Source organism: Vicia villosa, unplaced genomic scaffold (assembly GCF_029867415.1).
Source record: "Vicia villosa cultivar HV-30 ecotype Madison, WI unplaced genomic scaffold, Vvil1.0 ctg.000024F_1_1, whole genome shotgun sequence".
NCBI classification, from domain to species: Eukaryota; Viridiplantae; Streptophyta; class Magnoliopsida; order Fabales; family Fabaceae; genus Vicia; species Vicia villosa.
Genome location: NW_026704956.1, coordinates 114,319 through 175,336, shown reverse-complemented (window position 1 = coordinate 175,336; position 61,018 = coordinate 114,319). Strand labels below are relative to the sequence as shown.

Here is a 61,018-nt window from a genome sequence, read left to right as displayed (position 1 = left end):
TAACACTGAGTTGAGATTACAACCGCATTATTTCCTTGTTGATGTCTCACACAACTTAACAACACAAAGCATTAAGATTTTACACTCACTGTGAATATTAAGCTTAAATCTATGTCGAGAGTTTAGAACCTAACAAATATTGATCCAAGAACAAGATCAGAGAAGTATATGTATATAACAGCTCAAATCCTAGCAATAAAGCAAAAACAAGGATAAGCATCGATAAAGAGTTGTAAACGAGATTTTATATGACGCCACGATCAGTGCATGTACATACAAGACAAATAAACTACATACAATCTTCAACAAATAAAAAATACAAAGATAAGAGAGAAGAGAAACAAACACAAATGTCGATTTCTCCAACAAAAGTGCACATCGCACTCCTAATCATCAAGATGCATCATCCATTGTTGATTTACTAAGCCTAATCTAACCTAAGAATGTTTGTGATGGAATTGGGAGAAAAAAAATCCCCAAAACCATACCCTAAAAATGTGTTGAAATGAGAAATATAAAGGCAAAATTTACACAGGCGCGCTAAGCCAACTCACCAGGCTAAGCCCGCTGCCACTTTAGTGAAAATATCTTGAGCTGAAAAAGGGATCGGGCTAAGCCAGCTGAGCATGCTAAGCGGGCTCTGGGATAAGCCAGCTGAGCGGGTTTAGCAGGCTTGCGAACCCTGCTCTGGTTTTGCCAATGAAAAGTGGTAGCACGCTGCAACTTGGGCTTAGCGGTCTCAGACATGATTTTCTTTCAAAATTGCATTTTTGAAGTAGTGTTTTCGACACTTTATTACTCGAGGCTCCAATATGCACCAATACCTATAAATGAATGAAAAATGGTCAAACGCTACAAAAATGAATTGAAAACTCAAATAATACGTAATATGTACAAATATAACGAAAACGTATGCATTCACGCACAAGTTGAGGAAAAAATCGATAAGTGTCGTAAAACTATATACAAAAATAACTACAATTTGACATTTATCAGTTGACGCATCAAGGAATTGCTCCATATGACTATGTGAAAACTCTTATTCTTGGTAAAGAAACATAAATTTTTTGTTGTCATGGAATATATCAAACAATTTGTTTCCATGCAAATATTATGGTGGAGTCATGTTTCATGATGATTTTAAGTAGATCGTTGGAAACAGTATCATATATCCATTACAATACTATGACATCAACACACAACCAAATATGGGTATCAACTTTTTTAGTGAAGGGGTCGTGGATATAGTAGTGGTTGAAGGAGAAATGATATTATGATCAAGCACTTGATAGATGCATCCATGAACTTAGAAATGTTAAGCCACATCTTGGATTGTCCATTTTCAATGCTCAATGTGATCTAGATGAAGGTGTCTAATTTACAAAAGTTAGTGCCAAGTTTATTGAAGGTGTCTGATTTACATTACAAGTCGTGTTAGTTAGGGAAACACACTCGTTGTCAATTTCCCAATTGATCCAATAAACGAGCTTTGTCCCATTTTGCTTTAGTTCACTCTGATGTTTGGGGTCAATCACGTATTATCTTTACTCTTGAATCTAGGTATTTTTTCGCCTTTATTGATGATTTATCACGCTCGACATGATTACTTTTAACGAAAAGTATATCTGAATTATTTTTAATTTTTGACCGGTTTTATAAAGAAATAAAAATTTAGTTTAGTGTGTCTATTTGTACCTTAAGGAGTGATAATGCTCCTGAATACTTATCCCAATAATTTCAAACTTTTATGTCCAACAATGGTATACTCCACCAAACATCTTTCCCCCGTACACCTTAACAAAATACGGTATTCGAATGCAAAAATAGGCATCTCGTAGAAACAACTCAGATCCTACTTCTCCATGGTAATGTTCCACTCCAGTTCTAGGGGATGTTATGCTAACAACATGTTACCATATAAACACATGTCGTCATCTGTCCACGATGAAAATATACCTCACTAAATTATTTTTCCCCTTCCCCCTTCACCCAATTCCTCCACGTGTCTTCGGGTTTACATGTTTTGTTTATAATCTCTCTCCTGAACTTAATAAATTATCAGCTCAATCACTACATTGAGTATTTCTTGGTTATCATCGATCCCAAAAAGGTTGTCGTTGATATTCACCTACTCTACAACGATACATCGTATTGACTGATGTTACTATCTTCGAGTTTGTTCCATATTTTGAGTCCAACCACCTAACACCGGAACCCCTTCAAGAAAATACTCTCACGCCTTGTCCAAAAGTTACTAATGTCCTGTCTACCATTGTTCCCCATCAGCCTATAGATTTTGACCCACTAGATATTTCTACAGTTGACCCCCCCCACTTCTCGACCACTTCAAACATATCACTGTTGTAACCCAACGTTTATTGTACCTGTCTCTGAGGTCGTTGTAGACTATCTTCCAACGCTTCCGCCATCATCATATTTGATCTTGCAACTCGAATCCAATCTTTCGATTATCCTTCGAAAATGTATATGTCAAACACAAAAACCTTCTCCATATTATTGATTTATGTTATCATCGTCTTTCCCATTTGTATTATATTTGCTTTCTTCTTTGTCTTTTGTTTCTTTTCCTAAAACTTCAGGTGAAGTGTTATCTCATCCTAAGTGGAGGCAAGCAATGATTGATGAGATGTGTACTCTTCGAAGCAATGGTACTTGAGAGCTAGTTCCTCTTTCTCCTGGGAAATCTTTGATAGGTTCTCTCTAGCTTTATAAAGTGAAGGCTGTCCTAAATGGTAAGATTGATCCATTTAAAGCTTGTTTGCTTGCCAAAGGTTACACTCAGATTTTTGGGTTGGATTATAGTGATACTTTTTCGCCTAGAGCCAAGATGTCATCAGTTAGACTTCTTCTCGCCATTGCAGCCATTTGACAATGGCCTATTCATCAACTTGACATCAAAAATGCATTTTTACACGATGATCTTAAAGTGGAAGTATATATGGAGAAACCATCTGGATTTTTCGCTCAAGAGGAGTCATCGACTATGGTTTGTAGGCTACACATGTCTCTTTATGGTCTTAAGCAATCTCCGAGAGCTTGACTTGTCAGATTCAGCAGTGTAATACAATAGTTTGGTATGGTCCGTAGTGAAGTTGATCTTTATGTGTTTTATCACTACTAAGCCTAAGCTTAGTTGAAATATTTCTTGAATCAATTTCAGACAAAAGACCTTAGTAAACTCTACTATTTTTTTGGATATTGAGGTAGTTCAATCTTAAGATGGTTTGGTGATTTCTCAACGAAAATATGTTATGGATATTTTGGAAGAAACATGTTTGTTGAATGCTTAACCATATGATACTCCTATGGATCCAAGAGTTAAATTTCTACTTTATTAGGGGAGAACTTCTATTTGACTCAAAAAGGTATAGGAGACTCGTTGGAAAGTTGAATTATCTCACAGTCACTTGTCTGGACATTTCTTTTGCAATTAGTCTGGCAAGTCAGTTCTCAAATTCTGATTGCCAAGAATTCATGGATGATGTTTTTCAAAATTGGAATACAACAAATATGCTCTAGGAAAATGTCTCGTCTATAAAAGACATACTCATATAGTTGGATACCCCGATACTGATAGGATAGAGTCACCCATTGATAGTTATGTGGGAGGTCAAATGTAAACTGATAGCTTAGGGTGCCACGTAAGGTTTAGATGTTCCTCTTATTCCAAGTAATAAACAACAAGCATGTGTTAACTCATATTTAAACCTCTTAACCAAATTGGTTTTAAAGGTCTATTGTTTAGATGTTCTTATTTCAAGTAATACACAGTAACAAACATGACGAATTGTACAGTGGAATGAGAAATCAAGTAACGAAAATGGGAAGATTTAAACCAATTCCAATTATAGCACTTAAAACATAAGATCACAATTATTTCTAGAATGAAATGGTCAATTCATGCAAGAAAGAACAACTGTTAGGAACGATCTTAATGATTTTTATTTTACAAATTCTTAAATAAGTGAATATTAGTATTACACTTTACAGAATTCTTAAAATTTATGCATCATCTTTAAACCTATACACTTGGCTACATTTTAACAACAGAAAAATAGTCTCTTAAAAATGGGATTTCAAAATTTGATCAATTGTCTAAGCAAAACTTAAATTGCATCATTTTTTTTTGACAAACTTAAATTGCATCATTTAAACAAGATCTCACGTTCAAATATTATGGATGGAAAAAAATGTATTTAGAAGATAGTCCGTAATCAACCAAATCATCGAACACATAATCATAAAACCAAATTCTCGCACTAAAGATTATCATAATAACAGATTTTATATTAATTTTCATTGTAAAAAAGATGTCTATCTATGACAAATAGTAATACATTCATTAGAAAATAATAAAAGAAACAATAATTCTAAAAGGTTAGAATGTTTCATCAAAGTCATATTCATGAAAATTTACTGTCCCAAGAAAATAGTTCAAAAAAGAAAAATATTAGGCCCTTTACATGCAACGTACAAGAGTATCCCAAAGAATTTGGCTCATCATAAAAAATGAGTTTCAAGATTAGATTTATGTCCAAAATAGATACACATTAAAAATTTGTATTAAATATAAGTTCAAGTTTGTATTGAATTGAGATGATAAATACAAAATACAAGATGAAGGAACTGAATCGCTGATCCATTCAAAAAAAAACATCTTCCTTTCTCTTTTACATAAAATGTACATGCAAGTCAACACTATACTACAAAAAAATATACATCTCAAATATACAAGAGGGGGTGTTAAGACTCGACGTTAGCTTTGTTTCCAGAAAGGATGAGGGAGATTTCAAGACCACGGCTGAAAGCTTGATTAAATAGAAGGCGGGACTGGAAAGTGGAAATGAACGGAAACCATGATAAAAACGCTATTGGTGAAAAAATAATCATACCCATTCCAGCATCATACATTCTAGCAAACTCGCGCACAGAATCCCACAAGCCAAGACTTTTCATTAGACCCTTCCATGTAATTGCCAACTACAAAAGAAAGAAAATCATATAAAATGTTAGGAGTGGTTATTGATTTCAAGTGCCAGCATTGACACTTGGCATAAAAAAGGAAACTTGCTTGCTGATGGTTAGTTGATGTGTGCTAACAGTTGTCCAACATGAGCTCCAGATTGATTCAAATCAAGAAACGTTATACAAAAATAAACCAAATCTAAAACTTACAGATAATATTCCCCATCCAGTAGGGATAAAGGCAAGGATACTCGCGAAAAGATCAGGTATTGAAAGTGGAGTAAAAGCGACAACAAGACACACAGCTGCAACAAGGCCTATAGATACAACTCCCTGTAAGAATCTCAATACAAGCTGAAAATCGGCCGATTTTTTTGGGCTGTAAGTAAAGATCTGCAAAGCAAGGAAATATCATAAACATAAGTAAAGATCGGCTCTGCATGAAAAAAGAGAACACATAAATATAAAATTATCAGGAACGATTCAAACCTTAAATATCAAGACAAATCCAACCAATACAGCCCATGAGAATCCATATATCTACAAAATAGAAAATAGTCAGCACCTATAAATAAGAACTGAGTATTTGCTTTACGTTAATGAAATATTAAAAGAAGCCCTAAACCATCTAACATTAGTATGTCGTACAATTTACAACACAGGCAGTGATTTTTGTATAAAGTATTTGGTTAGGACTCTATGTACATGATAAGTATCAAATATATAGAAGAAGAAGAAGAAGAAGAAGAAATGTTTACTGCAAGTGATGTATCCTTTCCAGTAAGGTGTAACTTATACACAACACCATATTGAAACAAGAAGAACCTTGCACTCAAAATTGTCTCCAAGATGCGACCCCTCACAGTTTGGATATGCATCTATAGAAAGAGAAATTGTCGTCAGAAATTAATACAGAAAGCATCAATATGAAGACTAAAAAGTTGTTGATTGGGTTATTAGTATTTAGTTTTTGTTATTTGTTTAATGTTAAATTGTGACTAAAACCATCACAAAAAGATGCACCATGGCACCATTTCTTGGATATGTTTGGTAAACCTCTATGTAACACATATAAAAAAACATGAGCTCAAAGTATACCTTGGGTGCACACCTATAGTTATCAAAAGCCAAAACTGTGATCCATGTTGTTGAAGTTATGAGGCTTTAGATTGAATACTATTGATTGAAGTTATGAGGCTTTAGATTGAATACTATTGATTGAAGTTATGGGACTGTACCTAAGTATTTCCCTAGTTTAAATAAGCTCTTTCAATTTGATATTAATTATTGTTATTATCGAAAAATATTCTTTACATTGTTTCAAAAGTAAATAGAGAACAATCACTAATTTACTTATAAAGACTATGTTATACCCAACAGATAGGGTTAACGGACTGATTACAATAATTAAAACAATTTACTACCCTAATTAAAGGATTTTGTTCAATCTTGGCTATGGGATCATCATATTCTAGTTTAGAATATAAATAGCTTTTAGGGAGCTACGCTATATTGTTTCTAAAAACCATCAATGTAAATATTTGAGTCACTTTAACACAAACTCAACACCAATGCATTTATGCAAAAACTGAATTGTAAAAGAAGCATTTTACACACAACTCAGGTTGAAAAAGTGATTTCTTTACTTTATAAAAGTAGAGCAATGTTTTATTTTGACCAGATAACTACTATACAAACAATCAAGTGAAACAAATTAATGTTACCTGTTCTTCCAGCCACCACGACTCCCAACTATTTTCTCCCTTCACTCCTACTCCTCCTTTGTAAAGGAGCCAACTTGTCCAATCATCAAAATCTTCCACAGTCCTGTGTACCAGCCAATCAGATTAGTAAACTACACCTTTGTTCACATAAAATAAGATTTAAGAAATCCATCATCTCTCTGAACAAGGAAAAATGATCTATTTAGAAATATAAAAGCATCCAAATTAAAATCAGTAACTTCCATTATGGTCCTCTAAATATGCAAAGTTGACACCTCTTAATTCCTTCAATAATTAATGCATCAAAATAGTATTTCATTGTCAACTTTTGACATCTAATTGGTAATTCAGTCTTCTGTCTACAAATTAAGTATAAATCCATGATAACAAAACTGTATCTACCGTATTTACATTATTTAAAGCACCAAGTAATTAAAACTTCATTCAACTTACTTTTGCCACTCGAAACCAGAAGGGTTGAAAATGTAAGGAGCGAAAAGCCAAGAAATGACAAGGAACCAACTGCTTAGAGTTAGCAAAACATATGTAACAGCACCTCCCTCTGCAAATCCATATGCAATGTAAACTATAAGTAGCAGCGCTACTTCAAGCCTGTTGCATTGCACGGGTATAATAACATCAATCTAACTAAACTTCCATAACAATTAACCAAAACAAAACAAAAATTATTAGTTAACAATAAGTTTTACTCACGCTTTGACAAAGTGGCTTCTAGAATAAAGTCTGTAATTTTCAGCAAACTTTATGTGGCGGACAACAAACCCTCTACCAGTTGCTCGGTACTAAGGTGAAAGGTCAAACACATTCAACTTATGAATTATGAGTGTTCCAATGATGATGATAATAATAATATTATAATTATTAATAATAATAATAATAATAATAATAATAATAATAATAATAAATTATAATAATAATATTAATAATAACAATGATAATAAGACATACTTTAGCGCCTCCATGGAGAACAGTACGCCCAAAATAATGAGTTTTAGTTCCCAAAGAGAAAGTGAAGAAGACAGAACACAACTGAAGTTGCATTGTGATGAAACTAAAAATAGCCTGCAAACATTTTCTAGATATAGTCAATATTCAAGGCCAGCAAGAACAGAATATAAAGTCTGAAAACTGAATATAATTGATATATGTAATACGAGTGCAATATAGTATTAGGAGAAGACGAAGGACGGATGAAGTAAGAAATTGAATATAATCGTGAAACAAGACAATTTAAACTTAGGATAAATTAAACATATAGATCCAGAGTTGAATTTTTTTTTTTGTATGAATAAGAAATGGGTTTTGTCATAATGGAAAAAGTAATCCCATGACCCATCTAGCACAAGATCCTTTGTAGCGCAGTGTTGCTGTATTTGCATTTTATTTCATGAAACTTAGTTCTAATCTGCAATTGATCTTATTATTTGCAATTTTTAGATGTTTAAATTGTTATTGATATGGAAAAAGCAATAAAGTGGCATATTAAACATGCCCACGACCCAGCTTAGAAAATCAGATCCTTAAGTCCCCCTAAAACAATATTTTTAATGCATAAAAAACTAGCTGCTGCGTGTGTAAATTTCTTCTTCCTGGTTGTGTTTTGGTCTTCCAGCATCTTCCCTTTTTATTATGTTTACTTTTGTCTCATCAATCGCTCCTCGTTTTCATTATTTATTCTTCTGCGTGTTCTCTTCTTTCCCACAAAATAGCACTTTTCTTCTCTAACCATCTTTGTCATGTTTTATTTTTTTAAGTTGTGCTTACTGACTGTATTATCGTTTTGATGTTTGGTTGGTATTCTAGCCATATCCAAACAGATTTACTAATAGTGAAGTCGTGTCAAGATTGTATCGGATATTCTTTTTGAAGAAACAATAAATAAATAATAATAATAATAATAATAATAAGAATGGCTACTTATACGAAACGTATTCGGACATATCATATCTGCATCTGTATTTATTGAGAAAATCTAAAGTCTCACATTGGTTACACATAGAGCCTCAAAATATTTATACAGAGTGACACCCCTCACCTTACAAATCGGTTTTGTAAGGTTGAATTAGGCCAAACACTAACTTTAATATGGTATTTGAGCCTATCGATCGAATCATGGATCACCCACCGTTTATATCCACGCATCAAGCCCAATACTGTCCAAAACTGATGGGCGTGAGGGGGTGAGAAAATCTCAAGTCCCACATTGATTAGACGAGTCTAAAAAATGTTTATATAGAGTAACACCTCTCTCACCTTACAAGCCGGTTTTGTAGGGATGATGAGTTAGGTCAAACTCTTATTCTAATAGTATCAAATATGCGCCAATGGCCACTTACGTGTTTTTTAAGTATGAACTTCCTCAATAACAATGTTTTACAATACCTTAATATTTAATTTTCTTAATTATATATTAACACTGATAAAACGAAAGCAATTAAAGTGAGAAAACAATGAAGAAAGATATTCTGACAACATAGACTAACCTTCAGTAATCCTAATTCAAGTATAAAACCCATTATCATTGGTACTGCAGTAAAAACACCAATTTGCACCAAAAACTGAGCATTCAAAGCTGCATCGAGTGCCGTGTTACCCATCAGCTTTGCCTTTTCTGAGACAGCTTCATCAAGACCAGAAAATGCCTGAGAGCAAGAACATCATCAAGAAACAATATCAACTTCAATAAAGTCCCAAAGAGTGGGGATTAAGAAATATTTGAATTTTTCAGCAAAAACATTTTCCTTCAGAAATCATGCCTGCAGCACAACTCAGGGGTATAACATAACATGTAAACCCAAATTCAAAATCTATTCACTAAACTATTAGGTTTCATGGGACTGAAAATGTGACTAATTGAGAAACTTAACAGTTAAACATAGCAGATAATTGAACAAAAATTAACAGTTTACCAGGTATGCTCTTCCATAGAGAAATACATATACTGTGAGGACTGTCATCTGTATAATAAGAAATCAGATAAAGTCAATGGACAAACAAATACAGACAACATCACCATATTTTCCAATAAATATTGAGAGCTTAAGAACTATACCATGGTACAAACATAATAACCAACAGTTGTGAAGTAGAAAGAAAGCATTCTGAAGAAATCAAACAGTTGCCCGAGCCTGTAAATATCCCTGCTAAGCACTTGCTCTCCATTACCACCTGCTACTTTCCCTTCAAAGAGGGCAATCTGGTTTAAACCAACATCCCTTCCTTTTCCAACCTAAAGAAGATAAGAGCAATTAGCAAATGGAAAAGTTACATGGAGCTGAAACCAGAAAGTATCTGCAGTGTACTTGTATATTCAACCTGGATGTATTCATGGTGTGTGACATTTCCAAGCCGCAGCGTAGAGTTGAAGCCTGCAGTGTATTTATTTCTCAATCTCACCAGATAAATCATATAGAACAAAAGCATATCGATGGATATATTAAAAAGAGATCATTAAAAATTTGCATAATCATGGTCCTAGACATATGGCAAGAATAGACAATTCCCAATCCTAGTGAATTTTATAGTATTATAATTAACTTTTAAATACACATGGTTTATAAAATGCATCTCGTGAAAATAGTATAATGACCAGTCATTGTCTACCTTTCACCACATTACTGTCGAAATGCTTAACTAAGAACTTTTGACAACTGCACTATCTGCTGCCAGCTAAGCACTGATGATAGTTGATACTTAGTTACACTATTTATTCATCTGCACACTACTCACCATAAAAGCAAATATGCATTACAGAAACGATTCTTTACTCACCAGCATATATATCTTCACTTATATTAATAACACGTGAAGCTTTACTAATCCCTCCTCGGGTTATATGAAATATTCTGTCAAATACATCTGGATGGCCATAGTGCATGCGGACTCTGCAAGGTTTTTTCCCAACAAAAAAAATGTAAGTATGACAATCTAAATTAATAAAAGCTATAATTAGCATTGTTTAGGAGAGTATAAACTTCAAAACGGAGACTCTTAACGAATCCATTTAAAATCATCGGCCTAAAGCTAAATCTTTGTAATCTAAAATTGCGACATAAGTGCAGAAACATCAACAATGGTTTGAAAGTCATTATAAAGCTTATTTTTGGTTTCTCATAAGTTCTCCAAAGTAGCCAATCTTGAATAGCGACACGGAGTGGCTGACCCCAAAAGTGGGATAGTGGAATAGTGTAGGGCAGGATGACAGCTATTTGATCATACTTTTGACAAATTACATGAATAACTATTAACATATATTTAATGCAAAATTAAACAACCAACTCAAAAGTCAAAACTCATAAAAGATTCAAAAATCAAAGCACAAGGCTGCAAAGAAGAAAAAGACGCACAATGTGGATGGAAGAAAAACAGAGAAGAAAAAGAAAATCAGAGGAACAATGGATACAAAAAAACGAAGAAAATGCAAATAAAAGAAAGAAACTAAGAAAAATAACAACCCGAAGAAAAAAAACGATGGTTTGTATGCTGGAACTGCAAAAGAAAGAAACAAAGTGCAGAAACGATGGATGGAGGAAGGTTGGGGTTGAAGAGGAACTCAAATTTAATGTAAAAACCCAGAATTACAATTGCAACATTGGGAAAACCCTCCACTGAAGATAATTGTATTCAAGGAAACGATGGATGGAGGAAGGTTGGGGTTGAAGAGGAACTCAAATTTAATGTAAAAACCCAGAATTACAATTGCAACATTGGGAAAACCCTCCACTGAAGATAATTGTATTCAAGGCATGTCAGTCACTAATGTGGCCATGCGGGTATCCCTTCCAGTCAGAATTCTAATTTTGATTCTCCACATAGCGGAAGTCTAACCCCATCCGCTAGACCCCATATCCTTGGAGTTGTCGGTATCATGATGCTACCTTTACAGTATTTAATCCATGGTTATCAAAATCGCAATCTAAATCTTAAAATCTTACGATTTTACGATCTCACTCACCCCCAATGATCTATATCTTATGTAGAATCATATTTTTTTAGTCAAATTGTGGGGGAAAAAATGGTAAAACCAATGATTATGTGCGATTGAACAATTTCAGCCACAATTGGCCATTTTCCGACCACTACCATTACAAGCACAGAAGGATGACAAGATACAAAGGCACAACAATTTTGGTTCGGTAGAGTCCATTTTCCCAGGATTACATTTGTAAAGAAAATATCAAATAGAAATACTTCAAATATGTACTATTATTTTCTCTTTAAGTGGTATCTTATGATTTTTATAATGATCTTATGTTTTGCAATCTTGCTACCCCCTCTCGATCTTACAAAAATAATTGAGTAGGATCTTCCGATCTTAGTGGCGATCTTATATTTTACGATCTTACCATCCCCTCCTGATCTTATGCAAGATCCCAATTTTGACGACCTTGATTTAATCATAATGTTGGCATTGAATAGTAAAACATAAATTGTACTTCTTGATAAAATAAACAAATATTGGAAGTATCTGAGGCTTGCCGATATAGAACGCTGCCAGAACGGATCTAAACACTAATGCTATTCATGGTAGATGAAATCATCAATAGCCAATAGTCTAAACAGAAATCAAACACAACATCGAGTCAGTGATTGTCCACAAGCTAAAGGAAAGAAAATTTAGGAGTATCATTCTTAGAGAATGAAAAACAACCACCACTACTATCATCGCTTTGTCCCACCAAGCGGAATCAGCCACAAAGATCAAATAACACATCAAACCATAAATATGTTATGAAATGTACACCTGCGGTAATAAACAAAACTTACTTGAGAGGATTTGCTAAAACACGCTGAGCTAAGGTTACAAAGCTAGTTTCTTGATTCGACATGAACCAAGCCAAGGATGAGACACTGCAGAAGTATCAGCATGCAATATGTGAGCAAATGAGGAGTTAAAGCCCAATAGTGTAACTTCATTTAATGAATTCCTTAAGAGTGGATGTTATACCTTCCCGTAAAAACATGTTCCCTCACTCCGAGAATGGTTGGAGGGCGACGGCCGTGATTCGCGTGAAACTCCTCAAGAAGATTTCTCATTTTCATCGCCTCCTCAAGATAATTGTCCTAGAAAACAAAATGTATCCAATAACTATGTCTGGAAAACTGATCCAATCACTTTATCATTTACAACATATATTTTATGGAATACGAGATATTTCTCCACTAAATACTGATAGTCCCAAACAGCTAGTGTGAAAACTGAATATGTATTTCAAGTTAATGAATGTAATTTACAAGCACTAATATGTTTCTATAGGCTATTCTAACCTAAAAGGCATGACTAATGGACTAATAGGCCGAATAAAGACTACTAAAAAATATAATCATTTACAACACCTAACTTCGACTAGTGAACCAAATATTAATCCAAGAACAAACAAGAAGTAAATGTTTGAGAAACCGCATTAACTACAGATATGGCCAAGTAGTCCTTGAGAGGGTTGTAAAAATCTCATTTCATGATCTTGCTTTTTGGATTGAATTAGGCCTTGCCCAAACTCTAAGAAGATAAAAAAGACTACCCTAGATCTGTTGGCCGCTCGTATTTGTCCATGTTTCATTTCAGCTTCAAACGCACAACATGGGGAGTGTGTTTTGAGAAGTAACATTGATGAGAGATATGACCAAAGTAGTCTTTATAAGGCCAAAAGAATTCTCATCTCTTCCAATAACTTTTTGGATTGAGGTAGGACTCACTGAAATTCTGAGTGTACAATGAGAGACAATAGTTTGCATAGAAAAGCAAAAATATAGAATTTGAGTGAAGTACAACAGGATAAAATTTGCAAAACAGTGTGACTGTGACATATAATATGATATGTAAAAAAGTTAAAATATCATGCATAATTGTTTAAGAAACAGAAAGAAAAAATTATCAGGAAACAATGTCCTGACCTGATTCATATCAATAGTTTGAAGTGCATCACCACGAGTGAATACTATTGCATGGTTTTGGTTCTCAGGCTTTCCTTCACCGAGCTTTGGATCCCCAGGAAGTTTGATTGAATATATTTCCTTTATGCAAGAAGAGCATAAAGAACCCGTCAAGGAAAAGAACACAATATTTAAGGGAAAAAACTGTATTTGATCAACCATATTTTAATAACAACTTAGTAATTCACGACGCAAATTAAGTCCCAAAATAACACCATGATTTCTATTTCAATAATGAATGACAAAGTAACCAATCCAAGAACAAAAAACAACATTGAAACTGAAAATAAAAACTGAAAATAAAAAGGAAAGAATGAGTTTGGGAAACTGAAAATAAAAATTATCCATCAAAGCCCTGAGTATATGGTAAGCAAACAATTAACAGCATAAATCTCTTTCAATAAAAAAAAAAAAGTTTATTCACAAATATAATACCAATGGCATATCAACTAAACAAAGTAATTAGAGGTAAGACAAAAGCCCTAGAATTAATCATGTCCATTGCACCAAAGGGAGGTTACAAACAACAAACAATACTTTCTCGATGATAACTAATTTCACTGTTTCCTTGTTCAAATGTATAGAAACAGAAAACATGATGAAAATAAGGTTGCAATTTTGTAAATCAAAGTCAAAACAAAACTGAAAATGATTTCTCAATTGGCAGATGCCTTTGCTAAAGCCTGGTGCATATGATTTAAATGCTCCAGCCTGAGCGGGTGCTGAAAATGATTACGGAGCAATGTATTATTTGTATAGGATATGGATTTATTTTGTATATTTCCTAGAGCCTATATAAATTCGACCATGTTTTATAGTTTAGACACAGTTTCATCATATGTCCTTCTGGCTTTCTCTCTTTCATCACAGACAAAAACAATAAACAAAAACATAGACGATTTCATCACATTTTAGGCATAAAAACAGTCACCAGTAGTATTATTATGCTAATCTTATAAATGGGAAGATTTGTAGTATATCACCCAAGCCAAATGTGGAATTGCACAAATCTAAACATTTCAAAGCACAAACCTTGACACAAACATATAACATCAAAAACATAAGCAGAAACACCACTAGCAAGTTAATGGTAAATAGTAACGAGTAAAAATGGCATTAGTCAAAGCTTTTTTCCACCTGATCCTTTCCGTTTATATCGGCTTTGACAAGCTTTGAGTAAAACACTCGTGGGGTGTTTTCATCAGTTGTACTTTCATCAACATGAATGAAAGCAACTCGGAGACCCTCATTCCTGATAACATAGACAGATTTGATGTAAGTTGAAGTATTTAAAAAAAAAAAAACAGAAATTATTCTTTCTATACGCATATATAACTGAAATAAAAACTAATTGAGAAAAATCAGCAACAGCAGTGTCACTTAAAATATCTACCAATGTCGCATTTTGCAATTCAAAAGGCATGAATGAGATGGTATTCATCAACACCCTCCCCTACTATAACAACATTTGCATCACAAAAAACTTCAACAAATTAATAACCTCAATGCTTCCGGTGAACGCCACAGGAAAGATACTAATAGAAAATGATTTCTTTGAAAAAATTAAAGGCTATTGAATGCGCTCCACTATGAAAAGTTACTGAATCTTCTGAGGTACTAGAATTATAATAATTCTCTGTTAGCCCTTTCCCAATAGAAGTGTAATTGACTATCCAACGGTTTTTGACAACTCTAACTATTATAGCACTTGCAAAAATATCAACAAAAAAGATAGAGAAAAACATGCAATACACTAACAAATACACACAAAAAGATAGATACACTCAAATTTCAAATATGCAATGGATATTTGACATTAGAGGCATCTAAGGCAATCTTCATTCTATAAAATATTCAGGAAAGCAGTAATGCCTGACTACCATACATACTAGGCTACTATCACACAGATGCCCATATAAAATACATAATCATACTGCCAGTTTTGATACTAAGAGTGCTTGGTAAAATGCGACCACACGATTTTGATACCTCTGCAACAACAAAGCAATATCAGCAGCTTCTGGTGCCTTTCGCTGCTTCTGTTGACCATAAATTTGGCACGATACAACATAAGTAAACTTCAAATCTGCTTGTGCCCGTGATTCTCGTGATGATTCAAAGCCTTGACTTGTAATGAAATTGTTCTGAGAATAATTGTCCACTATGGATACAGCAGATGTCAGCAAATATACATGTCAAGCTTAATTAGAACAATAAAAAACAGAAAATGACAGTGGAACAAGAAATGTTTTTATTTAACTACCTCCCAGTGATCTTCTCTCTAGATAACTCTGCAGCACCAAAGCTCTCCTGTAATACATCATGCCACGTACTGAAAATCCAAAGAGGAAGGGATTTAAGAAACATCAGCTCAGTGTTCAGGTAAGACACCAAAATTACGGGGAATACATTTTTTACGCATCAACCATATCAAATGGAAACATAAACTCAGACAAATAAGATTTGCCAAGAATTTATAACCTGTTCTTGCCAGAGTCTGCCCTCGATAAGATGCCCAAAAACGAAGTTCCAAAGTGTCACTAGAACTTTCTTGAAGTTCTGCGTCCTCAGTAGATGAAACTCGACCAATTCTTTCAAGAAAGTTGTCCCATTCATCTGCAATATAAAACAATCATATTTGAATCCCAGAATAGCAAGGTTCATCATAACAAAAAAGCATTTCGTGTTTTACTCCTATCCACAAACAACATAAATTAGAATGATAAATTTACTTGCCCTCTTACTTTTATATTATTTTTCTTTTGCTCTAAAATTGGATAAGATTGGGGAAGGGGAACACAATAGGGTAATAATGAAGTCTCAAGACAAAACGATTAATGGATAAAAATTGCAAATGTGAAAAGTAAATACAGCTCTAACAAGGGTTCAGTCAGTCAACATTTGAGAAACATAACATTGCATTAGAATTCTTTCGAGAAAAAGTCAGGTAAGCTTTCAATTTTACATCATGAATATACTTGGATACATTAAGTACTGAAAACTCTAGGAACTATAAACGTTGACATTTTTATTCTTCACATAAGGGAATCAAAGAGAATAGAAACATTACCTGGAAATATCTTTTGAAGATAGAATAGAATAGATATTCCATCTTCATTCTCCTTTTGTAATTCAGATGTACTATAAAGCACGGTTTCACTATAGTATGGAGTGAAAACGCTATAATAAACAAAACACAACAAATGTTAATGTTGAGAGAATAACACAATAAAGTATATGCATAAGCACTCATATACCTGAATGGCAATGTTTCACTAACAGGTTTTGCTGAAGGCATATCCATAAATAATGAATTTGTGAAAAACTCTAGTCTTCTCCTAGCTTCTAGATTTTTTGGAACATTAGCAGCAGAGTCCTTTACAGTAAGCAGAAGATGCAACCGCTTCACAAGCTCTTTCTACAACAAACCTCAAAAATTACTTGATATGTATGAACAGTGAAAACAATGACAGCTTATATGAAAATACAAGGCACTTACTATTTCAGGATCATTAGGCCACTGAATCCTAGAAAAAAGGCGGCCCTCATCCCTAGCCCTTGCTAAAATGTTCCATGTATCAAGATTCTCTCTGGAAATAAAAAAAATTAGTGATAAATATTAAGAAAAAAAAGTAATCTATAAAAAAGTTAAGTAATCTTACTTATGCAACCATGTACCTTAAATCAGAGGACACCAGGTCATGAGTAACAACATCATACAGCTCATATACAGCTTTTGCAGCACCTTTTGCAAGTGCAGGATCATTTCGAGTCTGACAAATAAGGAGTGGGGTACGGTTAATATACCATTTTTACCAAATATTTGTGATTTTTACATTATTAAGTTATTTCCGTTAATAGTTGAGTATTCCTAATACTTGATTATAAGATAGAACAAACTACCCAAAAAAAATAAGATAAGGATTAAATATACTCAACCAAAGAATTACCAGAAGTCCAGTCAATGCTGTCAGTCTAGACATAACAAGCGGAAGCTTCTTGAGAGTCAAGGTTATAACAAGTGAATCCTCTGATATACTGTTATTGATCTCACGAAAAATTCTTTCCACCCTGTCAAGGAGAATATTTACAATCTTTCATCAAGAATGTATCTGACACTCAACAAAAAATAATGTACTAACCAGTGAAATGAGAAAAAAAAAACATAAATTTAACATTCAAAAGAAATTTCAAAACAGATGGTTAAGAATCGTATATTCGGTGAGATAAGACCTAAAATATAAACTAAGATACTCCTAGACAAGTTCAAGATATTATGAGATATTTTTTTATTTTCTAACAACTCTCAATAGCTTTTGAAACTGCAACATGTATAGCCCTTGACACTTCTTATCTTTGTAGATGGATTTAATATTTATGTCTTCTCTATCCAAGAATATGCAACAGATAAGTATATGCAGTAAGATATAGCAGGAGTTCATACCAAAGCCTTCCTTCGTTATCAACTAAGGAATATAATATTTTTTCAATACTGCGATAGCACTCCTGAACTGCATATGCCATATATTCATCCCTAGAGATCCTGCTCCACAGATCTGCCTGTGTATCTTTGCAGTCCACAGCCAAATCTACCGCCAACAGGATCTGAAAAAGAAAGATATTAAGCCAGAAAGCATATGGAATCTATGAAAACTATAGAAGTCATCCATTCAAAATTATTCATATTGCATAGTAGTTTCACCTTACTGCTTAGCAGAAACAAAGGCCATTGAACTAGTCTCAGAGTTCCTGCATTGCTCGGAATAGAAAGTAGGTCCATTTCCCTGTAACAGTAAAAAAATAAACAAATAGGCAACAAATCAAAAGCTATGAGCGGCAACACAGGACTTTAAAACCCAAAAAGACAACAAATCATGTTTTTCACATTTCTTTAGAGCGAAGAAATATTAATAAACAGAAAAAGAAATGTATAGTACTAGGAGGATAAATTATCCTTCAACATTTAGTAAATGAAGGGGGGGAAACTCGAGGTCAAAATATGCAAAATAATCCACCCAATTACTTTGCATAAGTTTTGGTTACCCACAGTAAGCGTCTTTGAGTAGAAGAAAAGGAATAGATTGAATATGCAAAGCCTTCCAGTTCAAGTACACAAGATTTTTGAAACATAGTCAAGCAGCAAGTTTACTTCGACTAACCTATTGCTAATATAATCTTCCTCGCGTAGGCTTTTGATTATCTCATTCCAAAATGGAGCAAACATGGCAGCATATGCTTTGTTCATATCCTGAGAATCCTGTACAAAACAAACCACATTCATTTACCCATACTGCATTCTCTATATTCCACGCAAAAGAATGGTGCATGAATAAGATCACAATAATTGCAAACGGCATATTTCCACTTGGGCAGGTAGAAAAAACACATCAAAATGTCCTATTATCAATCGCGTAACTTTGATGTGTACACAAGCAAAGAGTCAATTTCTGCCAACACCGGAAATTAAAATTGACATATACATCAAATAAGTACTATAAAAATTAAAATCTAACCGATATCCAAACTTTGAATACAGTGAACACATTACTCACTTCAAATGTGAAGTTCTCCAAACATTGAAATCAAGTCAAATCAACTTCATACTACTCAAACTATTTGATATTGAATTGTCAGTTTCATCATACAAACACATGTGTGTATGTTTTGCAATAATGCCAACAACTACCCTTGGTTAAGATTTCCTAAACTCAAACTTACCCTCCTTTACGCCTATCACCTTGCTCAACAAAAACGATTAAATATGAAGAAATTATTATCATTATGGAGAAAGATTTCTGCACTACTATTTTCTGAAAATTCCCCCACATGTTGCTTGTCCTAAGACTCTCTGTTGCAATGTTGTCAATGTAGCGTAAGACTTCCCATGTGAGTCCACCCCAGAATATAACCCTCCCTTGAAGTACCAGTAACAACAACAAACCCAACAATCATAATGATGATAATGATGATCACCTGAGTTGATGGTCCATTGATGGGAATCCTGAAAAAGCACAAATGAAAACAAATTTAGCATGAAAAAAACTCCAGATAAAAACGAAAAATGCATTTCAAATAAATCAAACAATAAAACAATTTGTCATTTAAGGTCACAAGCACACCAAAACTTTGTATAACTAAAAAATTACATAAGAAATTTAAGAAAAGTATATTGAAGGATACAAGCAAAGATATTGCTATATGCCACTGGGATTTCTGGGAGATAATCTACCATTGGAAAATTTGATTCATATTGTGACACTTTATCATTCTTGTTTTGTGAGAATAGAATTGTATTTTATTATATTTGTTTATGCTTCTGTGTGTGTTTAATCTTGCCTGGCAAGCCTTTGTTGATAGTCTCCCTGCAGCCAGATTGGCATCAGCTAGTTAGAGGGATCTGCTAGCTGGCACTGGCAGTTACACTAGGTATAAGACAAATTCAACTTAAGTGTGGGTTTTGGAAGTGAGTAAACTATGTAAACAGAACTCTTCAGTATACACGAGAATTGAGATTCCAATTCTCTCTATACATTTAGCCTTTCTAATATGATATTCCCTCTTTCGCAAATTATAAGTCAATTTGCCCAAAATATTTGTCCCAAATTATAAGTCACTTTACAATCCCACTACATCATTAATGACTTTTTGTCTAATATACGCACTACTATTTATTTCTTTTTCTTCTTTCAATATTTTTAATTTCGCTTTCCAATATAATTATCGAAGGGCGTTTTTATAAAGTCGTACATCATTTCACTTTTCCATAAAGTAATAATTATATTTCTTAATTCGTGTGAAATGACCAAAACGTCTTGTAATTTGGGACGGAGGGAGTATCATTGAACTCAGGTTATCATCCTCCTTTGTAACCACCCCTGTTAAACATGACAGTGTTGAACTCACGTCCTCTACCACAAGATTTGGCAGCTTCGTCTGATATAATTACTTTCCAATTGAAATGTCTGATATGCTCAATGAAGAGAACTTCCTCATTTGGCGTCAACAGATCCAACCAGTGATCAACGCACAATTTTCAAGATTACATCTACTTTCGAGAAATTCCACAGCAATTTGTGCCTGACTCAGTTTCTGGTTTTCTCATCAAAAATTTGGCATATCACACATTGCTGAAGCAAGATCAGTGGTTGCTTTCACGACTTCAATCCACGATCTCTGCATCTATCATGATACATATTCTTGGACGCACTCATGCATCTGAGCTTTGCATGTGCACTCACAATCATTTTCAAAAACTCAAGTGTATGAAACTGTGATCAGAGTTTCGTGCAAGTGTTTTTGAAAATTCATCAATTGAGGAGCTTCTCCTTCACATTGAGGCGATTATGATTGGTTAGTTTCTGTTGTAGATCAAGTTCTGTCTGAACAGCATATAGATGTCATCCTTGAAGGACCACAAGACTATTGCTGCAGTTTCTGAAATTGAAAGCAAGTTTGAATTGATTCAGCTTGAAGAAGTTAAGGCACTGTTGCTTGCTCATGAAATGCGTCTAACCAAGTTTCGGAAGAAACTTCAAGCTGGCGCCGGATCTACCAACCTTACTCTGTCCACCTGATTCTGTCACAGATCAAGAGGACACTAAATCTACTGATGCTCATCTTGCCTCTGACACAGAATTGATATTATAATCAACAACACTCTGAGAATAAATTCTGCATAGGTTGCTAGAAGAAATACAGACTGTTAATCAAATAAAATAGCTGTTGGTAGCTAACTCAACCTTTAGGAATTAGAGAGCTTAGTCCCTCTCAACCAACCTATTGACAGATAACCCAAGGCACTCCATTGTACACTCCTTCAATTTATAGATACATAAAATACAATAACTGCTAATTGCTGTTCCATTTTGTAACTACAACATAACTTCTGTTTCAGGCCCTCTTGGTGTAACGGTCTTTTTCCTAGCATAAGTTTTCATAGTGGGAGGCCTTCCTATTACTTACATGCTTCTTGTGGCTGCGGCAGGTTTGGTAATATTGAGTGTCAAGTACGCTTCATGTTTGGACTGGACACATTGCCTTAATCTGGTATCTACAGTTTCAATCATCACTACCTACTTAGTGATTCGTAAGGCTACCAGGAATCACTGCTAGATTCTCCAAATCTGAGTGGATTTCCTCATTTTGGTTTTGTCAACATACAGAGAAGTCCTCAACATCTCCCATCACCACCTCATTATCCTCAACCTAATGCCCAAGCTCACCAACTCTGCACCTTCATCCATGTATGTATTTTCAGGCAATTCAAAACCATGGTTGAATTGCAATTTGGTTTCAAAATTAAGTCCCTTCAAACTGAACGGGAAGTGAGGATTTAGACCATTCACCAATTTCCTTATTTATATTTAAAATGTAATTACACAAAACTTCTAACGTACACGAATTTATTCAAGGTTTTATAAGTCCCCTAAAAGAATACAATATAATCTCATCAAGAAATAAAAGTTTTGAAATCACCCCACATACCATACCATCAAAAAGAAACAACGCAAACATATCGCCACCGTACAAAGGAGGAGACTTGACTTCGTCATTGAATAATTTTATGTCCAAACAAAAACACACATGAAACACCACCAAAGAACCTTGCCTTATCAAATAGCTCAAAAATAGCATGACGGCTCTCTACACAAATTTAGTACTTTCTCTATTTCTAACTATTTGTTGTTAAAGGTTTTCTACACATATTAAGCTAATAATTCCTAATAAATGGGTAAAAATAAAACTTTTTATCAGCATTGGGAATTAATCAGTGTTGTAAATGCATAGAACAGTATAATGACTAGAAGACGAAGTAATAAGAAATAATTTGGGGGGGATAAGAAAATAAATAAGTAAATAAATGGAGTATTTACGAAACATAGTAAATTAGCAAAAAAACCAAAAATGTTTGGCTAGAAATACCTAGCCATCGGACAGCATTTAACTAAATTTCATTTTCATTTTCCACTTACTTGAATGATGTCCCACCAAGTCAATTACCATAAAAATTAAGAATCTACAGAAAAGTAAAATAAGTAAGACTTGCCAAATATATATGTTAAATCCTAAACAAAATACCTTTTTGCTTGCGGAGAGACCAGATTTTTTACAAATGCCCCCGGGAAACTCTCAAAACGTTTATGCACCATTTCAATTGAACGTATCTGTTGGAAGTTATAAACAAAAACAATTCATACAAGAAATGAGACAAGCATGGAAAAACTGATCAGCCACAAAAACATGGATTTATTTAATAAAATAAACGCAGGCCAGCTCCCTTAAGTCTATCATAACTAATGTATGATTTTGGTCCAAGGAAAAAATTGAGCCCACTTTTTTCAATTATTATGCTCAGGTCCCTTTGCTACTTTCTACTTATTAATAAAAACTGTCAAATTCCCATTTTTAAAGCAAAATACAAACAAATTGAATTGATTAAATCATTTTAAGTTTTAAGCCTTCTTTCAAAACTCACCAAATAAAATATCAAATTTCACCAAAAATTCTGAAGCACAAAGATTCATTCATCATTTCAATGAAGAACAGCACAAGAACCCAAAATTTGATTACTCAAACCATTTTTATCTTGCTTAATAATAATGTCCCCTCTCTTACCACCATCTCCTCTTTGCCGTACTCAATAAGCTATTTTCCCATTCTTTAAGCCCCTCATAACTTAGGACTTTGCAAACTTAAAAATGTTTCCTTTTAATTAACATCTGAAATAAATGAAGAAAACATAGAACAAAGACCAAAAGGTTACCACATTCGAACCAAAATACCTCGCCTAACCGAGCCCGTGCACCAATTACACCACCTACGATCGCTGACATAACAGTGTACCAAATATGAAGATCCATGAGATAAATCTGTAGAATGTACAAGCATTGGAAAAGAATGTCAAGTATCATTGAAAACAAGAAAATAACCATAGTTGCTAGCAGTGTGGTAAGTGTACTGTATTTTAGAATAGTGAAGTGTTTGTTTTAAATAGATGTACAATTACAGTGAGGTATTAAATATATGTAAAATTATATCACATGCATTTAACATGACCATGAATGATGTTTAACTCAGCAAGACAGCAACTGTTTCATTGTCCATAACTTCATATTATATTAAAATGCAAATTTACATATTATATCATGGGCATTACACAGATAGTACTTCGACTTCCGTTGGATTTGTTACAGCTACAGAAGGATCCATGTCTTATCCTCCAAGTTATTGATTTTTTAAATTTAAACATGTACAATGCATGTATCTACGCACTATAATGATTAAGTTGGTGGGTGTTGCTCCTTGCCCACAACGTCACGACCAAGTTGGTGCTAAGGAGAGATGAATTTAGTTTCCTCTTTTTTTTAGAACAATAGCGGTCTGTCCAAATTTCGCTGAATATCATATAGAAGCTATTTATACTATATAGTGGCTATTTGACAACATTTTGTACTAAGTAGCACATAGAACAATAGTGATCTGTCCAAATTCCGCCACGCTATAGCACTGCAGTGCAGCTATAACAACATTAGAGTGGTTAAGTTACACATCGATCATGAATAGATAAAATGCTTAATATATAAAAGAGGCGACACATATACCTAATGCCTCAAGATTCTAGGTGAAAATGGGGTGTCCAAGCTCAGTTGTATAACTAGCTGTTCTTAGTCCAATGTGATGATCTATACCAGGGTTGTAGGCTCCACTGGAAATCCCAACAGAGATACCAAGTTGTAATGTGACTATGTGAGGTTTGCTCAAACTTTATAAACACAACACAGACCATATCTCTATATCTCTCTCCTCTCCTTTCTCTTCGCTTTTTCTTTTAAGACCTCGCGTTTTCTCCTCTTCGTGTATGTTCTCCTCTTCGCTTCTCACCTCCTCCGCCTAAAACTGCTTCAGGTTTGTATTCTTCTTCTGTTCTTCTTCTATTCTTCTTCTCTACTTCTCTTCTGTTTTGCCTTTACCAGTTCGGTTTATTCCCTAGTTCTCTGTCTTCAATACTTCTTCTCTTCTACGCGTCTGTTTTGCCTTAACCAGTATAGTGTTTTGATAGTTTGATTTTATGAATCTTTTATGGGTTTTGTTGTATTATTGAGTTATTTGTTTGATTTATATTTGTAGTTATTATTTATATAATTTGTTTAAAAATTAATTAAATAGCAGTCATCCCCCCATTTTTAGACTCGGTCGCTCCGCTCTGCTATAAGGAATTGATAACTTTGCTTTCAACTGCAAACTGCAGACAAATGCTGATTAACACTTGCTAGTTTTTACTAGCTATGTTTAGATAACCGCACACCAAACCCCAAAATGTTGTAGTTATTACAAGATAGTTGCTATTGTGAACACTAAAAAACAATATACACATTAAACATAAATTCCAACAAAATATCTAAATGCTCAAGTAAAAAAGACACAAAATTAAAGGGACAGTCATACATAATAATTATAATTAACTTTGTCATTTCCCCGTCTACAGAAAATCAAACAGAACAGAGCAACAAGAATAAGATCAGAACCTATAATACAGAGTAAGAAGAACTTAAGCAGAGCACCGAACTGAACGATTGTTTGTGAGCGAGAAACCGAAAGTACAAACAGAACTGAACTTAATGTAGGAAAAACAAAACCATTGTTGGTGACTAAGAACAGAACATAGAAGAGAAGAGAAGCAGTAATGAAGACCGAAACAAAGCAAGAAAATAAGAACACCACCCTGCTTCGCAAAAGAACACGCACAATGAAGAAGCAAACAAAGCAAAAAAAACACAGGCAGATGAAAGACAGAAGAAACCAGTGAGTAGATGAAAAGAAATGTGGGAATTGAAATAATGATATATTAGGTCCCTTGAAGGGTTCGAATTGACATTTACACCCAAAAAAAAGATAATGTAATAGAAAAAAGAGGCATTCAGGAAATTTTGCCCTGAAACTTAAATAGCTGGTAGTTCAGGCTGCAACCTGTCAGCAATTTTCGCATAATTCACGGCTGCCATAAGGCGGCTTGCAGGAAGATGGCGTCGTAGTTTGCACCTAATCCTAACATTGTGAGGCTTTTCCCCTATAGCGGCACTATTGACTTAAATGCCTTAAATGCATGTTTAAACAACAGTTTTCTAAGATTAATAAGAAAAAAGAGGAATTCAAGAATACTCACAGCCACAACAGGAGCCCACAAGCTAACTATAGTCAAGGCATTGTTATTATCTGCAAAACCCAAATTCAAATATCAGCAATAAACACAACTTAATATTGAGAGAGAGACGGACAGAACATCAAGGATTTAAAAGAAAAAATAATAGTCTGAAACATAAAAATGTCAAATTCATAAGAACAACATAATTTATTTAGAGAGAAAAAAACCATTACACTTTACTCAATAGATAAATATATACTCTTAGAGAAATTCCAAAATGACTATTCCTTGGAAAGTTAAGGTTTGTACTAGATAAATGGTTAGAAAGATATTAGCGAATTATTGGAATTGAAAAGTATCTCACAGGTGGTTAATGGGCTGCTTATTTTCAGTAAATAATTAAGTTGAATTGCATTGTTTCCCACATTTCCTTTGATAAAATGTAAATAGGGTAACGATGTGTCGTATAGTGTCTAGTAATTATGGCGATTAAGATAACAGTGCTCCTTTTCAACATACAAAATATAATTCCACCATCTAGTTTAAATAAATGGAAGTCCATCCCATTTTCATCCTATCCTTTACTGTTTGACATAATATTGGGAAAAATGGTAGAAACCTGGGGCTTAAAAATTTAACCATAAAAATATTAAATAAATTTTTACTCAAAAAAATGTCTCATTTGCACTTTTTTCTATCTTAAAATAAATAATTGTCTCTTTAGAATATCAATGGAGTATTTATTTTAGTTTTCCACTACTATACAACAACAACTACAACAATTAAGTTTTATCTCACTAAGTAGGGTCGACTATATAAATCAACTTCCGTCTAAATGTTTCCCTACTATACCCTTATTTATTGACTTTCACTTCATTTAACCACTCCACTAACTACAATTAATAAAAGTATTTTAGTCAATGATATTAATCTTATTAAAATCAGCATGGTTAATCATTTTCTTAAGAACCGGGCACAATCCAAATAAGATGCTTTTTATGAGACAGAAGGGTAACCCTATATGCTTACTCTTTGAGATAAAATCATGCCAAGAGTACGTCAAAGATGGAAGATCCGCAATAATATTGGTAGGTTTAACAAGAGGTTTTATCTGCAGTATCAGAAGTCAGGAATTAGGAACAAAATAAAAAGAGAACGGTAATTTCAAAATCTTTACATACAGTATCTATTATACATTTGTACTACAGATGGACAACTTTACGCAGAGAGAAAGAGATAAAAAGCAACTACTTGCCTGGAGAAAGTATGCAAAAGTAAATTTGCAAGCAAGTACGATCAACCAATAGACCACATATCTGCAGAAAAGAACAACAAAAATGCAAAAATAAGAAGTGAAAAATCCATGTCACAAAGTAGCACGGCTGACAACAAGGCAGGTAAAACCAATACAGAAACAACCCTGGCCAGATCATAGACATTGCAAATTGTGACAATTGAACCATGCACCCGTGATATGCCTCACGGACGGTAATTTGCAAGTTGAAATAAACATTGCCAGTAATTTATTCTTTATTCTTGCAGATAAACAAAGTGAAACTGTAATGACAATTCAAAAGTTTCTCCTTTTGGAAATATTGTATAAAGCCTTGTTGCACTTTTGAACTTTAATAACTTCATTCAATAGGTCACTAATCTAGTCAGTCATTGAACTCCAGTTTTTTTATAAAAAGGCTATTATCACGCAAAATCATCATTAGTCCTAACATCTGTTATTACTGTTAACATGGGGGGCCTCAATAACAATGAATTAATCCTAACATCTCCATATTAAATCTACCATCAGTTCGCACTTACTTGATTTTGGAAACTATATAATATAATTTTGAAACTTTTTTAACTAAAAAGATTAAGTAAATGAAATAAATAAGACAGCCTGAGACAGTTTTAAGTTTGTGGGTTTTCTTTTTTACCATAATAAAAAATCAATAATGTTAATTTCAAATTAAAAAACATGAATCAATGGTTTAAACAATATAAGAATAAAATAAAATATTAGGATCTGTCTCCCAAATCCCAATAATGAGTTAGCTCTGAATAAGCATAAAGGCTTATTATCACACAAATACAAAAGTTCGGAGAAAACTAAACCATATTAAACTTTAATGTGACTAAGTGCAAAATACCTTATTCTCAAGGTAGCTCTATAAATGGATTGAAGTTCAATCCAGAAAAAAAATTAAGTAAATAGGTGTCTCATCCTATATGCAAATGAAAGACTTGATTTTTCTGCACACAACCCACCTGCAGTAGTCACTCATTTTCTCATAAAGACCCCGTCCAACATAATACCGTTCCTGAATTATTTCATTGAAAAAGAAACTGAGTCATAACATACCAAAATAATATGAAAATGGCCTTGTCAAGTATACTCGGTAAAAATAACTCACTTGATATATCCACTTGAAAAACTGAAAGAATGATTGATCAGACATCTCAGAAAGTGAATGACAGGCTGGAATTTTGAGCAGCAATGCAAAGAATAGTCGTATAGCTGCATAAACGCCCAGTACAAGCAGGTATATCCGGAAATAGAATGAATTGTCAGAGTTATTACTATGCCTCTCCTGCAAAACCTTCCTGCAATTGAAGCATAAATGCTGTAAAAACTCAGGGAGTTGAGATGCAGTCCTAATTACAAGTCTGGTCAAAATTGGCAGATTCGCCAACCTAGGAACTGAGGCAGGGTATGAAACAGCCTCAATGACACAAAATAATTTTGATCCTTGGCCACATCAGGATGATGTGGCTCCTGTGGTCAGCGGTCACATTGTGCACTTTGGCCAACTTATTTAAATGCTCAGTGCCAACCGGTATTGATGCATGTGCATTTTCAACCCATTATACCTCTTTAACTTAATAAAGAGACAAAAGAAGAAACACCGAGAATACAATCTGAATTTGACTGCCAAGCATAATTTGCAGTCTAGAAGCTAAAGGTTAAATTTTATGCCATATTAATATTATGGCCTTAAGTTAATATTTATTTTCCCATTATCATGTATCTCAGTTGGGCTGTTATATATTTATTGTACTATGAAACTACGTTATTACTAGGATTGCAAATTTGATTTACTTGACATTTTCAAAGAACTGTTTTGGCATAATTTGTATTTAATCAATATATTAGTTGTGATTGATTATTATGTCAAATTAGGAATCAATAAGTTATTGATAAAACATCAGCATCACCGTATTGATGTGAATGTATTCCTTTACCATGTCAATTTGATGAGGGCCACCTCAACCCACATTTAACTCATGACAACACTACTAATTACCAAACAAAATAGCTAAGGGAAAATCAGAAACTCACAGGTAAACATATGTTACGAATGCAGAAGTCAAGCCACCCCAAAAAAACCTTATTACTAGCCTTGAAACAGCCATGCCCCTTGCAGTTTTGTATGACCCAAATGTGAGCAACACATCCAAGCAACCTATTCACCATAAATTTAGTATTTTGAGAATTACTTACAATTCAATAGAGCAAAAACAGCAGAAAACATAATCATCTTACTCTTAATGAAATTCATGATTGCAAATGATGGCCCGATGCTAAGTACTGTTTTAAAAGTATTCAGGTTGATATGTCCATGATTGAAAGCAATAATTGTCAAAGCCTGTGAGGAGCAGGAGTACACATATTTTAAGCTAGAATTCATTACTAATCATAGTTCAAACTTCAGAGCAAATTGATGGTTGGAAAAAGGAACCTGAAACATTAATGCCAAAAAGATCCAGAGACGGTGGAAACTTCGATATAAGTGAAGAAACGTTCTATGTTCAACAAAACTGCTTTTACCAGTCTGCCAACCATGTGTTCAACATACAAGTAAGAAAAAATAATCAAATAATAATTGTGATTAAGAATTAAAAAACAGTCACCATAACCTCAACCCATATACTACCATCAATCAAACTACTCAGACTCAAAATACAATATTACCATCAATCCATCAAAGCCAATTTTGACAAGAATGTATATTCTCCAAAACAAAATGGATCAACAAGCCAAACATCAAATTAAAATAAAATAGTTAGTGATGATGAGGGTTGTGTTGGGAAGTAGTCAATAGCCAATGTAACATTTTAGGAAATCTCTATGACATTGATCAAAAACATAATAATAAAGTAAATGATAGGTCAATGCCCAGAAGCAACGCGTCTATAGCTCGAGTACAGGGTCAAAACAGCAAGGGCTGCTGCAACACCGCTAGGATGCATTAAAAAATAAGCAAGGTTTAACATTTTTGTGAGCGAGTCTGGGTAAAAAAGTTAATTCATATGAGAGGGATTTGTTTTGGAACATGGAAGGCACTCTTAGTCTTCCAGATAAAATCTATGAAAATAATAGACACTGTGGTTAGGAGGAAGATCAAATTTATATACCTAAATTTACTCCCGTCCTAAATTTTTCGTTGATTTTTTATCTTACTTTAGCTAATATGTGCATTAAGAAAATAAATGAATGCTTAAACACATAATAAAAAAATTTTAAAAATATGTCTTACTTTAGCTAATATGTGCTTTAAGAAAATAAGTGAACGTCTTAACACATAATAAGAGAGGGGTGACATGTTCTCAGATGAATTTCTTTTTTTTTAGCAAATTTCTTTCTTTTTAGCAAATCAGATAGAAAATTTTTGTTGGATGGTAAAGTTATACCTAGAGAGAGTTTGACTACCCAACGTAGAGTATTGATTATGGATGCAATAGTCAAGAGAATAGCAATGATAAAAAGTCACGAGGGTTCCACGAATTAAGTGGTAGCATTTGAATGGTGAAAAACATAAATAGTTTCCAACACAAGATCTTTGAAGGAGGTTTTGAACAGCCACAAGAAAGTACAATGATATGGTGGGAGTGGGATAAGAAAGCACAATAGATTAAAAAAGTATCAAAAGAGACGCTAAAAAATCAAGAGGTTTTAAAGAATCATGGTGCAGAGAGTTAGAGTCAAAAAGAAATGTTTTAAAGATTGATCTAGGTATAAAAATGCTTAAACTTGGGAAAATTATAAGAAAGCTAAAAAAAGACCACAAAGAGGTGATGAGTGAAGCAAGAACTCAAACTTTTGATGGATTATACCAATTCTTAAGAGCTAATAAGAAAGAAAGATATATATAGAATTTTGCTAAGCAACGAGAAAAAAAGACGACACTTTGATTAAGTTAAATGTGCTACAGATGAGACGAATTTTGGTTAAAAAAAAGAATATAAAGGATAGGTGGAAGAAGGATTTTCACAATTTATTTAATGAAGAATATGAGAACTTAACGGACTCTACCAGATTAGACATTCTAGAAGAGTATCAAACTTATAACTACTATCGTAGACTTCAAAATACAAGGTAAAAGAAGCGATGAAAGGATGAGTGATAGCAAGGTAGTTGGCCTAGACAACAAACATACCTATTGAAGTGTGGAAAAGTCTTTGAGATAGAGGCATTGAGTTGTTCACCAAACTCTTTAACATAAGCATGAGATCAAAGCAATTGGCGGACAAATGGAGAAGAACTTTAACTCAAATCTATATATGAATAAGGAAGGTGTACAAAATTGTGCAAATTATAGAGGGTTAAAGTTATGAGTCATACCATGAAGTTATGGGAAAGAGTAATTGAACGGAAACTAAGAAAAGTGACTCAAGTTATTGAAAATCAATTTCATTTTATGTCTGGGAGGTTGACCATAGAAGCAATCTATTTACTATGACGTGGGATGCAACTGTATCGGGTGGATCAACAAGACTGACACTTAGATTTCATTGATTTGGAGAAGGCAAGGGATAGATTGCGAAGAGAGGTTTTGGAAAGCCCTAGAGAAGAAAAGGGATAGGATTAGCTATATTTGAGTTATCGAAGATATGTATGAAGACCTCTCGTTTAGTGTGCGGATTATGGGTGGAGATTCACACGATTTTCCCATAACTATATGATTACATCAAGGTTCAACCCTAAACTCTTACCTTTTTACGATAGTTTTGGATGTATTTACATAACACATTAAATAGTTAGCACTGAGATGTACGTTTTTTGCAAATGATATTAACCTACTTAGAGAATCGAGGGAAGAATTAATTGAGGTTGGAGACTTGGAAACTAACATTAGAATTTAGAAGCATATGATTTCCTCCTGAGCACAAAAATAAGACGGAGCATATAGAATGTAAGTTTAGAAAAATGAGAAGAATTTTTAACTTTAAGGTGAAAGTTGGAGATCATAGCATACCAAAAATTAGAGGTCTGTGGTACAAAACAAGTTTTAGTAAAAATGGGGACAAAACAGTGATCCTATTTGTGGGTGTGGATCCTCTCTAGTAACTCACATTTTCAGTATTAAAATGAAATACAATGATATTATTTTAAAAATAACATTTTGTTTCATTAGTTGTTCTCTCTTCAACTGCAATAGTCCAGTAAATGAAAAGGAATGCATTCCCTGTTTGATCTACATAGCTAATCCCACCTGAATAAGAAAAAACTATGACCTTTTTTAGAAAATGGGAGTTGGTATACTTTAATAGATGTGAAAAATTCAGGGAGGGTATGATCATATGGTATGATACAAACAGAAAGGGAAATTAAATTAGCCATTGATTACCAAAACAAAAGTCAATCACAAATCAAGCAAATGAATTTTAAACAACCTACAGCAAAATTATTGACTATAACTTACTATTCGAACATAATACTTGAAAAGAAAAAATGTCAAAACAACTTAAAATATCATAGAATATGAAAGAAAGAAAACAACAAAACTGACCCTTTTCGATTTTTTCGGTTTAAGAAAGAACGGTGAATCACTCCTCATTGGCCAGCCTATTTCAAAACAAGCAGGCGACCTACACATGAATGAAAATTAGAATTGAAAATTCCCTACTAGTAAAAAAAGTTTCATGTCATGAAAGCTGCTAACCAAAAGTATTCATTGAAGTCGTCATAATTTCTCCATGCTGAATGTGCAGCTTTTCCATTTTTGTAATGAGCCTCCTGCATTTTTTTAGGAGTGAGGGCAGCACATGAGTATGTGTATGATGCATGTAGTAGTGTATACAACTGTTATTAGTTGTATTTGGTTGTTATAACTGCTTAGACAGTTATATATAGTTAGAAAATAACCATTCAATGTATGCTTTTGTTGAATAAATAAAACACTCTTTCCTTATCCCTACTTTCTATTCTCTCTCTCTCTTTCTCAATATTCTCCCTCAATCCCCTATCATTGGTATCTAGAGCCTGTCGACCTCGGCCACATCCTTCATGGCAGAAGCGACGCGAATGCAGAACGCCATACGTGAGGCGGAGGAACGCATAATGGCGGCGGTGGAGCCATGTATCACGAGGCAAATTCGTGAATTGGAGAATCGTTTCGAAATTCAATTCACCAATGTGCAAGAAGCCATGCGCGGAATTGGATTGCAAATGGCGGAGTTAACGGCGTCGCGTCGCCATGGTGGTACTGGTGACGGAGCAACTCGACCAGCAACGCGATTAACGCGTTTGGATTTTCCAAAATTCACTCGCGACGATGTCGAATCTTGGATTGCGAAATGTGAACGTTTTTTTTTGTTGGACGGAACGCAAGAAGGGGACAAGGTCTCTGTTGCGAGCATCGCTCTTGATGATAATTCTTTTCGTTGGTTCCAAAGTCTAGAACAGGGATCGAATGGCCGATTGACATGGCAAAATTTCACTGAGGCATTGAAGATGCGATTTAGCCTCGAGTTCGATTCACCTATGGAAGAACTCAAGAAACTGGTGCAGACTGGTTCCTTGGAGGCATATCAGGAAATGTTTGACAATCTTGTGGGTAGAACAGCTTTGACGGAATCTCAAAAGCTCCAATGCTATTTAGGAGGCCTTCAACAGGAACTGTGTAATGGTGTGAAGATGTTCGCTCCGCGTACGGTGTTGGAAGCCACTCGTATGGCAAAGTTGCAAGAACGAAGCTTGGATTTGTTACAGAAACGGTTGGGGCCTGCAAACCGAACACAAAGTTCTTGGAGTGAGAAAAAGAATACAGTTTCTAACACCTTTGACAAGAAAGTGATGACTCAGGAGAAGAAAGGGATTGTCGACGGTTCTCAGAAGAGCATTTTGGGAAAGCCGACATATACGTTTCAGAAGAAGCTTTCTCCTAAAGAAATGGATGAACATAGGGCTCAAAACTTGTGTTTTTTCTGTCATGACAAATTCTTTCCTGGACATGATTGTCCTCAGAGGAAGAAAATGCAAGTGTTCCTTATGGAGGTTGGGGAGGAAAACCAAGTGGAGTCAATTGAAGTTGATTCTGTTTCTGAGGAAGTGTCTAATGATCCTACTCAAGGTGTTGATCCCACTGTTTCACTTAATGCCATTCAGGGAGACTCTTCTCATCCTATGATGAGATTGATAGGATGGATGGGCAAAAAGAGAGTTCATGTACTCATAGATACAGGCAGCACTCATAATTTCATCAACCAGAAATTATGTAAAGAGGGGCTCAATATTCTACAACCCATGCATCCCTTGCGGATAACTGTAGCTGATGGTGGCCTTATACAAGGTGCGGGACGGTGTGAAGGCATCCGGTTAAAGCTTCAAGGGTATGATTTTCTCACTGATGCTATTGCAATACCATTGTCCAGTTGTGATATTATATTGGGCATGCAATGGTTACGGCAATGGGGAGTCATCCACTGGGATTTTACCAATATGGCTATGGAATTTTCTATGAATGGTATGCATGTGAAGTTGCAGGCTGTTAAAGAAATTAAAAGTAGGATAGTCCCAGCTGCTAAATTGCATCAGTTAATGGTTGAAGATAGCTTCTGTTATATGCTACAGTTGCTACCTTGTTCCACAGAGACAATGTGCTGTTCAGTGACCACTGAGGAGCTAGAGGATCCGGTGATGAGGGTCCATAGAGAATCTGTTCTACATGAGTTCCAAGAGGTCTTTGATACACCTACTCAACTGCCACCCTTTAGGGGTATTCATGATCATCAAATTGTGCTAAAGGAGGGTTCTAACCCCGTTAGTTTAAGACCTTATAGATATCCACCAGCTCAGAAGGATGTCATTGATGGCATGGTTAAAGAGCTCTTGGATTTGGGAGTAATTCAACCAAGCTCTTCACCTTTTGCTTCTCCAGTTGTGTTAGTTAAAAAGAAAGACGGGAGTTGGCGAATGTGTGTGGATTATAGGCGGTTGAACGACATGACAGTGAAGGCTAAATTCCCAATTCCTTTGGTGGAGGATTTATTGGATGAATTAGGTGGGGCAGTGGTGTTTTCTAAATTGGATCTTAGGGCTGGATATCATCAAATAAGGATGAAAACGGAGGACGTACCAAAGACAGCATTTCAAACTCATGGGGGGCAGTATGAATATGTGGTGATGCCTTTCGGCTTGTCCAACGCACCAGCTACTTTTCAAGGAACAATGAACACTATTTTTTCTGGTTTATTGAGAAAATGTGTTCTTATTTTCTTTGATGACATACTAGTGTATAGCCCATCTTTGGAGGCACATGTGGCTCATCTTCGACACGTGTTTCAGATCCTCAAAGCTCACACCTTCTATGTTAAGAGAAGTAAGTGCGCATTCTTCACGACACGGATCGAATACTTGGGTCATTTCATTACACCTACGGGAGTTACTACTGACCCAATTAAAGTTCAAGCTGTGAGAGATTGGCCGGCGCCTCAAACAGTTAAGCAATTGAGGGGCTTTCTAGGATTGACGGGTTACTACAGGCGGTTCATTAAAGGTTACAGCATCATTGCTTCTCCTCTTACTGATTTACTCAAGCGGGATTCGTTCCATTGGACACAAGAGACACACAACGCCTTCACTACGTTGAAAGATGCTTTGAGTAATTCTCCGGTGTTGGCCATCCCTAATATGCAAAAGTCATTTGTGGTTGAAACAGATGCTTCGGGCACGGGAATTGGTGCTGTGCTAATGCAGGACAGGCACCCTGTGGCTTTTATTAGCAAGGTTTTGTCTCCTAAAAACAGGCTGTTGTCAGTTTATGACAGGGAATTATTAGCATTGATTCATGCAGTGTCTAAGTGGCACCAATATCTTTCCCTGAACACATTTACAATTCTTACTGACCAACATAGTTTGAAATACCTATTGGAGTAACGTTTATCTACTCCAGCCCAATATAGATGGGTCACTAAACTCATGGGTCTTTCTTATAAAATTTTGTATAAGAAGGGTAAGGATAATGTAGCTGCAGATGCCTTGTCGAGAGCTTCGCATGGGGAAGTTTTACAGTTGAACGTCTCTTCTATTTCTTCAGAGTTATGGGACTCTCTCCTTAAAAGCTATGAACAAGATTCAGCGTTGCATGACCTCAGGCTGCAGGTTCTCGCTAACCCAACCTTGCATCCCCATTTTTCTGTTTTGGACAATTTATTGTATAGGAAACACAAGCTGGTCATTCCTAATGATGGACAAGTGCGATTGGTGATTCTACAATGGCTTCATTCTTCACACCAAGGAGGCCATTCGGGCATCAGGGCTTCTATAGCAAGGATCAAGAGCATGTTTTATTGGAAGGGCCTTGCCAAAGATGTCACAAAGTTCATTCAGCAATGTGAGACTTGCCTTAGATGCAAGTATGAACCTAGAGTTGTTGCTGGTTTACTTCAGCCCCTGCTAGTTCCAGAGGGAGTGTGGCAAAGTATAGCCATGGACTTCATTGAAAAGCTTCCTAAATCTCATGGTAAAGACACAATTTGGGTAGTTATTGATCGGCTGAGCAAATATGCCCATTTTATTCCTCTTGCTCACCCTTTTACTGCATCAAAATTGGCTGAAGTTTTCATTTCTGAAATTTACAAGTTACATGGTGCACCTGCCAACATTGTGAGTGACCGAGATCCCTTGTTTACAAGTAAATTTTGGGGTTCTTTCCTTGGTCAATTGGGCATTTCCCAGAGCTTAACAACAGCCTACCACCCTCAATCGGATGGTCAAAGTGAAGTCTTGAACCGCTGCTTAGAACATTACTTGAGGGCTATGACATGGCAGCGGCCTAAAGAATGGGTCAATTGGTTACCTTTGGCTGAGTGGTGGTACAATACCACTTATCATTCTGCTATTCAAGCTACCCCTTATGAGATCGTGTATGGTCAAGCACCTCCTCTGCATCTTCCTTATTGCCCTCAAAGTACCAAGGTGGATGCGGTAGATCGAAGTTTCGTTGTAAGGGAGGAAATGATCCAGAAATTACAAGGTAACTTGGTTCGGGCTCAAGCACGTATGAAGCGGCAGGCTGATAAACATCGCAGTGATCGGGAATTCAAGGAAGGAGATTGGGTTTTCCTAAAGTTACAGCCCTATAGACAATCTTCTGATCAATATCGTGCTTCCGAAAAGCTTTCTCCTCGGTTTTATGGTCCTTATCAGGTGCTACATAGAGTGGGAAAAGTTGCATACACCTTGATTCTCCCAGCTAATTCGCGGATCCATCCTACGTTCCATGTATCTCTCTTGAAACCGTGTCCTGATGCAAACATTCCCGTGGTTGCACTTCCTGAAGAGTGGGGAAGTTTGGATGATCCTAAGGAACCATTTAAGATTTTGAAGAGGCGCTCGATTCAGAGACATAATAGGGCAGTTACTGAGGTTTTGGTTCAGTGGAAAGGGGAGGCGATGGAAGAGGCTACTTGGGAGCTACTATACAAAATCAAGCTACAGTTTCCCTATTTTGATGTTACAGCTTTTCCTTGAGGACAAGGAAGATTTCAAGGGGAGGGATATGATGCATGTAGTAGTGTATACAACTGTTATTAGTTGTATTTGGTTGTTATAACTGCTTAGACAGTTATATATAGTTAGAAAATAACCATTCAATGTATGCTTTTGTTGAATAAATAAAACACTCTTTCCTTATCCCTACTTTCTATTCTCTCTCTCTCTTTCTCAATATTCTCCCTCAATCCCCTATCAGTGTACAATAAAAGAAAACCAAAGATAATTATAATAATACAAAAGAACTATTGAGATATTGTTAATAGCATCCGTAAGGATATTGACTGATTTTGTCTTGCCTATATTGATTCAGCTTTCCTTTCTTAGATAATCACTTTCCTAATTCTTGAGATTGATTAGGAGTCTCATGTGTGTGTCTATGTTCTCATTCATAATGTAGACAAGATTTCAGTCTCAAGATGGTATTAGAGTTTAGTCAAGAATCATTGGATCACTCACTATCGGACCACTCGGGTCACGCTCCAAATGTCTATGACCACATGCAGTAGCTCCTGTTCCTAGTGGAACGGAATTCCTAACTATCCATGGGAGCTTGTTCCACTTCTTTCGGGAAATTTTGTTGTTGGTTACAAATAGGTTTTTAAAGCTGACGTGGATCCTAATGTATAGGTAGATCAATTGAAAGCTCATCCTGTAGCAAAGTATATACTTGATTGAGTCCATGGTCAGGGTTATAGTGATATGTATTCACCAACATGGTGACTTGGAGGATACTTATATGGAGCAACCTTTTGGATTTGTTGCGTGGGGGAAGTAATCTAGTGTACAAATTTCATAAATGTTTGTATGGCCTGAAACAATCACCTTGGACATGGTTCAGAAGATTTAGCAAAGTTATGCAGCAATTTGAAATGATACGATGGAGGAAGATCGCTTCATTTTTACTAATTGTGACATTAAATAAGTATACCTACTTGGTGGTTTATGTTGACGACATTGAGATGAATATAAGGGTATCAATTTCAGGCATTAAAACAAGACATATTTCAGAATTTTCGACTATGGACTTGGGATTGAGGTAGCCCAATCAAAGGCAGGTAATATTATCTCTCAAAGGACGTATGCTTTTGATATTTTGGAAGAGAAAGACCTAACAGAGTGCAAAGCAATCAACACTCCTATGGATCTTAACATAAAGCTTCTTCCTAATCAAGGGAGTTCTAGCCTAATCCGACCAAATACACAAGACTTGTTAGAAAACGGAATTATCTCATGATGACTGAACCTAACACATCTTTTCCATTCAGTGTAGTAAATCAGCTCCTCAACTCTCCTTGTAATAGCCATTGGAATGCAGATGTTCTGAATTCATATGTTGATTCAAAGGATCACCTAGAAAAGGGATTTCTACTGGGTATTCAAGTGTTGATTGGACAGGAGATGCAAGTGATCGACAGGCTAGTCAAGTTATTGTGTATTGTATTATCTATTAACCATGTCGCAGCTTATAATTTTGGAATTTGTCTGTTTTCCGGACTTAAAAATCATAAAGTTGTCTATCCCATGTCAAATACATGCTTTCTTGTACCAGAATATGCTTTCTAGGTTGTATCTCTGTTGTGTCAAAACCAAAAAAAAAAAGATTCTAGCAAGGGTTTTCCCTTCTCATAGTTGTTACAATGCCACCAATTGAGTTAGTTAACCAACTTTACCACTATTATTAATGATATAATTAAATTGAAGTCATTATCATATTCACCAAAACTCAAGTTAAATTTAGTATATAGATTATGGATTGCTGTGACTTACAATACAATGCACTAGTCCTATTTATACTACTAATCAGGGTGACAGGGTAAAGTACTATAAATTTATAGTATAACTACTAAAAACACAATTGCATCAATCAACTAAAACTATGATTAGACTCTTAAACCTAAGATTTTCACAGCCCCTAGATCCAGTAATCAAAGTCTGTAATAATCCATAACTTAGCTAGGCACTCCTTCAGGGTGTGGCATTTTATCCATCAACAGATGCATGTTCAAAAGGTGAATGATAATGTGACTGCCTTCAGCAACAAATCAATTCGCACTCATTCCAACAAACAAATGTGAACAAATTTATAAGAATACTCAGCATAACAAAACAACTTACATCAGCTAGTGTTTCATATATAGGACAAATGATTTTCTCAAGGAACTTCGCAGAGCCATCATCAGTTACGCAGCTGGCTGCAGCTTCAGCTTCTCCACGATCCAAAATAGCATCCAGTTCTTTTGCCATCTAAATAACCCAATAAGAGGAGAAATTTTAGCATTCTTTAAAAGTGACTTGAAACCTATAAAGCAGGACTCTGACACTAGGTCACGGCATGGGCATTCCGACACCGGGTCACGACATGGGCATTCCGACACCGATAATGTAAAAAGCATAGGACACTGATACTGCTACATATGTGATAGTATTTGAGCATCATTTATCTATCTATAGTTAAAAGAGTTACAAATATTTTAGTTAAAATTAATGTCTTTAATTCTTCATTGATAGCATTGCTTCAATGCATGTGTAACGCTTTTAGCTTTGTATGAGTTTTGTCCAAAAAATATATAAGGTGCATTGAAGCAAAAAAAAAAAAAAAGAACAATTCTTCTAATACACTTGTCTGAATTGTCCGACACCAATTCAAATCGAAGCAAAGGAAAAAAACCATTTTTTGATGATATTTATCCGACTTTTTCGATATTTGTCCGACTTTTTCGACACGTGTCGTACCTCGTACGAGTTTCATACAAGTGTCGTACACCGCGGCACACCTACTCCTAGAGGTGTCTGTGTTTCATACTTGAAATAACTAACTCTCTGCAGGGTGGATCCAAGCGGTAGCTAGGGCCACTCTCCCTCAATATTTTAATGAAAAAAAAATATAAATAGTGACTTAATGTTTACAAGACTTCTATCCATAATACTATAATTGGATCCATCCCAGACTATAGGCTACAGACACGCCAAATATTTAACATTATGAAAAAGGGGCACAAAAACACAGTACTTTCCTTTGTTCTTTCAACTGAAAAAGTAGGAAATGTTTTACTAAAAAGTTAGAAATGGTACGGCATGTACAGTGAATAATTAGGTAAAAAAGTTAATCTCAATTATTTGAGGAAACAGCTCTAACAAAGGTAGAGATAACCCAAAAGTAAAAGAGCACAATAAAATACTTACATGGTGGAATATATAGCAAATGCACTCGGGAAGAAACCGGACATTTGCAGCTTCACCCCAAATAAGAAAATACAGAGAAACCAAAATAAGCTTCCTATCACGGTTAATTGCCTCTAAACTGCAGGGAACAAAAAATCTATCAAGCAAACTCAGAGATAACTAGTTCAAAGCAAGAGACAGTTCAAGTAATGACCTATTCCATGCAAGACGAATTCGCAAGTATCGACACCACTTGATATAGTTATCTAGCACCTTCAAGAAGACTTCATTGATTGTTTTCTCGTCTATTTTCTGTATGTTCCAGCAGACATATGAGAGAAGCAATATGAGAAAAGCAAAAAATTATTTTTCTTTCAACAAACATAAAATAATGGATGACGAGTTCATGTAAAGTTCAACAAGTTTGAAAGACCCCAAACATTCCCATACATATACATCAAGGCACCATACTGCAAACGGACACACACAATATGTTCATTGCTAGACATCAACTATAGTGTACTTCATCACGCATGGAGAATGTCAGCTTGATTAGGCCTTGGGTGAGAAATGGGGAAGAAAGAAGTGTGATACGAAATATGTGGGTCAACATTGTAACACTAACAAGTAACAACTTGGTCACAAGCAGGGAAGGACACAGAGGGCAATTCGGTTAGGAATATGATTAAAAGAGAAGATACAAAGTAAAAGGATGCAATATTAATCCAGTTCTGGAAATTTTGAGAGACAGTCATTGTCCAATTTTCCTTTCCTTTAACACTTCACTTCCTGTCTTTTGTAGGTTAAATTCCCATTTTCTGCTGGAAAAACGGAGGTTCCTATCATTCTTCCATACGAAATATAGTATAAGTTACTGTATTCATGTATTGATCGCATATATAATTAGATTAGCTGTGTTAAAAAACCTCTTTCACTCTCATCACTTACAAAAATGAGCCTTAAACTAAGAGCTCAAAGGGTAAACAAACCTCTTGCAGATAAAGAAAACCATAACCTACCAAATGGGCGACAAATTACCACGCCTTTTAGTAATTTCCAAATTCAGAGTAAAATTAAAATGCTTTTACGCATCAAAAAACAAAAAAGTTAAATGTATGAAGCACTCTCTGATTCTATCAACAAATATAAGCTTCTCTTCAAAAAACAAAACAGCTACAAGCAAGCATAATGTTAGTCTTACAGTCTAGCTCATTTAAGGAAAGTCAAATCCATACACAAACAATCAAAGGAGTAAATGAATACAAAGATGCATAAAAATTGCAAATTTATTGAGATGTACAACAGTGAAGACGAAAATTGTGTCCATAGAAAAGCCAATTTCTAGATCACTACTCAAACAAAAAATGGTATTAACTCTAAAATAACTTCACACATAAGTTTTATAACCCTCACAGAAAACTTGAAAGTATGATATCAATGTATATTCAAAATAATTGTAAAGTCTGTTAGACGGAAAATCGAGCAAAATTGTATACTTACAAACTTAAAAAATAAATTGTAGATTGTGAAACTACACTAAATTACAACAACAACTAAGTCTTATCCCAGTAAGTGGGGTCAGCTAACATAAAAAAGACTCACTGGATCAGATTCAGCAGGTATGCCCAGTCGCGACTGCGCATTTGCTACCATCAAAACAACATTTTCACGCTGGTTCCTTACATTATCTTTCTGCATAAAAGAAAATTAATTATCAATGCAAATATTAAAGAAGGTTAGAGCCAAACTATCTACTTCCATAAGAGACTCATACTTCAAGGATAATCTTATTTATTAATTTCATCATAACTATACAACGTTAACTTCCATGATAAAATCTAGTCATACCAGGCTTTGCTAAGCAAGCTTTAAATATAACAGAACCCTAGGCAGTAAGATAGGTCTTTTGTGTGAAAAAACAAACCAAAAACCTTCTAAAACCTTAGAACCTTCCTTGATTTGATTGATTACAAGACAAAAGATAGAAGTCGGATTAGGGGAATTAGGGCAACAGTCGTGCACATATTTAGGCCTAAAAAAAAGGGGAGACAATCTCCATCAAAATGGTAACAAGGAAATTACAGTAAGAACTACAAGGGATACTTAAAAAACAGGTGGACCTAAAATCTACTCCTAGCATAGAAAAACAAAACATAAACAGGAGATTCTGTCCATTCCTAAAAATCAGAAAATTGTGAAAACTAGAAATATAATTCTTAGAATAGATTCTCTTTATTAGTGGAGGAGAATTTGACATTATTGCAATAGGTGGAAATTGTGGTAACGTGATACAAAATACCCTTGCATTGTTTCTTGTTAGTAGTAAATGGTGACATACTGTTAATATTAGGAACCACTATTCAATATTGGTACTAAAAATCAGAGATGAACCCAGTGGGAACCTATGAAAATAGGATTAATTACTGCAGGATTAGCCTTGATATAGCAACAAAAAAATTGTACAGCCATATTACAAACCTGGAAACCAAACACGAATTCCAAAAGATCAAACATGTCTGCATCCCGTTTTCCAGATACTTTATATCCAGCAGGAAGTCTAGGGAATTGTTCAGTATATCTGATTGAAGAAATTGCCCCTCTAACCTGAGATTAAGAATCCAACCTCATAAGTCATTGAAACTATCATGCAGAGCACATAAATCCATGATGACATCACAGAAATTGTGCAGACAAACATAAAGGGCTGTTTCAATGTTTGTAACTTCACCTTTTAAGTGATTATCAAAAACAAAAACATGTCAAAGACAGGTCACTAAAAAGAGAGAGTGGGTGGAGATACCACGGGTATTCTGAAGGATTCAACTTACTTCTGGGAAAATTCTGATAGGATTGATTAATGATGGCGCGTCTAGAGGAACAATATTGTAAGGCGTCAACTCTGCGGATAACGTCGCGCTTGACTTTTTTAGTTTTCTCAACTAAGAAAACAGACAAAGATGAAAAGTTATTTGTACAGTCAGTCAGTTAGAGTAAGTATATTAGAAGTTTAACAAGTTCATATAATAAAACTTTTGAGTCAATTGACAACAGCGTATAGTCAGAAGAAAAAAATTTCCCATTGTCAACTACTAACCCGAAAAAACTGAAAGTGGCTAACAATTTCAAATCAGAGCATAATTCATAATTCATAATAATAAAATTAATTGTTAAAACTTTCAACACTGTCTGGAACAATTGAAAATCAGACTGCAGACTATGCATAATCAGCAAAATTAATTTGCTTCATAATAAACATCTTCAAACTATTTTAAAGAGTACCTCCTCCATTATGAGGCCACCAACTCCATTGGGATCTGCATCCTTGCTAAGGGCCTCCAAGACCTCCACTAAGGCACGGAGAGTGGAGATTATCTTTTTCATTTCTGACGATCTAAGTTCCAACCTAGAAGAACAAATCATTAAACTAAAATTATACCATAGTAAAGCATAATCTAGATAAAATATTCTAACGGCTTTAATCAAAATAAAATGGAAAATGTAAATGAGACAGTCTTTCTTCATTTTTAAGACAGCAAACAATGATTTCACTACCATGAACATCGTGATAGCATATTAGCATATGTAACGCATGAAAATAAAATGGACAATTCATCTTCTAGTTTCAGTGCTCTATTAGCTTACTAATTTGCACATTAACATATTTTTATGTTTTGCACCTTCAACACTGTGATTTCTTAGTCACGAGAAACTTACACTACGTTGTTATTACCCATGCAAAAAAATGAAAGGCTAAAAGCTGACCTCAAACCAACTTTGTCGGCCGAGAAAGCAAAAGAGTATTTCAAGAGCTTGCTAAAAGGGCACTATAAAGAAAAGGCTTTTATATTTATGTTTAATTTGTGGTAAATTTGGATTAAAATGCAAAGACCAAATATTGAATTTTCAAGGACATACAAAAGTATATCCTATGAAATAAGTTGATAATTTTAACCATAGAGAAAAATAATTCAGAGCCACACTTGAAAATATGCATCAACATTTTAGTCAATGACAAAAGAATAAATAACCTTTCTTAAAATTTGGGTTTAGGCCTAACAAAAATACAAAAGCTAGCTTAAAAGGTGAGGTTTGCTTGAGACTAATAAATACTACTTTAGCCATATCACTAGTCTATAAGGATCTCGACACACCCCTTACATCCCAAACGAGAAGTCAAGAATTCAGAAGTATGGACAAATATTATGTTAGACGACCAGTAACAACACCTCGTCATGCCTAGGAAGCAACATATTTAGTGTGAATAATTACTGGTGGGCAAATTGGACATTTACTATAGGTTCTAATTTCTAATATCATCCTAGGTTTGAGTCTAACTCATCCCCAACAAAATGGCTTAAATTGTGAGGATTGTTTACGTTTTATAAGCTTTTTTTAGGCCATTTTTTTAGCAGGATCATAACAACCTTCTAATTCACTGAAGAAATAGACTACATCATAGAAAGTTTAATTAGGTACAAATTCATGAGTTGGACATACTCTCCTAGTGTAGAGCTAAAAGTTCCAGACTCTTGCAATCTTTGTTCTTCTCGTTGGATGTCATCCACTCTGTGTTGTTGTTTGTAGCGTTGATAAAACTCCCACAGGTTTTCAATGTCGCGATTGCGGTCAGTTCGAACCCCTCCCTCTTTAGCAAGTTTTTGCTATACAATATAATCAAATGAAAATCATTAGCAGGTGAGCTGTTAAGCGCCATTAAAACTCACGTGAAAATGAAAAGAAATAAATGACAAAAAAGGCTATTTTTCCAACGTATTCCCAAAAACTCACTACAATTACCTTAATAACAGACATTAAACCAGTCTTGAACTGAAGAACTCCTCTGCCATTACTGTTTGGATCGAGATTTTGAGCCATACTATATGCCTGCTCACACACTGAAGGTTGAAAGTAAAAGGTCATATTCATACCCAAAAAAAAAAACTATGAACCTATTCACAGTTGACACATACTCAATCTACTATATTACAAGCCTGCAATGAATTGTGATATCTTGAGATTTTACAAGACAAGGACATGTACATCAGATCAGCTTAAATACTTGAATTTTACAAAACTTGAGCAAAGACAGCATTATTGATGGTTGATTGTGGTTCCTTGCGGAAAGCCAAAAATCCACTGTGAAAAATGGCAGTGGCAGACACCGTTGCATGTCATGGCAAAAGCAAGAAGAGGTTGGCAGAAAAGAGAACGGAAAACATGAAAAACAGAAAGCAAATGCATGTTTGGGGAAAAGGAACAGTGGATGATGGCCACCGGATCAGTTTGCTGGAGATGAAAGGTCCAGGCTGAAAAGTTTTTATGGAGAGTTTGTTTGATGCTGTAATTGATAATGAGGAGAGAAGAGCCAAAAGGTGAGTGTTATATAATTTACTCTTGTGGTCTACAGTGGGAGCAATCACCTTGTAGTCCTTGAGAGTAAATTCTAAAACGCTCACCTTTTGGCTTACAGCTGCCCTTACCATCAAAGCCATCACGAGAATGGCAGCTACCATGACCTACCATGCAAAACCTACAACACCATGATGTAGATACCATTGCCCATCGAACCATGTCACGTTTTATAACAAAACCAAATTCTAATCAAGTCATGTTGAAAGCACAAATGATAATGTAACAACTGCCAAAATAAATGAAGAAGAATGTCACGGAGCGCTTGACAGGTTATATCAGAGCAATCGAGTGAAATAGTATATTCCTCCCTATACCAAAAAACTGGAAAATAAGTAAATTCATAGTTAACCGACCTCCTTCCCTCCAAACAAAGTGTCTAGGGCATAAATTTAGTTAAGAGTAAAACCTTTATGCTCTCAAAAAGATATGCCTATAATCAACTTAGTTCCTTGAACTTCAAATTCCCAATAATTCAGTCCCTCCAATCCACTCAGTCTAACAATGTTAACAGAATGCAAGCATATCATCAAGCTCCTATCTAGATCTAAAGTTCAGAAACAACGTCTAGTACTACATTTATCACATGAAGTCAAATTTCATAAACGAATTCTAATTTCAAAGCTTACAGATCCTGGCGACGTTAGGGTCCTCCGGTTGAATATCATCCGCGGCTTGTAAAATCAAATCAACGTTAGTTGTTTGCGCGAGCGAAGGCGGAACAGCGCCGGCGATTCCACTCGGGTGTCTAGCATGGCCTTGGCCGGCATTTCTCAGCTGCTCCCTTTTCAGCGTCGCTCGAACGAGCTTCTCCCAGTTATCGCGAGGCCTAACCATGGCTTCGCAGCAAATCGAAGCCCTAGGCGCGCGTGGTTTTCACGGATACGGTTGGAAGGAAGGTTTAGATTGGAGAGGTTTTTGGTTTGTATAAGACTTAAGGAGTAAGGTTGGTTCTCTTGAGAAGAAACGCGGATCGATGGTAACGCTCAATGTAGTAGCAGAGTAGTTGCCTTTTTTTCCCACTTTTTCTTTCACTTTTGGTCTTCGTTTTTTTATGACAAAATTGAGAAAAATGGAATTGAACGCTATTGCGGTTATCTCTTTTGAACGCGATCGGGATGTTGTTTTTATTAAAATATAATATTTTGTTTTTCACACGAATTATTAAATATAATTAATTTTTTAAAAAAATCATATATGATTTTTTAAATTTATTTTTTATAAATTATATGAAAGAAGAATTTACTTATTTATTTAAAATAAATTTAAATCGATTAATATTCGTTGAAAACTAAGCGGTGGAGTTCTAATAATTTCTATCAACTTCAGTGTTATCAAAAAGTTTTTTAAGAGATTATATATATATATATATATATATATATATATATATATATATATATATATATATATATATAATTTTCATATTATACGAAGAAATTTAATAAATTTAAAAGTGAAATTTTTTTTTAATAACTTTATTTTATTTGTTATGGATTAGACTAAATTTAAGGAGTATAGTCGATGATCAAACAAAAGTTTGTCTAATTGAAGTTTTATCATGATTTATTTACATTACAATTGTTCAGGAACCCAGTTGTTTAAACTAGAGTTTTGGATTCTAAAACCCTAATTTTAGGACTATAAAATCTAACTTGTGGTTTAGTCTGTGTACATTATCTATTTAGTCATATACATCACACCTATGATTCTTACTTATTTGATTGTTGGAGTGTTTGCAATTACATCGTCTCATTTGTATAACATTGATCAATCACCACTGTACGTCTTAACCTATCTATGATCTTTTATCATATCTCGATAAGGATTAGTGGCGTACAGTGTGTGGAAAACATACTTAACGTGTTTCAGCATTCTCTTGTTTTCAGACATATGGCCTTTAAAAGACGACATGTGGTGAGCATCGTCGTAAGTAATCAACAATTTCACCAAATCAATGGCAATACAAGAACACCTTTTCTCCAAAGGTTGTTCCGACCTAACCACGAAATCAATAAATCCATCTTTCGACCATATAGATCTAGTGCATTTCATCCTTTGTTTGAGGATGGGAAACCAACAATATATCTAGACATTTGTTGATAACTATACAAAAATAATCACAACTTATTATTGGGCAAGGTGTATGTTTAACTTGGGTTGCAATCGCTTAATGCAATATTCCTTTGGTAGTAGTTGACAACCTTAGAGTCGAATCATCCTGTCAATAGGCAACCATCCTCTTCATCACCTTCTAATAGTCAAATATCCTTAACCAAATCTCTGAAGAGACGTAGTCACGATGATATACACTACCCCTTCCCCTCATCCTTTCAGTATTGTTATTGGATTCTTCCTCAAGTAAGATTGTATCCATACATGTAGTAAGACTCGTTCCTTCAATGTCGATTTTTTCTAACAAGTGGCTTTTTTATATCCTATGAGCAAATTCACTAGCGTGAGCTCTTTGTTGGTTGAAAGCAAACTAGATGATTATTTGTAATGTGTTACCATCACCTAAATAAGCATATATATTATAGGTATGGCAGAAGCTATTTTAGCTTCAATCTTGATTGTTTCTCTGCAAATGGGGTATTGTCTTTCATATTCCACTTGGATATGCCAAACATTCAAACTTGCTAATTCATTTAAGCATAAATGAAACTTCTAAGTTGACATTAAGAATGCTCATTGCTTTCACTTCTAATTCAACATTGAAAATGCTTGTTTCTTTCACTTTTTGGCATATGGAATAGCTAATTATTCCTATAGCTCATATTACTTAAAAAATTGTTCATGAACCAATTTGTTCCAAAATATAATTAATAAACAGTCTTAAGTTTTCTCATATATATATATATATATATATATATATATATATATATATATATATATTAAAAATTTGTAACAGTGGAAGAACAAAAAGGGATAGAAATAAATTGTGAATAGTAGAAAATAATACGTAGTGAAATCAAAAGAGTTGTAAAAATAGGTACTGAAAAATATCTAAAATAAATTCTGAGAAAATTATGCGAGCACGATTACACTACGAACGACCCAAGTCTTTCCTGCAAATCTTTAAAATCTAGCTCTAAGTTGCAAAAACCCCTCAGTGTGAGAAATTAACTACTTTACAGATGGTATAGATTTGCCTAAAATAAAATTCTAAAAACTTGGATGATTCAAAACTGAAACTTAGACATATTTACAGGGTAGAAGCTGATAAGAATGTCTCTGAAACGTGTTGGAGTCATTGGAGAAAAATATGGGAAGTGGGAGAAGCTCGTTCAACTGGTTCTGTTATTTTTTAGGTTCAGAAGCCCATGGCAAACCCCGTGGTCTCATGGCGAACGCCGTGAATGTAAAATGGTGAGAACGTGGGTTTAACGTCCATGGCGAATGCCATGGCCCCTGAGTGTAGGACTTTTTCTTCATTTGCTTTATCTCGTGTTTCTACCAAGTCATGGCCAGTACCATGGCAAACGTCATGGAGGTCGCCACTGGTGCATTTTCTTCATATTTCTTCAACTTTTGTCGTTTTTGTCCTGTTTTTTCTTGTACAGACTCCTACTTGTTAAAAACTTGAAACCAACATAGAATACCAACATAACACAATAAAAACATATAAAATTGACACTTAAATACATAAGGAATAGCAAAGCATTGTTTCTCCTCAAGCAAGTTAGCTAGCATATAATCAATGAAATGCAAGAGCATGATTATAAAGACATAAGGAATAACAAAGCATTGAAATTTCTCATACATGGCTGATGAAAATTATTTTGGCTAGGATCGACTCAATAGGTACTATTGCAACATTAAGGGTATTGTAACAACATAACCTACTCTTGTGGACAGAAGTCTTCCTCATATGCATAATGTTCCCAATCATGCCATTGAATAAAAGTTTTAACTCCCTATTTGTTTTAATACTCTTTTGTTCGGGACAGTCGCATTAAGGCCCTTTATCCCTCCTACAACATGGTAGGTGGTCTGTTAGTGATGATCAAAAATCTTTTTCAAATTTTTACAATTTTGTTTCTTTTTTCAAATATACATTTTTTATTTCTTTTTGTTGGATTTTATTTTGTTGGCTGCATTTTGGTAAAACAATAAGTTCAATAAGTTGTTGGACAAGATGTTGTGACATATTGCTACGACATTGCAGCCCGTGTTGTTTATATTTCTAGAAGATATGTTCTTATTGTTCCATAAGATTTGTTTAGTTACTTGTGGATCAAGCAGCACATTGAAGATTGGATTCTTTGAAGATTTATTTCAAAGCTGGAGAGATAACCGAATATTTGAGTTGCTTGATTGGATGTCAAAACCTTTTGCCTTGCAGTTGAAGATATGATTTGATTTGATATGATTTGATTTGTAGAAGGTTATAGCTAGATTGAATATCCAAGCCTAAGCATTGCGCTGGCTTATAAAAGGAATAACCTAAACTTAATGATAAAGTGTGAAAAATAAGGAGAGGTTATTTTTGCAAGAGTCTTAGGGTTTTGGCAGTCCTTTTAGAGTATTGTTTTTGTGTATGTCACTTATGTATCTTTTGATGCATAAAGTTTGACTGATTGTTCATTGTAAATCACTTATGAGCTTTTAAGAAAATGGTGTATTGTGTGTAATTGGAAGTATGTCTTCTGTCAAGTGTTATAATTGTTGACAATCATACGGGTGTGATTAAGGGAAGTGAGAAGGGGTTATTATATCTAGGAAAGTTCTAGGTAGAAGTTGCATAAGATAGTGATTAGATGATAAGTTATAAACTAGGGTTGTTTAGCTTTGAACTAATATTATCATAGTAAATTTCCTTCATGGCTTGGTAGCCCCCATAGTAGGTGAATTGCACTGAACTAGGTTAGCAGTTGATTATGTATTTTACCTTATGCAATTTACTTCTGCATAATTTATTGTTTTGGTAAAGGTATTATGTCAGCAGATGATGTCTTAACATCTGTCTTGACATTGTATTATGGTGTTGGGACATCAGTCTTGACAACTATTTGAAAGTGACATAATTTTAACTGGCATCAGAGTTGTCACCCTGTTATATTTTTGGGCGAGCTCTATGGAAGATACCTTCTGGTACTATGGACAAGGAAGGATGATACAACAACAGACCACCTTTGTTAGATGGTGCAAACCATGGCTATTGGAAGGTTAGGATGGTAGCCTTTTTGAAATAAATGGACAACAAATTTTGGAAGGCTGTTTTAAAAGGATGGAATTATCCTGTTGTGAAGGACAAAGATGGGAATGAGTCTTTGAAACGAGAAGAAGATTGGTCCAAATAGGAAGATGAATTAGCTCTTATAAATTTCAAAGCCTTGAATGCTCTATTCAATGGAGTGGACAAGAATGTTTTCAAGTTAATTAATACATGTACTGTTGCAAACGATACTTGGGAAATCCTTAGGACAACTCATGAAGGCACATTTAAAGTGAAGATGTCAAGACTTCAACTTCTCGCCGCCAAATTTGAGAATCTAAAGATGAAAGATGATGAGAGCATTCAGGAATTTAACATGAATGTTCTTGAAATAAAAAATGCATTCAGTGCCTTGGGGGAAACGATGTTATAAGAAAAGCCTCTTAGGAAGATTCTTAGGTCTCTACCTACAAAAATTTACATGAAGGTAATAGGTATTGAAGAAGCTCAAGACATCAACAACATGAGAATGAAAAAAAACATATCTATGATCATTTATCATATGTCGATAAGGATCAGTGGCGTACAATGTGTGAAAAACACACTTAACGTGTTTCAGCATTCTCTTGTTTTAAGACATATGGCCTTTAAAATACAACATGTGGTGAGCATTGTCGTAAGTAATCCACAACTTCATCAGATCAATGGCAATACAATAACACCTTTTCCCTAAAGGTTGTTCTGACCTAACCACGAAATTGATAAATCCATCTTTCGACCATATAGATCTAGTGCATTTCACCTTTTGTTTGAGGATGGGAAACCAATAATATATCTAGACATTTGTTGATAACTATACAAAAATAATCACAAGTTATTATTGGGCAAGGCGTATGTTTAGCTTGAGTTGCGATCGCTTGATGCAAGATTCCTTTGGTAGTAGCTGACAACCTTAGAGTCGAATCATCCTGTTAATAAGCAATCATCCTCTTCATCACCTTCTAATAGTCAGATATCCTTAACCAGATCTCTGAAGAGACGTAGTCACGATGATATAGATTACCCCTTCCCTTCATCCTTTCAATATTATTCTTGGATTCTTCCTCAAGTAAGATCATATGCATACATGTAGTAAGACTTGTTCCTTCAATGTCGGTTATTTTCTAACTAGTGGCTTTCTTATATCGTATGAGCAAATTCACTAGCGTGAGCTCTTGGTCGGTTGAAAGCAAAACTAGATGATTATTCGTAATGTGTTACCATCACCCAAATAAGCGTATATTATATAGGTATGGCAGAAACTATTTTAGCTTCAATCTTGATTGTTTCTCCACGGGTGAGATATTGTCTTTCATATTCCACTTGGATATGCCAAACATTCAAACTTGCTAATTCATATAACCATAAATGAAACTTTTAAGTCGACATTAAGAATGCTCATTGCTTTCACTTCTAATTCAACATTGAAAATGCTTGTTTCTTTCACTTTTTGGCATCTGAAATAGTTAATTATTCCTATAGCTCATATTACTTAAAAAATTGTTCATGAACCAATTTGTTCCAAAATATAATTAATAAACAGTCTTAAGTTTTCTCATATATATTTAGGTGCGTTAAGTGTACTGAAAGTGGTATGTTGATCATTTATCCTCACTATTAACTATTATTTTGGCACATCAACAAGAGTCATTCCGATGGCTATGAAAAGTGTTTCCAAAAGGATTATAACCTTCTCCTTAGCTACAAAATATGAGAATATAAGATCAACTGAAAATAATATTTTATTTGCACTTATAAGGATGTCTTTTATTTTTCCCTAGGGTAATAAATGAAATTGTCACCTAGATGAAAGGTAAGGGTTGTAATGGCTCAAGTATTTTGATATTTTATAAAATCTTTTATTAACCTACTTTGTTTTCTTTTTCAAGTTTATATCATGGAACATTAATATTGTATTTGTTAGTTATTGGAGGAAACATCAATTTCATAAAATGATAGAATATTGATACATAATTATATTGATACATGACTTTCATTCATTGGATATCAAACAACACGTCAATTTCACAAACATAACAACAACATATACTAAAATGAGGTGTTAATAAGGTACACAAAATCTAATCATACATTTGTGATGTGTTCCACGAATGTACGGAAATATCAAAGTAATATAAAAGATTGTCGAACCCACAAACACCAATAGTCAACCTACCGTTATCTACTGTCACTTTGTAAACCTAAGGCTATCGGTAAGAGTTTTTTTATTGAAAACGAAATAACATAAACTAGTTAGAGTTAATTGAAACGGAGATCGGAATGTAATTTGTGGGTACCTTCAGAACTTGGATAAATTCAACACTTTACTTTGTTTTAAAAATCATTTTCAGAAGAATCCAAATTTTATGATCGGATACCGCTCTCACACTGCCGCGCTGTCGATTGGTATCTGAATACTTTCACTGTCACATCTGAACGACGATCCTCGCACCATCGACTCTAAATGACTTAGCCAGATAAATTCATTACACAATGCTTACTGTTAATAACATGCATGTCACTTGAATTTCTAAACATAATAATATAATAATAATAAATCAAAAGTAGAAGCAATATATATTAAAAATTTGTAACAGCTGAAGAACAAAAAGGGATAGAAACAAATTGCGAATAGTAAAAATAATACGTACTGAAATCAAAAGAGTTGTAAAAATAGGTACTGAAAAATATCAAAAATAAATTCTGAGAAAATTATGCGAGCATGATTACACTACGAACGATCCAAGTCTTTCCTGCAAATCTTCAAAATCTAGCTCTAAGTTGCAAAAATCCCCTAGTGTGAGAAATTAACTGCTTTACAGATGGTAGATTTTTGCTTAAAATAAAATCCTAAAAACTTGGATGATTCAAAAGTAAAACTTAGACATATTTACAGGGTAGAAACTAATAAAAACGTATCTGAAACGTGTTGGAGTCATTGGAGAAAAATATGGGAAGTGGGAGAAGCTCGTTCAACTAGTTCTGTTATTTTTCAGGTTTAGAAGCCCGTGGCGAACACCATGAATGTAAAATGGTGAGAACGTGGGTTTAACGTCCATGGTGAATGCCATGGCCCCTGAGTGCAGGATTTTTGCTTCATTTGCTTTCTCTCATGGGTCCATTTCTACCAAGTCATGGCCAGTACCATGGCAAACGTGATGGAGGTCACCACTATTGCATTTTCTTCATATTTCTTTCACTTTTCCGTTTTCGTCCTGTTTTCTCTTGTACAAACTCCTACCTATTAAATACCTGAAACCAACATAAAATACCAGTATAACACAATAAATATATATAAAATCGATACTGAAATGTATGTGAATCGAGTCGAATTATACTGTGTATTTTCATGTTATCAAACTCCCCTACAGTTGAACCATTGTTCCTCCTTAAGCAAGTTAGCTAGCATATAATCGATGAAATGCAACAACAAAATTATAAAGTCATAAGGAATAACAAAGCATCGAAATTACTCATACATGGCTGATGAAAATTAGTTTGGCTAGGATCGACTCAATAGGTACTAATGAAACACTGAGGGTATTGTAACAACACAACCCACTCTTGTGGACACAAGTCTCCCTTGTATGCATACTAGTTCCAATCAATTTCATGGTGTTCGCCTTACTAACTGGATTAACAGTTCATGAATACTAACAATGTCAATTTCTAATTATATTGATACATGAATGAAATAGCTAAGAGACTTATATCCCTAACAAAATAATAATTTAGTGGGTAATTGTATGTGTCCATGCTTTTTTGTTTGCATCAATTAATAAAAATGATAATTTAATTTGAACAATAGAAGATAAAAAAAAATTAAAATTGTATTAACTTTTATTAGCTAAAACAAAACAATTTCACATATTGGTGTGAAAATATTATTTTATTAATTTATAGGTGACATTCATTTTTCTCGAATTTGAACTAGTAACAAACCCGTGCATATGCACGGGTTCTGTTCGGTTACGCGAATTTGAATACATCATTTATTTTAAATAAAAATGTTTTAAAAAAATTTAGATAAATAATTGATTATTTCGTATATAAAAATATTTAGATAAATAATTGATTATTTCGTATATAAAAATATTTAGATAAATAATAGATTTTATAACGTATATCATTTTTGGATTAAAAATATTTAATCATAAACATCATTTCTCATATATAAAAATATTTAGATCAATAATAGTCTTTTTTCGTATACAGTTAACATTTTTGTTTAGGCATCATTTACAAAAATATTAGATCAATGGTAAATTTCGTATATAAAAATATTTAGATCAATAATAATTTTTTTCCCGTATACAATTTTTGAATAAAAAATAATTGAGTCATAAATACCATTTTTCGTAAATAATATATTTTTTCCGTATACAAATATTATTTTTGTCTAGGTATCATTTACAAAAATATTTGGATAAATATTAAATTTTCGTATATTAAAATATTTAGATTAATAATATATTTTTTCCCGTATACCATTTTTGGATAAAAAATATTTGATCATAAATACCATTTATCGTATATAAAAATACTTAGGTCAATAATAAATTTTTTCACGTATACAAACTTCCTTTTTGTTTAGGTGTCATTTACAAAAATATTTGGATCAATAGTAAATTTGATATATAAAAATATTTATATTAATTGAAGATTTTTTCCCGTATACCATTTTTGAATAAAAAATATTTGGATCATAAATAACATTTTTCGTAAATAATAATACAAATATTATTTTTATTTAGGTATCATTTACAAAAATATTTGGATCAATATCAAATTTTTCCCCGTATACTAATTTTGGATAAAAAATATTTGATAATAAATACCATTTCTCGTGTATAAAAATATTTAGATCAATAATATAATTTTTTCTCGTATACAGACCTCATTTTTGTTTAGGTATCATTTACAAAAATATTTGGATCAATAGTAAATTTCGTATATAAAAATATTCAGATCAATAATAGATTATTTTTCCGTATTCCATTTTGGAATAAAAGTATTTGGATCATAAATACAATTTTTTGTAAATAATAGATTTTTTCCATATACAAATATTATTTTTGTTTAGGTGTCATTTACAAAAATATTTGGATCAATATCAAATTTTCGTATATAAAAATACTTAGATCAATAATAAATTTTTTGGCCTATTCCCATTTTTGAATAAAAATAATTTGATCATAAATAACATTTTTCGTATATAAAAATATTTAGATCAATAATAGATTTTTTCCCATATACAAACATCATTTTTGTTTAGGTATCATTTACAAAAATATTTGGATCAATAGTAAATTTCGTATATAAAAGTATTTAGATCAATAGTAGATTATTTTCCCGTATACCATTTTGAAATAAAAATATTTGAATTATAAATACCATTTTTTGTAAATAATAGATCTTTTTCCATATACAAATATTATTTTTGTTTAGGTGTCATATACAAAAATATTTGGATCAATATCAAATTTTCGTATATAAAAATATTTAGATCAATAATATTTTTTTTGGCCTATTCCATTTTTTAATAGAAAGTAATTTGATCATAAATAACATTTTTTCGTATATAAAAATATTTAGATCAATAATAGATTTTTCCCATATACAAACATCATTTTTGTTATGGTATCATTTACAAAAATATTTGGATCAATAGTAAATTTCGTATATAAAAATATTTAGATCAATAGTAGTTTTTTTCCCGTATATCATTTTTGAATAAAAAATATTTGGATCATAAATACCATTTTTCGTAAATAATAAATTTTTTTCGTATACAAATATTATTTTTATTTAGCTATCATTTACAAAAATATTTGAATCAATATTAAATTTTTTTATATATAAAAATATTTAGATCAATAATAGATTTTTTGAATAATTTTTTCCCGATATCATTTTTTACTAAAAAATATTTCGATCATAAATACCATTTTTCGTATATAAAAAAAATATATCAATAATAGATTTTTTTTGTGGAAGAAAGAAGTGAGAAAGTGATGAAAGAGAAAAAAATAGAGAATGGACAGATATTTGATAAGTTTGATAAAATATAGGAGTTTGATTATTTTAATAATAAAATTAAGAAGTTTATGATGCAAAGACAAAAAAAACACAATTTTAATGTGGTGGTAAAAAATCAAATAAGGATATTTTTGACTTTTCCACAATTATTATTTTTCTTATATTATAGATTATTGATAGTTTTTTCTCATATATATATATATATATATACATATATATATATATATATATATATATATATATATATATATATATATATATATATATATATATATATATATATATATATATATATATATAATTTCTCCCGCGTATAAAATTATTTTTGTTTTGATATTTTTTTTATAAATCAATTAATAGTAGATATAGACAATTTTTTTAACAAAAAAGATAAAATCAAATAAAATAATAGAGGAATACAAATAGAGAATTTCTCATTATACCCCTTAATTCTCTCAGCCATCTGGCAAAATTTCAATTATGCCTCTTGTTTCCGTAGATGCACATCCGGAAGCACTTTTTTTTAAAAAAAATTTGTTTCTTTCCGTAGGTACCACTATACAAGCATTAAAAAACATAGTAAGTGTTAGCTTAATTCAAATTATTTTAGTTCAACAATTATTCTGTAGGTACATCTACGAAACATGTTCAAAACAGAGTGTTGCGTAGTTGTACTTACGAAAGAATTCTGCTATATTTTAAAAAATTTCAAAGTATCAAAATATAGTAGATCATAGTAGTGTAATGTAAAGACAATGATATACATAGTACAAAAAAAGAAAACATCGTATAAATCTTCCAAATAGTGTTAAACATAATCAAAATAAAAGTACATCAAACAAGACGAAATGAGTTTTGAACGTTTACTTGTATCCTAACTCTATTACGGGAAAAACTCAAAAATAACTCGAAATCTCGAAAACTTACCAATTAAATTGAGTTTTGAAGATGTTTGAATGCGTTGATTGTTGATGTTGATGTTCAAAGCCGAACTCGAGAGAGAACAACGGAGTTTGGTGAAAGTTTGATTTTTGATGTTGAGAGAGATTGAGAGTTTGAAAATATGAAAAGCGAAGAATGAGGGAGGAGAAGAGTCTGACGTGAATATAAGATCAGATGCTTCTGTAGATGCTTCTACCAAACAAAACAACGTGAAACAAAAAAAATGGTGCTTCCGGAGGTACATCTACGAAAGTAGAGGGCATTTTAGGAAGCCCGCATGGTGCAAGAGAGATCCAAGGGGTGGGGTAAGATATTTTCTACAAATATCACAAGGGGGACCAAACTAAGACCCCTTAAAATTGAATTCTAAGTCTAGGGGTACCATCATTATCAAGTAAGAATCCCCTAAGCACATCCCTATGAACAAAAGAAAATCAAGAAAAACGTCTAAGCTTAATTAAGGCCCAAGCTAGCGAGAATATCAGCAAAAAAATTGGCCTCTCAAAAAATATGAATAATCAAAAAATCAATAGATAACGCGTAGCTCCGACAAATCATCCTACGAGTTTTGAGATTCCTTTATAACTACCTTGAATAAAAGTTAATCACCATTTATGATAAGATTTCATTAAAAGGTTGAATGATCATTAACAATGTGAATTTTGGTAAATGTAACTAAAACTCTATCAATTATTCAAAGAATCATCATCACCGACATCAACTATTCATAGTATCATCATCACCCCATTCATTTTAAAAGACATCCATCACCCCCGTCAACTATTCATATTAAAAGTACATCCATCACCCCATTAACTATTCTTATTGAAATTACACCTATCATTCTCAAACAACCATCACTACTATAAAATAAATATTTCGTAACACTATATTACAACGGTCATTCTGTTAACCATAGTAACAACTTATTTTTGGACTTTTTTTTTGCTATTTACTAAAAGACATTTCACTACGATCGATGTTAACAACCATGATGAAATGTACATAGAGTGTAAGGGTTCGAACCCCAGCACCAACAATTTTCAATTTTTTCGTTATAAAGAGGGTTTGTTTTTATATTTCATCACGGTTCATATTATCAACCATTGTGTAAGGTTTGACATATCATCAAAGTTCTTAATATCAATCATGGTGAAATATTTTACACACACATTGTGAAATATTTTTATATACGAAATATAGTATTTATGATTCAAAAATTATATACGAGAAAAAATTTATTATTAAACTAAATATTTTTATTTACAATTTTTTTTACTATTATGCAGTTATTTTTGCAAAAAGCTTAAACGAAATTCAATTTGAAAAGGAGGGATTATATGAACGTATAACTAATTTAATTTCTTTCTCAATTTAGTCTTTCTAATGTGGCCACTAAATTTTCTAACACGTGAACTTGCTACTTACTGTTTAGGACGACTGAAAAGAGCCATTGAACCAAATTGAAGTATCGAACTCAACCAAATCAAACTAACATACTTAAAATATTGTCTCTTTCTGTCTTGTCACCTTATATTGGAATCCAAAGATTTCTGAAACGTCACAATTATATGCTGAAACAACCCATGCATGCGTCATACGTTTCACCTTTTCTCTGCGCAAAAACCAAACAAAACGTGCTAACCAAGCAACCATTCTCTCAAACTGTGAACTCACCTTATATTCTCCTCTCTCCAATATCCACAAGGTCTTCATGTTCGTTTTCAAGCCTCACAACTTTAAGAACAAGAGTGCAGCAATATGGGTCGCAATCCTAAAGTGTGTACCTCTTGTATTCACAACTGTCGAATGTTTCATCGCCCTCTCCCACCAACCACAACCTCACCTTCCTCTTTCTACAAGTTCATGCTTCGTCGAAGCGATCTCAAACTTCTGGTATATATCTCCATCATCATCTTACTTTCCTTTTCATATGATATATTTCTAACTTGCTTACTTGAACTTTTTCCATTTTTTATATCTGCAGTATCTTCCTCCTAAGCTAAAACGCACTATGTCTGGTTTGGTTGGTAAGAGCTTCAATCTTGAGGATTCAACTGGTAGTAGATGGGATGTAACATTATCAAATGTTGATGATTCTTTAGCTTTTAAGGAAGGATGGGATGTTTTCTCACTGGATCACAAGCTTGAAGTAGGAGATTTAGTGGTATTCAGTAGCATTGACAAACTGAAGTTCGGTGTCAAGATCTATGATGAATCTGTGTGTGAAAGGGTTGATTTTTCTAAAACAAGAATTAGGAAAAAGAGAGATAGAAATGGAGAGTTTGTTAGACAAGATCCAAATGCTTCACTTGTTGACTTGCAAACTGATGTGCCAATGCAAAACCAGCATATGGAGATTGATTTAGGAGGAACACAAAATAATATTGGAGACACATGTTTCATAACAAGCAATGCATATCAAAATGATGCATCCTTTTTAAACAAAGATCCTATGGTTGAAGAAGTGCTGGGTACAGGAGATGCCTCATATGCATCTAAACTTGAGTTGCATGGAAGGAACAATTGTCCAATGGAGCACAAATATCCTGATTTCGTACTAGTAGAAAATAACGAGCACAGGTCGATTAGGTCCAATGGAGAAGTTCAAGAGGGCGAGGGCCAGTTCGCCGCGGGATTAGGTACTATAGTTATCCAAATAACTTCGATTTCATTTTGTAAAGCTATTAGAT

The 61,018-nt window shown here is 33.9% G+C and overlaps 2 protein-coding genes across 2 annotated transcripts in view; one reads left to right on the top strand and one right to left on the bottom strand.

Moving 5' to 3' along the window:
• Positions 1-4,644: 4,644 nt before the first annotated feature.
• On the bottom strand, positions 4,645-47,234 carry LOC131622072 (callose synthase 10-like). Its single transcript, XM_058893115.1, has 51 exons — positions 46,780-47,234; positions 45,539-45,636; positions 45,239-45,402; positions 44,021-44,144; positions 43,570-43,680; positions 43,220-43,345; positions 42,344-42,433; positions 40,956-41,053; positions 40,763-40,880; positions 39,695-39,823; positions 32,745-32,818; positions 32,592-32,670; positions 29,541-29,633; positions 29,345-29,447; positions 29,141-29,264; positions 28,215-28,404; positions 28,069-28,121; positions 27,062-27,122; positions 26,836-26,917; positions 25,828-25,877; positions 23,447-23,533; positions 22,743-22,828; positions 19,638-19,665; positions 18,824-18,921; positions 18,367-18,448; positions 18,109-18,269; positions 17,615-17,735; positions 17,343-17,437; positions 17,164-17,254; positions 16,922-17,082; positions 16,735-16,844; positions 16,146-16,280; positions 15,928-15,996; positions 15,654-15,825; positions 14,802-14,916; positions 13,626-13,745; positions 12,679-12,794; positions 12,498-12,581; positions 10,503-10,615; positions 10,047-10,099; positions 9,784-9,960; positions 9,641-9,688; positions 9,215-9,373; positions 7,680-7,793; positions 7,425-7,513; positions 7,164-7,322; positions 6,711-6,813; positions 5,745-5,864; positions 5,476-5,526; positions 5,197-5,379; positions 4,645-5,001 (listed from the first exon to the last, which is right to left on the bottom strand). The coding sequence occupies exons 1-51, from the start codon at positions 46,985-46,987 to the stop codon at positions 4,765-4,767; spliced, it is 5,712 nt and encodes a 1,903-aa protein (XP_058749098.1). The 5' UTR covers positions 46,988-47,234; the 3' UTR covers positions 4,645-4,764.
• A 12,748-nt stretch (positions 47,235-59,982) lies between these two features.
• Positions 59,983-61,018, top strand: part of LOC131622035 (uncharacterized) — a 2,534-nt gene continuing 1,498 nt past the window's right edge. The window contains exons 1-2 of the mRNA XM_058893086.1: positions 59,983-60,221; positions 60,313-60,967. Coding sequence (XP_058749069.1) covers positions 60,087-60,221; positions 60,313-60,967 — 790 coding nt within the window. The 5' untranslated portion in view covers positions 59,983-60,086. The remainder of the gene's footprint in view (positions 60,222-60,312; positions 60,968-61,018) is intronic.

Excerpts from the sequence above, each read along its gene's own strand:
- LOC131622072 (XM_058893115.1), bottom strand. The coding sequence starts at position 46,987 with ATGGTTAGGCCTCGCGATAACTGGGAGAAGCTCGTTCGAGCGACGCTG. Across the intron at positions 42,434-43,219 it reads AATTCGTGTTTGGTTTCCAG|AAAGATAATGTAAGGAACCA; the intron begins GTTTGTAATATG and ends TCTTTTATGCAG. Across the intron at positions 27,123-28,068 it reads AAAATGAGTGACTACTGCAG|ATATGTGGTCTATTGGTTGA; the intron begins GTGGGTTGTGTG and ends TCTTTTCTGCAG.